The 72,089-nt window shown below is 36.5% G+C and overlaps 1 protein-coding gene across 2 annotated transcripts; it reads right to left on the minus strand.

The window, feature by feature from the left end:
• Nucleotides 1–35,288: 35,288 nt before the first annotated feature.
• On the minus strand, nt 35,289–36,636 carry LOC149203267 (uncharacterized). 2 transcript variants are annotated; one of them, XM_089400165.1, is made up of 3 exons: nt 36,444–36,636; nt 35,623–36,071; nt 35,289–35,542 (listed from the first exon to the last, which is right to left on the minus strand). In XM_089400165.1, the coding sequence occupies exons 2-3, from the start codon at nt 35,957–35,959 to the stop codon at nt 35,466–35,468; spliced, it is 414 nt and encodes a 137-aa protein (XP_089256291.1). In that variant the 5' UTR covers nt 35,960–36,071; nt 36,444–36,636; the 3' UTR covers nt 35,289–35,465. The 2 variants fall into 2 exon arrangements, with proteins under 2 accessions (XP_089256291.1, XP_089256290.1); XM_089400164.1 differs by lacking the exon at nt 36,444–36,636 and having other exon boundaries at nt 35,623–36,124.
• Between the last annotated feature and the right edge of the window lie 35,453 nt (nt 36,637–72,089).

Genomic DNA, 72,089 nt, shown 5'->3' on the forward strand with positions numbered 1-72,089 from the left:
TAACCATTATAAAATGGTTATTATTGTTTGTACTATTTATTGTAGATTGTTATATCAATACATTTGGTTTGTCTTATGGCCATTTTTTCCATCTACTTGTTCATTATATTCTTCTAGAAATCAAGCTTATATTCCTCTCATATGATAAATATTCCTAATTTCTAGGACCTATGTCATGGTATAGGGCCATATGCTTTGTCTATGATTTGAAAAAACATTTCCTATGGGACAAATCCATGGCTTTCATCCTTGAACCATGTCTTTGCAAAGAAGAAAATTCATTGATGTTCTTGATCCTTGAAATCAAGTCAATAATCCTCTTCCAAGGTCCAAAATTTTTCTTTAAAATAGACTATGACATGGATCAAGGCCCCATAGATGACCTTTGACCCAAAAATACAACATTAAGCCTAGAACCCTTGGTTTGTGGGCTTGAACCATATATTTGGCTAAGTGACCTATTCATGTTATGATTGATCCTTGAAATTAGGTGTCTAGACTCTAGAAGACATTATTGAGGGGATAACCCATATTCCTCTAGAAGCCTAATGTCATGGACCAAGGCCCCATGCATGGTTTAAGAGCTTAGAAAACATCGATTAAGTGATAATTCCTACTTTTACTACAAAATCATGGTTTGAGTCGAAACACCCATCCCTATTGTGCCCATTCTCTAAATTCATGTTGATATCTCCCTCATAAGGAAACGATTGAACCCTCTTTATTGTTTATATCAATGTCTATAACCTTGTACATTCCCTATAAACCTAAAAGTGTGCCCATAATGTATGTGTGCACATTGATCCGAGTTGACTTAACTCCCGGATTTAACCAAGATCTTTTAATTTTGTGATGTTGTTAGAATTACATTTAAAATAGCATAAAGGAACATATAGGCATGTTGTAAAGAAGAAGGAACATGACAATAATTAGAAACATAAAACACAAGATGTTGATAACGGAGTTTGTCTAGGAGGGACTACGTCTATGGGCCCCAGTGTCAAGATGGTGTAGGCTGCTGCATTAAGTGTTGTCAATAGTGATGATGTACATAGGTGGTGACGTCGCTATCAAATAAGGAAAATGCCCTCACGTAGGAGTGGCTCCACGAGATGATTTGCTACAGGAACTCTCACACACAAAAGTTTCCCTATCAGTATGACATGAACTCATGCATGATGATAATGAGCATCCCACCAACATGACATTAAAGGGATCTCAATGCAAACATACATGGTGACACATGAGTATCTCGTCAACATGACGACAAAGGGATCTCAAACAAAACATGATGAATCACGACAACAAGTACATCCCACAGATGATTCTGTGTCACATCAAGTAGGAATCATCAAACAAGTAAGAAAACAAGATCCCACATAAAACAACAAACATGGATCTATGAAACACAATGCATCTCATAGAAAAAAGAAGTACATGAACACATTGCATATACCTCACATCCTGGGGCCATTTGAAGAAAAGGATGTCAAATTACTGAAGCTAGCCATACCATCAACCTCGCGGCGTCGAACCTCATGGAATGATTGCTCGCACGTTGAATGCTGACACCTGCACTCCACATTGAAAAGTGGTCGAACAATGAAATGATCAAATGGAAAATCTGAATGCACCATCATATTTGTGGCGTCAAATAGTGTAAAATCGACTGTTAAATTTCTGAATTATGAGAAAGTGAAAATCTGGGGCTTAAAGAATCTTTTAGATTCCCCTAGATTCCTCAAAGATTCCCTCCTCCAGGTAATCTAAAGATCTACCGCTCAGATCGAAATTCTGACAACGCCATCAGGTTCGTGTCGCTGAGAGGTGTAATATTGACATAAAATTTGTCCAATTTGGACCCGGAAAAATTTCGCCCTCCTGAGAATTTGGCTTAATCATGGTTCCTCCTGTGGTTTTCCCAGGTTCATGGTTCCACTTGCAAAAAAATAAAAAAAATACAGTCTCAAAACCCGTGCCACGTTTTGCCTTCCTCCATGCTGGGTGCACTAAGAAAGTTAAGGGTTTATATCAAAATTCGCAGCGGATATTACAATGAGAAGCCGTTTGGCATTGTGGCTAAGTCTGGGGAGCTTGTTGGCAATGGTTCTGGGTTTGAATCCCTGCAGAACCATATATATATATATAGATATATATTTTAAAAGAGCACGATTATGTTACATTTTTTTTTGGAATGCCGCATTAATTTTTGGGCGTGCGGTTTTGAATGGTGGAATCGTGGCATTAATGGCAGAGGTTTGGCATATTAATGTTTTGGGTTAGTTGGTTGGGCCGCCCATGGAGCGGGCTGACCACGTGGCCAGGCGGGTTCGATTCCCGTTGGCCCAAATTTATGTATGGCATGTGGTGGTTGGGTGGGGGCCGGGTCCACTGGAGGTGGCCCGCCCACAACCCTTAATGTAATTTTTCGGTGGGAAATTAGAGGGTCCGACGGGGTCATGGCCACCAACCTGTTTTTTTAAAATATTTGTTATATGATGCGGTTGGGAAGGGAGGTGGCGGGGGTCATGGCCCGCCACCTCATAACATATATATATATATATATATTTTAATTTAATTTAATTTATTTATTTAACAACAACACATTTTTTTGAATTTGTCTAATATAGGGGATATTAGACAAATTAATGATCCAACAAATTCACTCGCTTTCGAGAGATAGGTTTCATGCCCTGGGGTTGGTCAAATTGTAGGACACTTAAAGCTGGTCCACAACCCAACTTTGACCAAAAATTTGACTGGCTTGTTCTCCCTCATATGAGCTCGAATTTGAGTGCCGTTCACACCGTTGGAATCAGGGCGACGAGCACTTTGATCTGGTACTAATTTGGGAGTAATTTGGCCACTATGAATTTTGCCCCTTTCTGAGTCCTTTGGGACTTCTGCCCGTCTCTGGAGCCACCTGGATCAATCCTCCCCACTGAGGAGCTTTTGGTCCTCCAAAAGCATAAAAAATAATCTGCAACTTCTCTGTACCTTGTCTACATCTCAAGCGTTCTGAAAAGGTCTCGCTTCCATCTCCTTCACCTTTGTTCTTCGGAGCCTTAAGCGATGAGCTGACACTTGCAACCTCTCCAACCTATAGTACATTGTGTTTTGCAAATTACATGCTTGACTTTCATGACCACCTAATGACCCAAGCATCCCATACTTGCCACAAGTTTATAACACATACTCGGTGGTGAAGTTTACATCAAAATGGAAACAATACCCTAGCTCTCAAAACAAGGCCAACATATCATTGTTGCTTCAACAAGTGATGGAAAACACATCATCACTGCAACACATGATTTACAAAAATAAGGCCAAACACTATTGTTTTTTTAACAAGTGATGGAAACACAACATCACTTTCACATTTTATCATGCGACTCAAAATAAGACCAGAGATCATTGCTGCTTGACAGGTGATGGAAAACACATCATCACTTTTACATTTTAAAATGCAACAAATGATTTACAAAAGCACGACCATGACAAGCTAACATATCTAGAAACCAAGTTTCAATTATCACTATGAATGGGTCATCCCCCCGTGGTGGTTTTGCTTGTCGAATAACTGCTTCACCTGGTTCCTGCATCGACACTTTGTCTTTAAGGTTCTGATTTGGATGAAGCCTCCAACAAGTGGCTCTTTGATGGCCACCTCTGTTGCAATGACTGCAATACATCTTCTTCCTCCAGACCTGCTTAACATATTTCTTTTCCTGCTGTTGAGAGGGCCTTTCATGCTTCCACCTTTTTTGTGTTTCTATTCTTTTCCAACACTTAGAAAATGTATGGTTATGTAATCCACAAAAGGTACATGTCTCTCGATGCCATGTTTTACGTTCATCATTAAAAACATGATTAAAATCGAAATGAACATTCGAATGTCGAGACGAGTTATACCTTTCCTTGCTGTCTTTGGTGTAAGTATGGCAATGAGAGCTTGCCTCAGCTCTTTCCCTTCAATGGGCACTGCCATAGGACGATGGGAATATGTTCCCATCATTCTCTTTCCTCGACGATTTTGATGATGTCTCGGAAGAATCTGACACCTTCGAGCATTCTCCCTCATTGTATCTCAAACCTGCAAATTGAGGTCTCTGCACAATCTCCAATGGTTGAGTTATGCCTTGGTTAATAACACCAAGTTCTTTTTCCTCCTTGCACCTCATCCTGGTAAGGAGCCTCATGTTTGTCCCTATAATTGGTATCTCCACATCTCCAACAGGAATAATACTATGTGAAGACGAAACCGAAAGGAAATCAACATCTTTTACCTTCCTTGTCGAGTTGGAAAGAACTGATGAGGGCTTCTCATCATCTATTGTTGGTGGTTCGCTAGTTGTCTCGATGGATTCCCCAACTTCCTTTCCGACATACCCAAGTCCTGTATGATGGGGTAATTCCTCTACTCTGATGGGGTTGACAATGCCTTGGCCATTAACGCCCAAGCCTTTTCCTTCATAACCCATTTTCTTCAATAGTTGGGAGCCAATTCCTGTGGTCTGATTTTCAAAAACAGTGAAATCATCATTAGGACACATACATGAATTTAGAGAATTACTTTTTACCTCACATGGGTCACGCTGCAACTTTTCCAAGGCCTCATCCTTAGCTTGTAGCTGTTGTAGCAAACTCTTTTTTTCCTCTTTCTCTTCATGTAGAAGCATCTTCAATTCAACGTTCTTTGTTTGAAGATTTTGTTTTTTGCGCTTCAGTTCTTCTAGGGCCTCTTCCATGACTCGCAACTGAAGCTGCAATTGCTCCTTTTCCTCTATCTCTTTTTGTAGAGCTTCATACATTATTTCCACCATTTGGGAAATTTTGAGCATGGTCTCGTACATCGTTTTTTCATCCTCTTTCGCTGCACTTTCCATTGTTCATGCTTGCAATTCACATCCACCAAAGATTTCTTTGATACCAAACTTGATCTGAGTTGACTCAACTCCTGAATTTAACCAAGATCTTTTAATTTCGAGATGTTGTTAGAATTAAATTTAAAATAGCATAAACGAACATATAGGCATGCTGTAAAGAAGAAGGAACATGACAATGATCAACAACATAAAACATAAGACATTGATAACAGAGTTCGTCCAGGGGGACTACATCTTCGAGCCTCGGTGTCAAGATGGTGTAGGCCACTGCATTAAGTGCTGTCAATAGTGATGATGTACATAGGTGGTGACGTCGCTAGCATACAAGGAAAATTCCCTCACGCAGGAGTGGCTCCATGAGATGTTTCACTACAGGAACTCTCACACACAAAAGGACTCCTATCAATATGACATAAACTCATGCATGATGATAATGAGCATCCCGCCAACATGACATCAAAGGGATCTCAATGCAAACATAAATGGCAACACGTGAGTATCTCATCAACATGAAGATAAAGGTATCTCAAACAAAACATGACAAATCATGACAAAAAGTACATCCCATAGACGATTCTGCGTCACATCAAGTAGGAATCATCAAACAAGTAAGAAAACAAGATCCCACATCAAACAACAAACATGGATCTATGCAGCACAATGCATCTCATAGAAAAAAGAAGTACATGAACACATTACATAAACCTCACATCTTGGGGCCAGTTGAACAAAAGTATGTCAAACTGCTGAAGCTGGCCGTACCATCAAGCTCGTGGCGTCAAACCTCATGGAATGACTGCTCGCACGTTGAATGCTAACACTTGCACTCCATTTTGAAAAGTGGTCGAACAATGAAATGATCAAATGGAAAATATGAATGCACCATCAGATTTGTGGCGTCGAATAGTGTAAAATCGACTGTCAAATTTCTGAATTCTGAGAAAGTGAAAATATGGAGCTTAAGGAATCTTTTAGATTCCCCCTAGATTCCTCAAAGATTCCCTCCTCTGGGTCATCTGAAGATTTGCTGCTCAAATCAAAATTCTGACTGCGCCATCAGGTTCGTGTTGCTGAGAGGTGTAAGATCAAAATAAAATTTGTCCAATTTGGACACTGGAAAAATTTCGCCCTCCTGAGAATTTGGCTCAATCATGGTTTCGCCTGTGGTTTTCCTAGATTCATGGTTCCACCTGCAAAACAATTAAAAAAAATATAGTGTCGAAACCCATGTCGTGTTCTTCCTTCCTCCATGCTAGGTGCACTAAGAAAATGAAGGGTTTATATCAAAATTCGTGGCGAATATTACAATGAAAATCCATTTGGCGTTGTGGCTAAGTCTGGCGTGCTTGTTGGCTGTGGTTCTGGGTTCGAATCCTTGCGGAACCATATATTTATTTTTTTAAACAAAGCACGGTTATGTTACATTTTTTTTGGAATCCCGTGTTAATTTTTGGGCGCGTGGTTTTGAATGGTGGAATCGTGGCATTAATGGCGGAGGTTTGGCGTATTAATGTTTTGGGTTAGTTGGTTGGGTCGCCCGTGGAGCAGGCCGGCCATGTGGCCAGGTCGGTTCGATTCCCGTTGATCCCACTGGAGGTGGCCCGCCCACATCCCTTGATGTAATTTTTCGGTGGGCAATTGGAGGGTTCGTCGGGGTCATGACTGCCGACCCATTTAATATTAATTTTTGGTGGTTGGTTGGGGGTTCGATGGGGTCATGGCCATCGGCCCGTTTTTTTAAAAATATTTGTTATATGATGCGATTGGGAAGAGAGGTGGCGGGGGTCATGGCCTGCCACCTCATAACATATTTATTTATTTATTTTTATTTAACAACAACATATTTTTTCGAATTTCTCTGATATAGAGGTATTAGACAAATTAATGATCCAACAAATTCACCCGCTTTTGGGAGCTAGTTTTCATGCCCCGGGGTTGGTCAAATTGTAGGACACTTAAATCTGGCCCACAACCCAACTTTGACCAAAACTTTAACTGGCTCGTTCTCCCTCATACGAGCTCAGATGAGCTTAGATTTGAGTGCCGTTCGCACTGTTGGAATTAGGGCAACAAGCACTTCTATCTGGTGCTTGTTTGGGAGTAATCTAGCCACTTTTAATTTTGCCCATTTCTAAGTCCTTTGAGACTTCTGCTTGGGTATGGAGCCACCTAAATCACATATACACCATAAAATTCCATTACATTTTTAAATATGTGTACATTTTAAATATATACTACCTTAATAATAATAAATGTAGAATCAAACACATTTAAAAAAAATATTTATTTAATAAAAATAATTGCACATTCTTTAAAATTATATTCTATTTTTAAATATATTTTTCAAAATATAACCGACTAACTTCCATATTAACTTATAATTTGAAAAAATAAAACTCACCTTTCCGAAAAAAACACAATACTAAATCACATTCTCTATAATTAAATTATTCTTATTTTTAATTATCTTATTCAGAATACAATCAAAGAATTGTAATATTCAATTTCTAATATCTTAAAAAAAATTCTTTTCCTAAAAGGTAATGTAACACTGCATTGACATGGGATTCGATGGCATGTTATTTTTTACTTTGGATTTATTATGTACTCTTTTCTCTGTGTTGTAAAATCTTCTAGCAACTTTCTTGGACTCAATGTAAAACATTAGAGCATTTCATATAGCTTCACAATTTTAAATGTTTAATTTTTTTTGAAAACACATTGCATTTGTGGCAACATGAGATACCGGATTGTTGATATTACTTAGGAGTGTGCAAGGTTCAACAAAAGTCTTAAAGGATATATTAACATTTTGCATTTACAAAAATATATATTACTTAGGAGTGTGCAAGATTTAACAAAATTTCAGTTTTAGAAGATATATTAAAATTTTGCATTCAAAAAATATTAGATCATTTCACAAGTTAGGAAAGTCTTATATGTATGTATACAAAATATTTCGGTTGGAAATATATATATATATATAATTTCACAATTTTTAATTCAAATCGCACTAGAGTGATGGTTGTCTACGAGAAATTGGGAGTGGTATGGGGACATATTTGGATAGAGCTAAACCCAATGGTTCTTACTTTTCTTGTGTAGATATTTGTGTGGAAGTAGATATGGAGAAGGGCCTAGCTATGGAGATAAACCTCACATAGGGCGAGTGGAGCCATCGTCAAGTTTTGGACTATGAACAACTTCCTTTAAAATTCCGAATATGCCATGAATATGGTCATTTAGCAAGAAATTGCAAGAAGGTTCAACCATGCAAGAGTGAGGAACAACATAAACACAAGAGGTATAATGGCATGGGGGAAACAAAGGAAAAGAAACAACAAGAAAAACTCAATCAAATCAAGGTAAGAATGCAACTTCGACCTCATCAAATTTTTTTGAGATTCTATAATCAGAAGAGAAAAATGAAAAAGAAGTAGCAAATAATGACAACATAAAAGAAGCCCCTGAGGAAGAAGTGGTAAATCTTGAAGAGGAGGCTAGGGAGATTCAAGACAAAAAAGCAGAAGAAAACGATCTAGATGGGAACAATCAAAACTCTGTTCTATCACATGAAGAAGGAAATATTCCATTAGTGCAGGAAGGAGAGGAAGCCCTTCAATGAGTCCAAAAAACATGTCTGACATCACTCCAAGGAAACTGAAGAAGTCACTGGGGGAATCAGTGAATATCATGACAAGGAACATGGATCAAAAGAAGGAAGAAAAACATAGTAACGAAGAAGCATATCAAAGTGGATCCACCAAATTCAAAGACAAAAGAGGCCCATGTTCAAATCAGGAAGATGAGGAAGAACCTTCCAAAAGCGACAAAGAGAATGTATACGACTGCTTGGAGTCAATATAAAACATGTGTTGGATCCTATTTGGGGAAAAGGGCAAAAACATCTCACCAAGGAAAGCGAGAAGTTAGTTAAAGACATATTGACAAGCAACGAGAAAGGGAATGCAAATGTATCTGTACCTTGGGGGTATTTTGGAAAATATTTAGCTTGAATGGAAATAAATTCTTTGTCTCATAGAGTACTCACTTGATGGTTTGGATTGAGACAATGTGCTAAATCTCAAACTCACAAGGAATATTAACATCTTTGAAAAAATGTAATGATTCTCGGTCAGATCCCAAGTCTATTGAAAAATAAATTATTCAATATTCAAACATAAAACATATTACAAAATGAAGAATATGTGATATTTCCAATATAAAGAAACAAAATAAAAACACGAAAAAAACATTTTCTCTTAAAACTATGTGATTTATGCACATAGTACTTAAGGACAACATATTTAGACTTTGATAAATGAAGGAAACATACCTTTTTTAGGATATTTTAATGCTAGAAATGATATTAATGAATCTATTATGATAGGAAATGATTCCAACCTTAATTCATTATGGCTAGATGAGGAACTAGTTTTATTTAATAGATATAAAAGAAAATATAAACACCTGATCGAGAATAGGAAAAAATTTAAGGATGGAAATTCTTCTAATGATTCCTTAAAACTCTAGAAGATAAATGCATACAAAACCCTTATTAAAAGAAACAAAAGATACTATATTAATGGAAAGTAAGAACATCCATAGCACCTATGTAATATTGATCCTAAGAAGTTTTGAGGAAATTATAATTCATAAAATTAAAGAAAATAATATGATTCCATTTAAGGTGAAGCTTAAAAAAAATCTCAATGCCATGGAAGCAATCAAGCTTGGCTCCACTACAACGGGGTCGAAAACAAAGCATGGAATAATATTGGCATTGAAGCATATCACATCTCCTTTACTAGAATGCTTTGTAGGTCGGAAGGTCGGTATTATAAAAACCCTCAATGATAGTAGTGTTGGACGAGCATGCAATCACTGCCTTGTAATAGGTATCACGAAATACCCTAAGAAGATCATCATAAAGGATGATATAAAGAAAATATCGAAGAAATCGAGGTTGAAGTCCTTCATCGAGATAGCATATGATGCGGATGCAGTGACTATTGCCATCGGGGATAACTATAACCGTATAACTATTACTCCCAAGTTGGCTTATGGTGTTGTGGCTGCTACCACCTTTATAGTCAATTATAGATATCTCGTAGGTACCTTCGATCTAGCCTGTGATGATGGTGTTGTTGTAGATTTGCAAGATTATGGAGAAGGAAATGTTCTTGGGATTGATTTCAATGTCTTTTTAGACCTTGTTGGTGAATCTGTAACTTTAGAGGGTGTTAGTTTTCTTACAAAGAAGGGCCTGAAGGAACTCGCTCAACCTCAAGATCTTGCTATTCAAAGAAAATTTTATTTTCTATAGATCCTTTCCTACATCTCAGAAAAGGTTTTTACACCAAATTTGGTGAATTTCCGGTCTTTGTGAGACCATTTTTAGGGGGATATTTTTGCAGGCTGGTTAAAGCCTCAGATTTGGTCTCTTATCTCACTGTTAGAATTGAGGATCATTTGGAAATCTCCTCTGACATTTCCCAGCTCTTATATGGCGAAGGAAACTTCATGACTTGAAATACCTTAGAGAGTACGACATAACCAATGATGCATCTATTTATTAGGTTTCTAGATTGAGAGGTGGAGATAAAGGATGGGGGGCACCTTCCTCCTCCCAAACCAAGTCTTTTAAGAAGGCCCTAAAGCCAAGACAATCACCTTTAAACCCCAAATATCTCTTAGGGCTAGTATTTGTTGTGGATCAAGCATTCGAGACTCCATCCCTTGAAGCGAAAAACATTATAACCAACTTCATTGCTGCAAATTATGAATCATAGGCTATTATTTTATGTTTTAATGGATTTTGGCCCTGGCATCTGCTCTTCGGGAATGGGTACACCAGAATTAGTCTCAAAATACAGAGTTTTACTTTTTCTCAAAAGGATTCTTTGTGGTTCTCTTAAAACATTTAGAAGATTGATAGAAGGTTTTTGACCAGGTGTTATAGACATTTTTGTGCCTTATAGCTTTGAACATGAAATGTCCATAATCCAAGGGATCCAAAGTCCCTAAAAGTGTTGTTCCTGCCCCTAAAGGAACAAGGTCAACCAATGACAGCTTCTCCCAGAAGTTCTCCACCAAAAACTACTCAGAAACAGTCAAATCAGGATCAATTCAAGTGCTCCACTAGCTGCCTGCGTTGCAAAGCACCCCAGTACACTATCTAGGTGCGTTGCAATGCACCTAAATGCACTACCAGGGTGCGCTGAGCGAGAAATTCCAAATGGCAATGTCATTCCGCGAGGTGTACAGACAATGGAAGCTTCCAGAATCTTCCTCAATGACACTTGCCTCATTGAGTTCGACCAAGGATGAGTAAGAGGCTCTCAGCCTCCAAGTGGAAGCAAGAAATGACAGAGAGAAGCCACAAGTCAAAACACAAGTTGAATCATCCTCTCTGCTTACATCTATATATGGATCCCTCATCCCAGAGATCCAGGGGCTGGAATTTTGTACTTTGCAAAGAATTGCTGTTGGTTTGAGATTGAGATTAGTACATTGGGTGATTTATGCTTTGTTGGAGGTGAGGAAGGGATTCCTTTTCTGGGAGGTAGATGTTGGATCGAGACTCACTTGGTTGTATCTCCTCTTGGACTTTCTTATCATATCAATAAAACTATTTGAGTTTCTCCTACATGCTGTGTATCAATGATGTTTTGTTATATTTGCATGTTTAGCTTAATCTGATCCTAAGCTTTTTATGAATGTAAATATATATCTTCGTGTAGTTTCTCTCTTCTGTGATCTTGCAGGAATTTGGTGAAGCTGGGCCGGTAAGAGAGCAGGGAGCTGGGAGCTATTGAAGAGAGGAGCGATTGGATCAACAAACTAGCGCAAGGCACAGGTTAGTTTATCCTTCCTCTTCGTTTACATTTCATAAAGAAGAATACTCAAGTAGTTTTTCCTTGTTTGTTGCTAAGGCACTATCACACCTTAGAGTGGGATAGGGGCGTTCTGAATAGATACTTTTCCCAACAACAAAATGGCGACTCCGCTGGGGAACGTATCTAGTTAGTTTATTTGTGTTTCTATTGTTGTTCTTCTCATAAACTTAGGAGTGGCGAATCGAACTGCATTTTCCATTTACAAATGCAAAGTAGAGATCTGCTACTCTAGTCCATTCACTGGGCCTGTTTATGATCTGAACAGCTGATCCACAAATGCTCTAATTGCCCTTTGTGATAGCTCTTAGTCCTCCTTTAAATCATCCCTCTAATTGTACCTTACTGATAGCTTTTATCCAGCCAAAAACCATAGATTAAACTGCAAACCGTGACCTAGAACCCAGAGAAAATTCTCGTTTCTGCTTTAGCGTAGGCTCTGTGAAGAGGTTCTGCATTTCAACGTAGGTCCCGAGAGGGCTACCTGCGCTGCAATTCAGTTTCTCTGTGCAACAGGTGCGCTGATCAGCCTTTGCCCTGTGCAGCTGTGGTTCATTGCTTCATTTTGTTCAGTTTTATCTCTGATTTTTGCAGCCTGTTATCAGTGTGTGTACCTATCTAAAAACCCCTTTTCTTTGCCTTAATTCCGCCTCAGTTGTATAAAAGAAACTGTATTTGTTTTTGTGTATTTGTTACATCATTTTCAGTTTCCCATTACAAAAGTAAACTAGTCATACTGTCGCCCTTAGATCTAGACCTGTCGTAAGTGTCGTTTTGATCTTAGGAGAAAGTTTGTTTGCTGTTGACAGTTGATTGCGCTTTTACTTTTGTCTTTTGGTTTGAATTTGTGAATTTCTAGTGTCGAAACAAGTGTTTACTTCAAAATCATAAAGTGTCGTAATCGTCTTTTTGATTTCAAAAAGAAGCTTGTTCGTGTTTTTCACTTGAAATCGAATTCAAATTTGTACAACAACTTTCTTTTTAGGCATCAATATTAAGAAAGTGAAAACAAATACATGCACAAGTGCATTTGCATTTTGACAGTTTGTATGGTTTGATTTAGGAAAAGTGCATTTACAGTGTGCTCTATGCTCTTTGAGAAAAGATTGTGTCTTTCTTTTCCCCTTGTAGCTAGGATTTTCATTGTTGAAAAGAGATAAAAGCTTGCTTATCATCTTTAGACTGCATTTAGGAATTGTATCTACATCTCGTGGTGATCCAAAAAGGCAAACTTCTAAGAAAGATCAATCTAAAATAAATTGAATGAACTTAACAACGCTTTGTAACTTAACGCACAACATATTGGTCTAGGCTAGAGACGTGTTCCGGCGTCGTAAAGCCTGGTAACTGTTGTCCTCACTGTTGGTTGGGTGATTCCTCCACTGTGAGACGATAAGTGCCAGTACGGATTGTGCTCCCACGTACCATCGAGTATATATTGGGAGACCCCTATAGGCATAAAACCTTTATCCATAGGAAGCCGTGTCGGCCGCCCCACTGATCGCAATGCACTGAACACAGCATTCGGGAAGATTGACCGCCCGTACCTTAAAAAGTATTCTGCGGTTTTGCGATTGGTTTGGCACACCCTCTACCTAGAACTCCAGAGCAGTCCCTTTCGTTCCTTTTTAGACTCCTTAACGGAAAAGGTCCATCTGAGCACTTGTCACTTCAGGCTCATTAAAAATCGAAGGAGACTAGAGTCATCTTTTGCTTTTTCTCGACTCTTTAAAATTGAAAAAGCAAGTTGTGTCCAAGCGTCGTTAAAATTTATTTTAAACGGAATATTCATACCCTTTTTCCTGCATTGATCTTTAGGTTGAGAAAATGGAGCCTACCAACCAAGGAATTCCCCTTGGTGGAAATCCTAGTCCCTTCTCTTCTTGGGGAGATGTTGGTGCGCCCCATATGGCCACATTGTCGCTTCCAGGACTGACAATTGGCTTTCCGGTCTGGCTCTTCTCAACCGATGTCGTTCAGAACACCACTATTCCTGAACAGTCGAATCAGCAGTTAGACCAGTCCAGAGTTACCCACCAACCTTCTACTTCCTCTAATTCTTCCTCTCCTCCTTCCTCTTCGCTTGACGGGGCTGGCAAAGCCAAAAGTCAAGTTCCTAAGGAGAAGAAGGAAAAGAAGAAGAAAGAGAAGAAGAAGAAGGAGCCAAAAGCGACTTGGGGCAAACGAGTGTCGTCTAACGAAAATCCACACACTGCACTGACCAGGCCTAAATCACCATGTGTCATTTGCAAGGGAGACCACTTTCACAGAGATTGTCCCTGCATCCCTCGGATACTAAGGGACTGGTCTCCCCGTTTGCACAATCCGGTGGCGTCAACCTCTGATAGCCATGTTGAAAGCACACCGTCAACTAGCGAAAGTGAAGTCCCAGGACAAAAAGGGAGAGCTAGATCTCCTTGTAAACTGTGTGAAGGCAATCACGCCATCCACCGTTGTCCCTTCTTAGACGAAGCTAAAAGAGTTTTGGATGATCGTCCGGTTTCACCGTTACGACTCCCTCCTGGATATAAAAAACTCTTGCCAAGTCCTTCGTTAGTTGAAAATCCAGCTGGCCCGCTCAAGTGGTCAGCTGAAGCGCTGGTCATTGAAGATGAACTAGCTGAATCCATACCCGATGAAAGTCGAAAGGTCGAGGCGGCAGTTGACCCGGTCTTGCCTTCAGAGGTTTTATCTTCGAATGATACAGTCACTAAGGAGAATAAGGATGACACCGTCCAAATTCTCTTCATCAACACAGACTCCGACGAACACGGGGGCAACCTACCCATTCCTTTATCGCAGGAAGGAAGTTCGTCAGAGCCATACCCAGCCGTCTACTCGGTCCCACCTCCAAGCAACCTAGTTGTCTCCTTCGACTGGAATCAACTAGGCAAACCCTGTTTACCAGCAAGCATACCATTCCGAATTATCGTTCAAATATACAGAATGGTCATGGCTGGCACCATCATTGATGAGGGGGCATCTGTGAGTATCCTTTCCTCTATTGCTTGGAAAGCACTTGGTTCGCCATCGCTTTGCCTGAAATGAGAAATCTGACAGGCTTCGATAAAGGAACCAGTCGACCTTTAGGGATCCTCCCCAATGTGCCCATAGCATTGAAAGGGAAGACCGTTCAAATGAACGTGATGGTCGTTCAAGGACCCTTGGATTATAACCTACTCCTTGGACGAGACTATATTTATTGCATGGGAGCCATCGTCTCCTCACTCTTTAGAGTAATGTGTTTTCCGCACGAAGGAAGAGTGGTCAAGCTCGTGGACCAGCTTTCATTTCCCGGATCACGCATCGAAAATAGTCATATACCATCCCTAAATGGTCTCTTCATGCAAGAAATGTCTCAACCCACGGTCCATCCTCCCGATGAGCGCGAGTAATTCGGAGGGATATGACTGGAACCCAGGGGGCATGCGTCCTGGTCTGCTTCGGCAGGAAAACTTCGGGTATAAGGTAGGTTTCCGCGGGAGAATATGACTAGTTTGTACCCCGTCCGTGATTGAGATAGGGGTTATTCTAGAATAAGATTCTTTTGTCAAAGTTATGTGAGTTGGCGGGCATCGTCGCTCACCTTTGTTTATCTCGGTAAACATCGCCAAAGAAGTGTTTTGTTTACACTGTAAATAGAACAATATTTGGGTAGCCTGTAAGAGGTAGTACCCTTCCTGATAAAACAAATGTTTTGTCAGCTCGAATAAAGGGTGACCCTTCCTGATAAAATGAATGTTTTGTCAGCTCGAATAGAGGGAGACCTCGAAACTCTGTTTTATACCTGGGGGCATGCAAACCTTTTGGAGTGCAAGAAAGGGGCGGCTATTTATTTTTTTTAAATTTTTAGGTCCTCCCTTTAAACCTGTAGGCTAACCCTTTAAACTCGTAGGATTAGTCGTTTCCTAACTTGCATAAAGAAAGGAAGTGGTGCAAAAATCTAAATTTTGCCGTTTTATATGAGACATTCTTATCATATGACTGGATTATCGAGCAGTTTTAGCACATAGTTCATGCTCGTTAAAAAATAAACATAAGATCGAGCAAGTGTTTCAACCCACGTTTAAGCTCGTTAAAAAATGAACTATCCTCCGGTAAATAACCACCGTGAATGTAACATTATCAGCCATTAAAGCCTTGGTCGTGTTTGCACTGTCACCTCCACTTTTCCATTGGCCGATCATTCACCTCCATTTGATTGTTTACCCATTTTGAGGAACAACTGGGAAGAGTGATTTCACTAGCCATCCTTGTGACACTGCCGTGATTGGAAAATTCCAACCCTTACCTGGAATCAGCTGCTACCCATTTTATCACTCGTTCCTCAAAAGACGAGTCTTCTTTAAGCTCTTTTCATCTGACTCGTAAAATATGAAAAGATTGCCGAGTTTTGGCCTTCCAGCTCGTTAAAGTGACAGGAAGAGCTATCCCTCCTCTAGATTTTAATCTTTTTGGACCTGAGGGATTATTACACAAAAAGATCGAGCGCTTGTTTTGTTTGGCTCGTTAAAACTATCGAAAATTCATCCCTTCTGTATTGTTTTATACTTTTTCGGACTTAAGGGATTAGATGAAGAAAAAGGACTTCCGGAGTTAGCTTTACGTACCTTTTAAGACTCTCTAAAAATGAAAAGGACCGAGTTATCTTTGTCATTAGACTCGTTAAAAAGATTAATAGCGACAAACTTGTCTTTAGACGAGAACGAGTTTCACTATCGCTAGGCTCATTAAAACATAGCGATGGGTTTGCCCGAAGGGCAAATTATAGAACAAACATATGTTATCCTCCTCAAGATTGACAAAAATAAAGAGGTACTGGTCAGCAATGACTGGGGAAAAATTGGGAAGAAACTCAAAGAACCTTTATTGGTAGCAAGTCGCTCTTGAACATGACACTTCCACTCCGTGCCTGAATCGGGTTGGGTTGTTTCATTCACCGGTCACATCACCATGGTCTCGCCATACCATCCACCTTTGGGGTAAATGCTACCAATCCATCATATAAGTGTCGCCGATATTTTCAAGAGAAGTCATCCAGAGAAGTCAACCGTGTCCCATCCACTACCATACATTATACTTCATTCTTTCATGACCGCCACCCTGAACCATATATCATCAGATCGTTTTCACCTCCATCAAAATCATTTGCTCCGTTCCGTGTCACTGATGTGGGATACATTAAGGCCCTCCTTTGATGGATCGCTTCTTGTCGACATCAGCTCATTATCCAAGAAGTTGATCTAGGAACACCCCCTTCAGTACTTTGAAGCTTGCATGCCTCAATGGCAAGTTTCTCACTTCCGGCGACAGGTATACATCAGTGACCTTCGATCGAAAGATTTTGCGTGGTGTTCGACGCCAAGTCCTTTATTCACACCAAGTGAATTGTACTGCAGTACCTTGAGGGTCATTATCATTATCGGTGATTCCTCTCGCGCTTGTTAACAGTTTACATCATTGACTGGTAATCAAGCGATGTCTTTCCATGTTCGACTTCAAAACATTTCTCACATGGATCGAATTGTACTTAGAGTGAAGATCGGACGAGATTGAAGACCCCGGATCTAGTTTCATCCATCCGGGCTGCGATATATATTCAGGAAAAATAAAGACATTGACATGTACAACAATGCAGAATAGATAATCATCCTACCAAAAGGATGATGATTTCATCAGAATCATCAGTCTACCATCAGACGATTGTCTGTCCTATGTACATAAAAATGAATTTATAAAGCTGAGCATGGGAATGCCCGCCTCAGCTAGATCATGAAAACAGTATGAAAAATAATGTATTGTATTGTATCTCATTACAGGTCTCCTCCCAACATTGAAAGAACTTCAGATCCTCCTAATAAAGCATTTCACCCGATAAACGGCCTCATACTTTAGGCGGCAACTGTTATAGACATTTTTGTGCCTTACAAATTTGAGCATGAAATGTCCATAATCCAAGGGATCCAAAGTCCCTAAAAGTGTCGTTCCTGCCCCTAAAGGAACAAGGTCAACCAATGACAGCTTCTCCCAGAAGTTCTCCACCAAAAACTACTCAGAAACAGTCAAATCAGGATCAATTCAAGTTCTCCACTAGCTGCTTGCATTGCAAAGCACCCCAGTACACTAGCTAGGTGCGTTGCAACGCACCTAAATGCACTACCAGGGTGCGCTGAGCGGGAAATTCCAAATGGCAGTGTCATTCCGCGAGGTGTACAGACAATGGAAGCTTCCAGAATCTTCCTCAATGACACTTGCCTCACTGAGTTCGACCAAGGATGAGTAAGAGGCTCTCAGCCTCCAAGTGGAAGCAAGAACTAACAGAGAGAAGCCACAAGTCAAAACATAAGCTGACTCATCCTCTCTGCTTACATCTATATATGGATCCCTCATCCCAGAGATCCAGGGGCTGGAATTTTGTACTTTGCAGAGAATTGCTGTTGGTTTGAGATTGAGATTAGTACATTGGGTGATTTATGCTTTGTTGGAGGTGAGGAAGGGATTCCTTTGCTGGGAGGTAGGTGCTGGATTGAGACTCACTTGGTTGTATCTCCTCTTGGACTTTCTTATCATATCAATAAAACTATTTGAGTTTCTCCTACATGCTGTGTATCAATGATGTTTTGTTATATTTGCATGTTTATCTTAATCTGATCTTAAGCTTTTTATGAATGTAAATCTATATCTTCGTGTAGTTTCTCTCTTCTGTGATCTTGCAGGAATTTGGTGAAGTTGGGCTGGTAAGAGAGCAGGGAGCTGGGAGCTATTGAAGAGAGGAGCGATTGGATCAACAAACTAGCGCAAGACACAGGTTAGTTTATCCTTCCTCTTCGTTTACATTTCATAAAGAAGAATACTCAAGTAGTTTTTCCTTGTTTTTTGCTAAGGCACTGTCACACCTTAGAGTGGGATAGGGGCGTTCTGAATAGATACTTTTCCCAACAACACCAGGGACCCTAGTTTGGGGCCGTTTTGGTCTCTCAATGTAGCCATGGTTTTTTGATTTTAATCCACTTGCCATGATGTCTATAAAAACTCCAGTCTGGGTAAGGCTTCTTAACTTGCCCATCCATTTGACATAGCTTGATATCTTAGAAGATGTGGGAGATTTAATAGGCTGCCTCATCAATATAGACACTGAAATGCTTGTGAAAGGAATTCTCACTTTTGTTTGCATATGTGTTGAAGTGGACCTCAGTAAAGGGCTATTGGATAAAATCCTTCTCAAGTGGAGGGGTAAAGTCTATTCACAACCGTTCAATTATGAAGACACTTCTTTCCATTGCAGATCTTTCCAACAACCCTATTATCTTCAAAATGCATTCCCCTTTTTTCAAGGGGCCTTTCCCCCCAGGATGTGAAGAAAACGAGCCATGGATGAAAATATCCAAAGGGAACAAAAGGGTCCAAGAATACTTAGGGTCAAAATCAGGACAACCCACAACAACATAAGATGTCTTCCATGAAATCAACTCCTTCAAACTCAGCCTCATGTGGAATTGTATCATCCCTCAACAGAGGAGGCCCATCCTTCAAATGAAAATGAAAGGGACTCAACCATGATTGTGGCTACAGTAGTGAGTGGGAAATAACATCCCCACAAGTTAGATCACTCAAATAACAATAAGGAAATGACAAATATGACTGAACATTCAACATTATAATTGTTTTAAGGGAATGATTTCACAGTCCCATCTACAACTATTCCTAAAAATACCTCGGAGTGGATTGGCATTCATAGGTGAAAAGGAAAAAAGGAAAAATATATGCTCAATCTTGGGATCTGATAATAGGAATATAATGGATATAGTATTTTGTATTATTCTCATCAATGATAGATGAAATGTTGTAATTTTTTATTTTGATTTAATACAAATTAACTTACAAAAAAAATGATTCCATTGAAGGATTGAAATTCTAATTGTGAAAACCTTTATGAATCCCTTGATGCCATGGACACCACTCTAAACATTCGTATAGAGGATGAATTTTTTCTATGGAGGAGATAGAATTTGGGGTTCAGAAGATTGCAAATGGGAAAGCTAAGGACACTAATGCCTACTGTTATCACCCCAAGAAAATCTCCTAGGTTGTATCTCAGAGATGCTCAGGAACATTACAAACTCAACAAAATGTTGGATAAATGGTGGATGAATGAAAGAAATGCTTCATATTCAAGCCAGATAACCACTCCTATGCTTGACCCCATACATGGGTGAACATCCCCAGACTACAAGGCTTTAGACCACCAATTACTCACAGTTTGAGGATAAGGTGATAATGGAGAAGAATGACCACACTATCAGATGCACAGGACCCTGTGATGGCCGGCTGCAACCAGTTAAAAGGTTTGTAAATATGTTTTCTAATACACAAGCAGGATGACAACTCTCTGGCATTAAAACAATAGAAACCTGCATACAAATTCAATGATACATGCTAAATCCTAACATAGAGGTGGGATGACAGCCCCTCTAATGCTAAACATTAACAACACATGAATAAATGAAAAATAGGCACAACCTGGAACAAAGAAGAAGAAGTGGACAATGAGAAATTAACAGCAAAAGAAGCTTGCATTAGCTGAAAATGAAGACCAGACGCTATAGGTATCACAGCAGTTACAATCTCTAGAAGTTGAACCTTACAGCAAAATAACACTCATAAACCTGATTACATTGTTTTTCTGGGTATATATAGAATCTGTTTACAAAAATTGCTTTGCTGCTAAGAGTGGAGGGGTCATAATGGACCACCAACCACATTTACAGTTAGATATGGGTCTCTGATAACAGTTTGAATGTTTTTAATGAAAAAAATGGCTCTTTCTATACTTTGATGTCCTTTCTGAGCATATGGAATGTAATGTGTACAAGGCTCCATGACTGATTTATATCTTGATCTGCTCGAAGCCGTCCTTCTTGTCCTTGACCGTGTTCTCTTTGAATGTGGCAGCTGAAATATTAATTGTGCAGTGTATTGAACATGGGTTCCTTTCTCCTTGGCGCGCATGATTGCTCAAAACACAAAATTGCATTGAAAACTGTCGGGCTCTGCGAGCCTTCATAAAACATGAAACAAGGTTACCACCTCTGCTCTCCATCCATCAAAGGTCACAAAATGTAGCAGAGCTAACACTGGCTCCTTCTGGGGATGAGATCCTCCCTGTGAGGTCTCAAGAACCTACAGATCAATGCCTTTCCAACTGAAAACCAATTAATCAAAATTCCTAGTGTTCCATTGGGCATGGAGTCTACTTTGCCTGCACAAAACTGATAAAAACAAAATATTTATAGCCTTTAAGGCCAAAGACCTTAAACATCATAAACTTTCGAAAACCGCCCATTAACTGGGCCATCAAAAACTGCTTCTCCTCCCATACTTTTTAGTATGAAGGTGTTGTTCCCTTGAAACTGTGAAATGATGAAAGGCCCTGTCCAGAAAGCATCAAATTTCCCATGGTTGCTTTTCTTCTCCTTTAGTGCATCCCATTTCAAAACCAAGTCACCAATCTAAAAATTATTTATTTTTTCCTTCTTGTCAAAGGCTTCCTTGACCTTTCTTTGATGTGCTGCAACCTTCTCAACCAGTTGTTCTCTAATCTGATGTATTTTTGCTAGATCAGTGATCCTCTTTGCCATTTCCTCTTCCTCATCCTGCTCTGTTTTAAGGAACTTTTCCACAGGGAGAGTTAGCTGAATTGGAAATACAACATCAGTGCCATATATCAGCTTGAAAGGAGAATTTCATGTGGATTTTTTAATGGTCACTCTGTCAGCCCACAGTGCATACTTGAGCTTTGAATCCCAATTCTTTTTAATGTCCTCTAACAATTTTCGAATTATCCTGATCAAACTTTTACTTGAAGATTCTGCTAGACCATTTCCTTGTGGATAATAAGAGGTGGAATGAACAAGTTTAATTCCCATTGAATCAAACATTTCCACCAACTCTTTGGCCCTGAAGGCTGCTGCATTATCTGTGATTAATTTTTGTGGACAACCGAATCTGGTGAAGATATTTCCAGTTAAAAACTTGATGACCATATTCTGATCAACATTCTTGGTAGGGATTGCTTCAATCCACTTAGTAAAGTAATCAGTGGCTACTAATATCCATCTATGCTGGCCATTGGAATGTGGATTGATTTCTCTAATGAAATCCAAGCCCCATTGCTGAAAAGGTCCTTTTGCCTGAATTGGTTTTAGGGGCAGAGATTTCAACTGCTATTTTCCTTCAAATCTTTGGCACCTATCACAAGATTTAACAAAAACAAATACATCAGAAAATAAAGTGGGCCAATAGTAACCAACTTTGAGAATTTTATGGGCTGTAGTTTTCCAATAATGGTGCCTTCCACACATGTTGTTATGAAACTGCTACATAACTTCTTTTGATTGTTCTTTGTCCAGACACCTTAAAAATATTCCAGATGGATCCCTCCAGTAAAGCAGATTTTCATTGATGCAATATTTAGCTGCTCTAAGTTTTAAAGTTCTAGTTTGACTTTGAGTAAATCCTGAAGGGATTTCTAGCTTCAACAAAAAATTAATTATTTCAGCATACCAATTACATGAAGCTAGACTCTCGGCCACTAACTGCTTCCTCCCTGTTTCAGCTATTTTTTCTTCTTCATCTGTCTGACCATTTTCTGCAATTGTGCATAGGAAATCAACATCTAAAAACCTACAATTTTCTTCAGCTAATAACTTGGCAAGACCCTGACCTTTGACTAGTTTAGTGGGCTTCAGCTTTATGTTAAATTCTATCATTTTTGCAATCCATTTTTCCCTTCCATCAATATCCGGCTGTGTCAAAACGTCTTTTATTGCAGCATAAGGTACATATGCAACTATCTTGGAATGAAGGATATAAACTCTAAAAGCTTTCAAGGAGTTGATAAGAGCATATGCATGTTTCTCAATAATATCATACCTCAGTTCAACATCCCTCAAATTCTTGCTGAAAAATGTTACTGGATGTTCTAAACCTTCTTCATCTTGCTGTAATAAAACTGCTGCAATGGTGTCTTCAGAGGCAAAAGAGAATACATGGAACTCGTTGCTGTAATCTGGACTTATTAATGTGGGAGCTTCCATAATAGCCTTTTTAATAGACTCAAATGATTTTCTTGTTGCATCAGTCCATCTTACCTCTAATCCTTTTCTCAACATGGAGGTAATATGCTTCACTAGTTCTGAAAAATTTGGAATAAACCTCCTGACAAAATTAATTCTGCCCAAAAAGGATTGAACATCTTTCTTTGATCTTGTGACAAACAATGTCTGTATTGCTTTGACTCTTTCTGGGTCAATCTGAACACCTGCAGCAGACACAATATGTCCTAATAGCTTGCCTTCATTTAAAGAAAATTGAGATTTTTTGGGATTGACTGATATTCCAAACCTCCTGCACTTCAAGAACACTTTTTTCAAATGATGCAAATGATTTTGATGGCTGCTGGAGTAGACTGTTATATCATCAAGGTAGATAAGCACAAATTTGTCCTTCTCTCCCAAGAATGCTATATCCATAGCTCTCTGAAAGGTAGCTCCAACATTTATCAATCCAAAAGGCATTTTAGCATACATAAAAGTGCCCCAAGGAGTGGTAAATGCAGTCTTTTCTTGATCATCTGGGTGAACAACAATCTGATTAAAGCCTGAAAAACCATACAAGAAAGACATTACTTTGGCACCTAAGACTTTTTGCAGCAGATGCTCCATCTTTGGCAGAGGATAGTTGTCTTTATTTGAGAATTTGTTCAAATTTTTGAAATCAACACACAGTCTGATTTCTCCACTTTTCTTCCTCACCACCACTAGATTAGCTACCCATTTTGAATATCTAAGAGGGACAATAATCTTGGCAGCTAGCAATTTTTTAATTTCTTTTTCAATCAGTGGAAGAAGCATAAGATTTATTGGTCTCAGCTTCTGTTTGAAAGGTATTTTGTCTTTCTGCAGAGGGATTTTGTGCTGAATTATGTTCTTATCATAAGTTTTTAGGTCACTATACTCCCAGGCAAACACATCAACAAATTACCTCATTAAATTGCAGTATTCAACACTCTGATCAACAGACAAATGAGTGGACAAATTCACATACCTAGGCTGACCTGGACTTCCTATATCATGCTTACAAACTGTAGAATGGTCTTCTTTTTGGGCAGCTTTGTAAGGCACATCATTTTGGTCAAACAAACTTTCAAGAGGAATTAGACCCTTAGGAATATGGTTACTAGGAAGCTGGACAATGCTGTCTTTGCCAATTTTATTTCTAAGCCGGGACTTGGGGTTTTCCTCCAAGGCATCATTCTCTTGGTCAATTTGCATTTCAGAAAATTCATCAATGACTTTAAGGAACCTATTCAACTCATTATCATCTTCAAAAACTTTCCAATGGTGGACATTATCAGGCAAGGATGGTCTATACTTTATTTGCACTTCATAAACTAGTTTGGGAGGCATGGGAGGGATAAATAGACTAGAAGAAACAGCAAGGGAATCAACAAGCTGATTTTGGGCTCTAGGAATGTATGAAATACAGAAAAAATCAAAAGAATCTCTAATTCTCCATACCTCATCTCTATATGATTTAAGCCTTAGGTGCTTTGCTTGAAATGTTTTATTCACTTGCTGAATGATCAAATCAACATCTCCAAACACTTTCATATTCTTGATTCCTCTATCTTTTGCTGCATTAAGGCCTACAACAGTGCTTCATATTCTGCTATATTGTTTGTCACTTGAAATACCAGCTTAAAAGATAGCTGAATGCTTTCTTGTTGTGGAGATATCAACACCACCCCTGCTCCTGCAGTTTCCCTGGAACATACCCCATCGAAGAACATCTCCCAAATCTGACCTCCTTGCTCTTCTTTGGCCTGAATTGTTGTTTTCCTGAGCTGCATTATGGCCTTCTGAGACTCTTCTATTTGAAGAATACATGCTCCAAAATCGGTGTCCACTGCATATATGGGATGATTTGTAGGATTCTTCTCATCACTAATGATGAATGCCAAATGTGCTTCTCTATATAACCTCCTGCTTTCTCCTCCAAAGACTGGGACAGTTGCATAAGAAAGATCATTCTATAAGGTCCCACCTAGTCTCTTAATCCACCCTCTGGACAACAACATGCCAAACTTAGGAGGGACATCTGCTACCACAATATCCATCATCATACTCTTCATGGGCAGCTGAGTTAAGGTAATGGCTAGATCTTTAATCAATCCAAGACATTTCACCTTTCTTGAATCAAAAGAAAATAGATCGTGATAGGGTCTGGTGATATCAAGGCCCAACTCTTCCATGACAGCTTTAGGCATTAGATTGTGGCTGGCCCCTATGTTTAGCAGGCAATTGTGGAGGATTTTGTCATGAATGGTCAAGGAGACATAAAAATATGGAGAATTATTATCAACAGGTTCAATCATGGGACTAAGCACAATGGCAGGCTTGTCATCTTGCAAATTAACCGAGTTTGTGGAGGTTTGTTTGGTTTCTAGCTCAAGGGCTTCAAGGATAGGCTTTCTAAACATTTCACTCTTCACCAACTCTACTAGAAGCACATATATTTTCAATTTCTGAACTTCTGACTCAAAGCTGAAAGAAGAAGATGACTTATTAGAATTTTTTACCTCTTGAACTGGAGCTTTGAGGATGACTGGATCAGTTGCTAGTCCTCTTTGTTTGACATTCTGTGATTCTATTTGGACAACAGCTCTTTGGGCAGATTTTTCTTTGACATTCTTTGCATTGGACCTCAAATTGTATCTTTGCTACTATTCAGTTTGTAGAATAGCTTCTCTGTCCCATTCTTGACCGTTTTGTTCCTGCAGCAATGATTGTTCATATTCAGGCAATGTTAAAAATGCAGCACTGCCTTTATCTTCCATGTAGTGAATTTCATCCTCATCTTCTTCAAATTGTTCCTCCTCCATGACTATATTTTGGAAAGGAGCTTTAACCTTCTGGTCTTCTTTTGAATCTACACTCCTCTGCATAATTTGTAACTGCTCATTTGCTCTTCTGAATGGAGTAGGGTTTCTTGGAGCAAATGTGTTCTGCTGCCTTGTTTTCCCTGAATTCTGTTCAACTTTCAACTTAGAAATTTCAGCAGCCAATGACTCTATCATCTTAGTCATTTTGTCTAATTTAGGCTCTGAAGATGATGTGGAAGAAGTAGATGCCTAATTTCTCTGTCTTCTCCTGTCAGCTTGAATTTTGAGCTTTTTTGCAGCCATAATATTGGATTCCACCTCTAGTGCTGCATCCTGCATATCAGCTAGAGTGACACATCTTCTTTCTCTCAATAACAGACAGAGATTAGAGTCAAAAGCATTGGCATAAGTTATTTTGGCAGAGGTAGGATTAGGCTTTACCTCAGCTGGCATCTTACTATACATTCGATTGAATCTTTTATTAAAATCAGGCAAAGATTCACCATTTTCCCTCTTCAGATTCCCAAACTTAGTATGATAATACAACAAGTCTTTTTTATATCCCCATTGCTTCAAAAATGCTTCAATATATGTTATTGATCTCTGGGGTAATTCTATAAATGACTTCCTAGCCTCTCCATCAAGGCTCTATACAAAAACTCTCATCCATACATCATTCTCACTTATATCTAAATTATCAGCATAAATGTAAAAAGCTTCAAGGTGTTCTTCTGCTGTTACTCCCTCTGTACCAATGAATTTAGGCATATATTTTTGATATTATCCCCCAGGCATGGGGTTTAAAGGCACAGGCAATACCAATGGTCCATATTTGGCAGCTACAATCCTTTCTATCCTCGTAGGTGCTTGCTGTCCTGCCATGATTGAAATATTTGGAAGAATACTAGCAGATTGAATGGTAGGGAGTAATTTGATGGATGGCAGAGATAATGGGATGTTTTGGACTGAATGGGATGCTTTCTTTGGACTAAGATTCAAAGGGGAACTAATTGCACAAGGGGCTGAACTAATCTCTGAAGGTTTTTCCTTATTAACAGTGTTGATTTCTAAATCTTCAAACTGTAAATCTTCAGCAACAACATTATCTTTCAGAGATGCATGAGACTTCTTAGGCTTACTTGATCTTGATGCCCCTTTCCATGAAGATTCCTTCGATTTAACAGTCCTCTCAGGTTCAGGCATTGGTTCAACAGGTGATTTCTGAGGATTTCTTCGAGTATGTCTCACAAACTGAGCCGGAACTTCAAAGTGGAGTCGCCAAAGGATGGTCTTCCTCCAATGGAGTCGCTAGATAGATGATTACAACTAGAAACTGTGTTCAAACCTTGTCTATCATCAAAGCTTGAAGCTGTGTCATTCTCCCAGGGAAGCTGAGCTTCAATTCTCCTCTCCCCGGCAACGGCACCAATTAATGTTATCACCCCAAGAAACTCTCCTAGGTTTTATCTCAGAGATGCTCGGGAACATTACAAACTCAACAAAATGTTAGATAAATGGTGGATGAATGAAAGAAATGCTGCATATTCAAGCCAGATAACCACTCCTAGTATGCTTGACCCCAGACATGGGTGAACACCCCCAGACTACAAGGCTTTAGACCACCAATTACTCACAGTTTGAGGATAAGATGATAATGGAGAAGATTGACCACACCAACAGATGCACAGGACCCTGTGATGGCCGGCTGCAACCAGTTAAAAGGTCTGTAAATCTGTTTTCTAATACATAGACAGGATGATAGCTCTCTAGCATTAAAACAACAAAAACTTGCATACAAATTCAATGATACATGCTAAATCCTAACACAGAGGTGGGATGACAGCCCCTCTAATGCTAAACATTAGCAACACATGAATAAATTCAAAACAGGCACAACCTGGAACAAAGAAGAAGTGGACAGTGAGCAATTAACATCAAAAGATGCTTGCATTAGCTGAAAATGAATACCAGACGCTGCAGGTATCACAATAGTTACAATCTCCAGAAGTTGAACCTTACAACAAAATAACACTCATCAACCTGATTACATTGTTTTTCTGGGTATATATAGAATCTGTTTACAAAAATTACTCTGCTGCTAAGCGTGGAGGGGTCATAATGGACCACCAACCACATTTACAGTTAGATATGGGTCTCTGATAATAGTTTGATTGTTTTTAATGAACAAAATGGCTCTTTCTGTACTTTGATGTCCTTTCTGAGCATATGGAATGTAATGTTTACAAGGCTCCATGACTGATTTATATCTTGATCTACTCGAAGCCATCCTTCTTGTCCTTGAACTTGTTGTCTTTGAATGTGGCATCTGAAATATTAACTGCGCAGTGTATTGAACATGGGTTCCTTTCTCCTTCGGGCGTGCAGGACTACTCAAAACACAAAATTGCATTGAAAACTTTCGGGCTCTGCAAGCCTTCATAAAACATGAAACAAGGCTGCCACCTCTGCTCTCCATCCATCAAAGGTCACAAAATGTAGCAGAGCTAACACCTACCATGCTAAAATTTCAAAAAATGGAGGACCTATTCTCATCCCTCACATACATAAGCTCTTAAGTTTAGCAATCATGATGGGTGTCCCTACACCTTCTACATGCAACGTTATTGTACCTATTTTTAAAAGCAAGGATAAAAACATTCCATCTAATTATTGGACATTATGATCAACCCAATTTTACTCAAGATTTATGGAATTATTTTGGAAAGGAATATAATCCTATGATTAGAACTCCATGAAAAAGGAACTAAAGGCTATGCTGGTTTTAGGACGTAACATTCAATTTTGGACCACCTTATTACACTTAGGATAATTACAAAGGAGTGTCAAAGTAATAAGACTAATCTCCTACATTGTTTTGCTGATTTTAGAAAAGCTTTAACATTGTACCCAAGTCTAAACTTTAGAATATGATCGAAGAAATTAAAGTTCCTCTTGGGTTGAGGGTTGATGTTTCAAGATTGTATGAGAATGTTATTTCCAAGTTTAGGAACATTGAGGGCTAGTTCGAAAAAATTGATTGTAATATTGGACTCAAGCAAGGTTGTCCATTGTCTCCTACACTTTTTGGCATATGCATTGACAAATTAGAAGATTGTTTGGAAGAAGTAAATTGTGTCAACGCTACTCTTGCTAGTATAGTAATCATTCTTCTTCTTTTATGCTAACACACATACACATGACAAAGAGTCCTTTTGATTTTTATCAGCATCTAAGAATCTTCAAGGATTTCTACTCAGTTATAGGTCTTATTTTTAATGCTAACAAAATCACAGTCATGATAATTAAATCCAATAAGATCACCTAAAATACTTTTGTATATGAAAACAGCTTGGAGGAAGTTCCTTTATACAAATATCTTTACATCGATATTCCTCACAAGCTCAATTAGAATTCCAATATTAGGAAAAGGATAAATGGAGGGTGGAAAACTTATTATGGGCTTGAAAACTATTGTAAATCAACACATCTTTGGAATTGGGATAAGAAAAAAAATATATTATTTGACACTTTTGTTACTCATGTTATTTTATATGGTTGTGAATTTTAGGGATACAATGTCTCTAGAGAATCATGGAGAAAGATATAGCATATCCAAAAAAAAATTATAACCTGTAATTTCAAAATTAAAGGGAATACACATTATGCTACCCTCTTGGTAAAAAGAGAGTGTTTTAGGGGAATTTTTTTTTTCCAATTGTATGTTTTGGACATTTTATGAAAATTATAATTGTCCATTTGGTTAAAAATTCACATATTTTCTTACATATATATGATTAAATTTATGACATTCTCGAAAAAATTACCATTTTTAATGGTAAATCACATGTTTTTCATTCAACATTCTATACGTATGATTTTGCAAAATAAAATAGTCACATATCATAATATATATGCATAATATTTGAATCCTTAAAAAATGCCCTCAAAATAACCATCTCCCCAATTGAGAGCAAAACTATGACTAAGTACATAATGTATAAGAACAAGTTAAACAACATGGAAGACAAGAGGCTCTATGAAATTGCTTTAAACTCTAGCCAAAACCACCTTTTGCTCAAGTAGGGGTGGAATAAGGACCCCTAGTCTTGGCTATACCATTAGGGAATAATGGAAGAGTTTGCAAAATTAAGGATAATATGAAAAATTTTATTACATCAAAATTTATGAAGAAAATGTGGTGCTTTAAAGAGTTAGAGGGAAAAAGAAAATTAAGGAGGTTACCAATCCTACTTTAGAAGATCAAAAGTATCTCTTTTTCTAATGAGTTTTAAGAATAATATAAACATTGCTAAAATAATAATTAATTCTCATGAACTTCATAATAGAATTGAGAATTGGTAAATACCCAAAATGTCCTGGGATGAAAGAGCTTGTCACCTTTGTCATTTTAAGAGGGTTGAAGATGAAAAATATTTTTTCTCAGAATACCCTACATATACTAAAATTATATCTCAAATTCAAAAGATTTGTCACAGAACCAACCTTCCTAAGTTTTAACTCATCAAAACTATGATGCATTTAGAAGACTTCTCTTAATACTTTTCTAGTAAATAAATAAAATTCTAAGAACCTTCAAGTAATCCCTTACTTTAAACCAATTTAGCTTAAGTAGAAATTCATCACCATCACCATTACTATCATGATCATATTATATCATTAAACTTCCTCATATATTAACTCATAAAACTACATTACTTAAAAAAATCTATAGATTATTTTAAATATATAAATAATAAAACAAATAAATTAATTTCTTATCATTCTATTTAAAATATATAAATCAAATTATAATCTAAATTTCTGTGCAAACATATTTAAATTTTTTAAATTCCCAATTTGTCTTTGTAAATATATAAAGAAGTCTCTCTACTTCACTCATATTTCCAAAATAGTTTATCTTCAATAATTTTTAACACACAATCAAAATTTATACCAATTCAAAACTTATATAAATTCATTATTATTATTATTATTATTATTATTATTATTATCTATTCAATAATGAATATGAAGAGTTAAAAACATAGAAAATAATGAATATGAAGAATAAAAATCTAAATTTTGTTTTTTATCTAATCAATAATGAATATGAAGAGTAAAAAACATAGAAAATAATAAATATGAAGAATAAAAATGATAGAAAATAAAGTTTTATATTAAATCAGCACAACCATATTAATAAATAGTTAGAATCATTTTCCATGTAATGCTATTTATTATTTGATAATTTGCATAGTAATTTTATAATTGTATTAAATAAATGTGAAAAATAAATTTAAATTTACAAATACAAACTATTTAATCTTTGAAAATCCATTTATTAATATAATAGAAATTAAAAAAATATAATGTAATAGAAAGTATGAAAATATATTCATATTTTTGAGTTATAATTTTATGATAAAAAATTGATTTAACAAAAAAACCACAAGGTCTATCCGCCTAGTTATTATTATGTGATATTTGTCTATTTTGTCTTTACAATGAACCACATTTGATGGTTCAGCATGCTTGAACAAAACTTCATTTTTTTTTAATAAATTATAAATGATAAAAGGAGTTTTGGACTCCTCTCATTGAATGCCATTCAATCTGGCTAGCTTTCTGCAATACGATTTTTGGACAACTTTCTCCTCATAGGGTGGGACTCCACTTGCCGTTGGGATGTGTCACCTGGCCAAAACAATGGTCAAATATCGTTAGAACATTACCCATTTGTTCAGTACATCTGCATGAAAGGACCATGCACTCACCTGTGGAAGGGGTGCCACCGAAGCTCAGGTTCCTCCTGGCCGCCATGGAGACGCTCGGCTGCAGGAACTTGATGGCTTTCTCTTTGGTGAAGGTGGTTTGCAAGTATCTCCTAATTGATACCCTTCTCTTAGTCGAAGTTGCAGAATACTTAGGGTCAAAATCAGGACAACCCACAAAAACACAAGACATCTTCCACGAAATCAACTCCTTTAGACTCAACCTCATGTGAAATTGTATCATCCCTCAACAGAGGAGGTCCATCCTTCAAATGAAAATTAAAGGGACTCAACCATGATTATGGCTACATCAATGAGTGGGAAAAAACATACCCACGAGTTAGATCACTCAAATAACATCAAGGAAATGAAAAATATGACTGAACATTCAACATTATAATTGTCTAAAAGGAATGATTTCACTGTCCCATCTACAACTGTTCCTAAAAATACCTCGGAGTGGATTGGCATTCATAGGTGAAAAGGAAAAAAGGAAAAATTTATGCTCAATCCTGGGATCTAATACCAGGAATATAATGAATATAGTATTGTGTATTATTCTCATCGATGATAGATGAAATTTTGTAATTTTTTATTTTGATGTAATACAAATGAATTTACAAAAAAAATTATTCCATTGCAGAATTGAAATTCTAATTGTGAAAACCTTTATGAATCCCTTGATGCCATGGACACCATCCTAAACATTTGTATAAAGGATGAAGGTTTTCTATGGAGGGGATAGAATTTGGGGTTTAGAAGCTTGCAAATAGGAAAGCTAAGGACATTGATGCCAACCATGCTAAAATTTCAAAAAATGGAGGACCTATTCTCATCCCTCACATACATAAGCTCTTAAGTTTAGCAATCATGATGGGCTTCCTTACACCTTCTACATGCAACCTTATTGTACCTATTTTTAAAAGCAAGGATAAAAACATTCCATCTAATTATTGGACCATTATGATCAACCCCATTTTACTCAAGCTTTATGGATTTATTTTGGAAAGGAATATAATCCTATGGTTGGAAAGCCATCATGAAAAAGGAACTAAAGGCTATGTTGGTTTTAGGAGGTAACATTCAATTTTGGACCACCTTATTACACTTAGGATAATTACAAAGGAGTGTCAAAGTAATAAGACTAATCTCCTACATTGTTTTGTTGACTTTAGAAAAGCTTTAACATTGTACCCAAGTCTAAACTTTAGAATATGATTGAAGAAATTAAAGTTCCTCTTGGGTTGAGGGTTGATGTGGCAAGATGGTATGAGAAGGTTATTTCCAAGTTTAAGAACATTGAGGGTTGGAATCAAGCAAGGTTGTCACTCGTCCCCTACACTTTTTGGCATATGCATTGACAAATTAGAAGATTGTTTGGAAGAAGAAAATTGTGTCAACCCTACTCTTGCTAGTATAGTCATCATTCTTCTTCTTTTATGCTAACACGCATACACATGACAAAGAGCCCTTGTGATTTTTATAAGCATCTAAGAATCTTCAAGGATTTCTACTCAGTTATAGGTCTTATTTTTAATACTGACAAAATCAAAGTCATGATAATTAAATCCAATAAGATCACCTAAAATAATTTTGTATATGAAAACAACTTGGAAGAAGTTTCTTTATACAAATATCTTGGCATCGATATTTATCACAAGCTCAATTAGAATTCTAATATTAGGAAAATGATAAATGGAGGGTGGAAAACTTATTATGATCTTGAAAACAATTGTAAATCAACATACCTTTGGAATTGGGATAAGAAAAAAAACTCTTATTTGACATTTCATTACTCATGTTGTTTTGTGGTTGTAAATTTTAGGGATACAATGTCTCTAGAGAATCATGGAGAAAGATAGAGCATATCCAAAAAAAATTATAACCTGTAATTTCAAAATTAAAGGGAATACACATTATGCTACCCTCTAGGTAGAAATAGAGTGTTTTAGGGGAAATTTTTTTTCCAATTGTATTTTTTGGACATTTTATGGAAATTATATTTGTCCATTTTGGTTAAAAATTGACATATTTTTTTTACAGATATATGATTAAATTTATGACATTCTCGAAAAAATTACCTGTTTTAATGGTAAATTACATGTTTTTTATTCAACATTTCCAAACATTCTATACATATGATTTTGCAAAATAAAATAGTCACCTATAATGCTATATATATGCATAATATTTGAATCCTTAAAAAATGCCCTCAAAGCAACCATCTCCCCAATTGAGAGCAGAACTATGACTAAGTACATAATGTATAAGAACAAGTTAAACAACATGGAAGACAAGAGGCTTTGTAAAATTGCTTTAAACTCTATCCAAAACCACCTTTTTCTCAAGTAGGGGTGGATTAAGGTACCTAGCCTTGGCTATACTATCAGGGAATAATGGAAGGGTTTGCAAAATTAAGGATAATATGAAAATTTTTATTTCATCAAAATTTAAGAAGAAAATGTGGTGCCATAAAGAGTTAGAGGGAAAAATAAAATTAAGGAGGTTACCAATCCTACTTTAGAAGATCAAAAGTATCTCTTTGTTCTAATGAGTGTTAAGAATAATGTTAACATTGCTAAAATAATAATTAATTCTCCTGAACTTCATAATAAAATTGAGCATTGGTAAATTCGCAAAATGTCTTGGGATGAAAGAGCTTCTCAGCTTTACCATTTTAAGAGGGTTGAAGATGAAAAATAATTTCTCTCAGAATACCCTACATATACTAAAATTATATCTCAACATCAAAAGATTTGTCACAGAACCAACCTTTCTAAATTCTAACTCATCAAAGCTATGGTGTATTTAGAACACTTCTCTTAATACTTTTCTAGTAAATAAATAAAATTCTAAAAAAACTCCAAATAATCCCTTACTTTAAACTAACTTGGCTTAAGTAAACATCATCACCATCACCATCACCATCATAATCATGAACTTCCTCATATATTAACTCATAAAATTACATTACTTAAAAAAATCCGTACCCTATTTTAAATATATAAATAATAAAAGAAATAGATTAATTTGTTATCACTCTATTTAAAATATATAAATCAAATTATAATCTAAATTTCTTTGCAATATATTTCATTTTTTTAAATTTCCAATCTTGGTAAATATATAAAGAAGTCTCTCTACTTCACTCATATTTCCAAAATAGTTTATCTTCAACCATTTTTAATCAAAATTTATACTAATTCAAAACTTATATAAGTTTATTAATTTTTTATTATCACATTTCCAAAATAGTTTATCTTCAACCTTTTTAACACATAATCAAGATTTATACTAATTCAAAACTTATATAAATTTATTAATTTTTTTATTATCTAATCAATAATGAATATTAATTTTTTTATTATGTAATCAATAATGAATATGAAGAGTAAAAAATATAGAAAATAATGAATATGAAAAATAAAAATCTAAATTTTATTTTTTATCTAATCAATAATAAATATGAAAGACAAAAAACATAGAAAATAATAAATATGAGAATACAAATTATAAAAAATAAAGTTTTATATTAAATCAGCATAATCATATTAATAAATAGTCAAAATCATTTTCCATGTAATATTATTTATTATTTGATAATTTACATAGTAATTTTATATTTGTATTTAATAAATGTGAAAAAATAAATTTAAATTTACAAATACAAACTATTTAATCTTTGAAAATCCATTCATTAATATAATAGAAATTAAATTATAATGTAATAGAAAGTACCAAAATATATTTATATTTTTGAGTTATAATCCTATGATAACAAATGATTTAATAAAAAACCACAAAATCTATCTGCGAAATTATTATTATGTGATATTTGTCTATACAATATAGAATGAACCATACTAAATGATTCAACATGCTTGAACAAAACTTCCTGTTTTTTTTTTAATAAATTATTAAATGATAAAAGGAGTTCTGGACTCCTCTCATTGAATGCCATTCAATCTGGCTAGCTTTCTGCAACACGATTTGTAGACAACTTTCTCCGCACAGGGTGGGACTCCACTTGCCGTTGGGATGTGTCACCTGGCCAAAACAATGCTGAAATATCGTTAGAACATTACCCATTTGTTCAGTACATCTGCATGAAAAGACCATGCACTCACCTGTGGAAGGGGTGCCACCGAAGCTCAGGTTCCTCCTGGCCGCCATGGAGAGGCTCGGCTGCAGGAACTTGATGGCTTTCTCTTTGGTGAAGGTGGTTTGCAAGCATCTCTTAATTGATACCATTCTCTTAGTCGAAGTTGCAGAAGATTGGAGGCGAAACATAAACAACGCGGCGTTTCCAACGCTTTTGAATACCTGCCTCTGTACATCACCACGCTTCGGCGGATCCTTCGTCATGCTTAACTTCCTCTCGATCCGTCTGTCTAGGTCAATTCCGGGGCGCAGAAGCTTCTTCATGATTTCGATCTGTTTCTTCTCCTGCTCTTGCTCGTCCATGTTCTTCTGCTCCCACTCCTCTAATCTGTTGGCTAGCAGGTTATATAAGCGGTAGAAATGTTTATATTCTCTTCAACTTCACTTTCACACTTTCTGGTATCTGAATTTTTTCCTGCCTAATTTCACGTATTAATATTTAAATTGAGCTTGATTTCATATCTAAATTGAATTTCGAAAAAAGTATTGAGAAAATTGAACTCATAATCTTTCAATAAAACTTGGTCTCTAAAATATTTAGAAAATTAACTCATAATCTTTCAATAACAAAAATACTTTTAACAACAAAAACTCAACTAAACAAACTAACACTGAATTTAATTTATGAATTAAAATCACCATAAATGAAGAAGTCTGATCTGCATAAGACTTGTTATACTGTATCTCTCACTCAACCTAACCAAATAAACTAACACTCAATTTAATCTGCATGTGTTAATATTACCATAAATGAAACCTGATCTATATAAGACTTGTTATACTGTACCTCTCACTCAACCTCAATAAATGAAATCTGATCTACATAATACTGCTTATTCTGTACCTCTCACTCAACCTCCATTAAGAAAACCATCTTTACTGTCGTGTTCTGATAACCCAAAAAATCAGACATGAATTTGGTTTTGTGGTGCGAGCATCAATTATTTCATATTTCTACTTTGTAAAATGCTACATGGATGGTTCACATTTTCTTCCAGTGGGTTCCTCTTATCTGTGCGATGCGATGCTCATAATCAATGGAAAGAATTGGGTACATTGAACAAACGAATGTGATTTTGCATCAATACCTTATTCCTCCTTGAATGGCTATTCTATATCAGTGATTATTATAAGTTAATATGCATAAGTTAGGGCATCATATGCTTAATTAATTCTTCAGATTCGCAAGTTAATAAATTAAAAATAAATTTCATATTTAAGTCATGTTTTATAAATGAAAAATAGTTGTTATATTTTTAAGCTATGTTTTCATGAGTGAGGTGCAGTGAATTACATGGTGATGTCTATCATATTGCCAAATACTAATATTAATACGATTCATTCGGGTTGTTTTTATACCTTAATACGCACAAGATAGATTATCATGTACTTAATTTTCACAATAATAAGTTAATTAAAAATAAATGTCATATTTTAAGCTATGAATAAGGGTTAGTGAATTACAATGTAATGCTTATCACACTACCAAATATTAATACTAATAGCCACTCACTTACTACCAAATACTAACATTAATAGCCACTCACTTACTACTAAATATTAACATTAATAGCCACTCACCACCCTTGATTGTTTGCATACCTTAATACGTATAAGGTAGAACATTATAGGCTTAATTCTTCACAATAATAAGTTGATAAATTAAAAATAAATATTATATTTTAAATCATGTTTTCTGTGTATGGGGTGTAGTGAATTACATCGTGATGCTTATCATATTATCAAATATTAATATTAATAGCTATTCACTTAGGGCATTAAAAAACGAATGAGGTGTAGTGAATTAAATCGTGATGCCCATCATACCACTACCAAAATTATGTTTTTCACGAACGAGGTGTCGTGAATTACAACATGATGCCCATTATATTACTACCAAATACTCACATCAATAGCCACTTATGATTGGTTGTTTATGGTATGTATAACACTTACCATTGGTATGACCTTGTTTATGGTATGTATATGACTTACAATTGGTATGGCTCTAAAGTTGGATTTGGATGAGATCTCAAAAATTGGAATGGAAATGGGAAATGGAATTGCTCAACATTAGCTTACATTATGACTCTAAAGTTAGCTTACATTATGGCTCTAAAGTTGGATTTGGATAAGATCTCAAAAAATATGAATTCCCATGTAAAATGGAAGTGCTAAATATTAACTTAGATTTATTTCTAGACAAGGGATTGATAAGGAATGATGCAATGGATATGGTATAGGATGATGGATTTTCAAGGTATGTTGCAACAACCATGGTCGTGGGGAGTTATGGATCTCAACCTTCAAGTCATCTTCATTCTCATAGTGAATTTTTGTTTCAAAAGAAAAAAAATACCTTGTTATTCCATAGACGAAATCAAAGATACATATAGAAAACAAAATAGTGAATGGAAGCCAAAAGGTTCACAGAGGAAATCTGGAAAGTACAAAAGCAATTCAGCCATGACCCTATGGATCATACATGAGATATTCCTGTTATACAAACAAACTTCCCAAAAAACACCATTACAAATATTAACAATTTGTGGAAACTCCATCATAGTACAAAAATTAACCAACAATATTATCTGAAAGAAAATTAATGCCTCTAAGAGAGAGTACAAAAATTGTCATAACAATGGCTAAGTTAACCTAAAGTTTTAAACGACTATCTGCATGAAGACTGATTTAGATTATGTCAAGTTATGTAAAGGAAGTTTGCCTCTTAAATGGTATTTTTGGGTTTCCATTCTTCAAAGTACATGATTCCAGAGGTTGATGTGAGAGCTCTTTTAGATAAAGAGTCTGCTCTTGAATTCCACTTCCTATAAATATGCTAGAAAGAGAGAGTATGGAACCTTTCCTTTAATGCCAATAACTTGTCCTGCTAGTAGCACAAATTGAGTACCTATAGAGAAAACATGCCAGTCAGCTAATGTATTATGTATATCGAGTCCCCATAGACTTGTAATTAGAATATATTTTTATTCATAACGAAAGCAAGGAGAGTCCAATATGAAATAAGCTCAACTTTAGTATTTGTACCTTCTTCCATATTAATCCAAATCTAATAAGACTTATTTCCAAGAAGTCTAATGAGGACACCCCTCTGCCCCTCCCAAACCTCCATTGGAGGCTCCATCAAAGAAGCCTATTGAAAAGTGCAACTCAGGAATGGGAAATCTAGACAAACATGAAGCAATGGGAGGTCTAGGCCTAGAATAATCCTTGAAAAAACTTATAATTCTGGGAATAACCACCTTCATATTTATTGATTGGTTTTTAAAAATATATTTATTCCACATTCTCCATAAACCCTAAGTTAAAAAGATGGGGAAAGTCTTATAACTACCCATATATGAGTCCCAATATTGAAGACAATTTTCAAAGGAAATAAAATAAGGCGAAACATGTAAGTTAAGAATCAGTAGCATGTTATACCAAACTTCCTTTGAAACTGAGCAATGAACAAAGAGATGGTCAATAATTTCTGATTCAGACTTGTAAAGAAAATAGATGTTAGGACCCAAAAATCCTCTTTTCAACAGATTATCCTAGGCGATGATTCTATTTTCCAACACGAGCCATCCAAAACATCTCAGTTTTTACGAAAGTTTCCAATTCCATAATTTTTTATGCCACCAAATGATATACTCCATAGGGGAAGAGACTAAAGAGGCATAAGCTTCTCTAGTTGTTACTTGACTAATGGCAGTATTCCAACTCCAAACAATGGAGTTCCCCCCCCCGCCTTACTTAGGAAAATATGATCTAAATAAAGGCATATGATAAAATTATCCCATTCATTTCCAGAGAGGTTGAAATCACCAACATTCAACCAATAAACACCTAAATGATTATTATGCTCAGGGTTTTTAATGTGGCTCATATTGAAAATTTATTTTACATTAAGTAAACTAATCAACTCAAAAGAAATAAGGTAATAATCATTACCTCCAATGAAAGGATCCAGTCCAAGAATAATTTGATTCCCATTCCTAATCTTCGAGGCAATCCAAGAAGATAGACCAAAGAAGGAATCCATGAGGCCTTTCCATATGATTAAGCCTTTCTGGGAGCAAATAGGTTTAGTTCATTTAAGCCAGGCAATGATAGATTTTTTCTTTAAATACTTAGCCTTTGTAATTTGTTACCACATGCCAAAGCCATTTAAATATCTCCACAAACTCTTCATAGAGAGGGAAGTTCTAAATAGAAACAAATTCTTGAAGCCCCACCCCCCTGAGGATTTAGGTTGAGATAAAGTCTCCCACACTACCAGATGTACTTCTTCTTTCTCTTTTTTTCCAGTCTATAGAAAACTAAACATTTTAAGTCTTAATTTATTGATCATATATTTAGGAATTTTTTTAAGTGATAACTAATAAACAGGGATACTTTCTAATACTTAATTAACTAGGATAAACCTTCCCCCCAGGGAGGGCCACCTAAAACACGAATTAGAGATTCTATTATCAACTTTTTTAAGGAGCCAAGTCCAATCCTCCGTAATGTAGTAGTTCAGTTTGAAGAAAAACCCAAAATATTTAAGACCATTAGTTATAACTTCCACTTTATAAGGCATAATGGACTTTATGAAGTCAAGAATGTCATCCTAGACCCTGTCATGGCAAAATGTGGATTTTTCTAGACTTACCTCCATATTCGAGGCTTGAAAAAAGCGAGTGATAATTTTGGTCTAACATTCCCATTCAATAGTAGTTCTGGTTCCAAATATTAAGGCATCATCAACAAAGAGGAGATGTGTAATTTGCATAGATCTTGTCACTTCGACCCCTTTTAAATTCCAAACACTCTTGGTTTGAATGATCAGTCTACTCAACCCTTCAATTATTAACAGTAAAAGAAGAGGAGAGAGGGAACAACCTTGTGTCAACACCCTGTTGCTATGGAAAAAATTGGAAGGGGAACCATTTACCAACATTGCAAAATTTGAATAGGTTACACACCCCATAATCTAGTTATTTACTTCCACATTAATACTAATTTGAAGCATAATCAGGCTTAAGAAAGTCCAATGGACTTTTTCATACGCTTTGACCAGATCCATTTTCAATATGAGGGTATCTAATTTTTTTAATTTAATAAAGTGGAGGGTAGCCTAAGCTACCCCAATTACATAATGTATTTGCCTATTTGGAAGGAAACCAAACTTTTCCATAGAAATAATCTTTGCAAGTTCTGATATGGAATTATGAAGGAACACAACAAAATACAAAAATACCCATATACATAGAGATGTAGTAGAAATAAAACTTCATGTCATTAATATCAAAGAAGTAAAATATGCTTACATATAGAAATAAAAATAAACTAGTTCGGGCGATGGTAGCTTATCTTTGAGAAGAGAGGTGGTGGCTACATGCCTTTGAACTATGTTACAATAAGGCTCAAGGGACTATTTATTATTGAACAACAAGGGAAAACCATAAATAACTAAAACCCTAACCCTAAGAGATGGAATCCCTAAGAGATGGAATTCCAAGAGTTTGTGGGCCCCGTTGGGGTTAGTTGGGCAACCAACTTCTCGGGGTTGTAACTTGGTCATATGATCTCTGTTTGGCACGTGCAATACCTTGTTGGAAATATCTCTCCAAATACTACAGGGTTTGTGATAGGACCATAGCCATATTGCTATGGGCCTACTGCAGACCTAAAAAAACTTCGCTTAGGGGGTCAAAACTACTTTGGAAGTTCAAAACCTGAAAAACTGCTAAAAATAGTAAACGCTGCAATAAACAAGGAAATGGATGAAACCAACTGGAGGTCTAGGTAGAATATGCGGGTAGCCACCAATATCTACTTGGATCAAGTTCATATACTAGCCTCATGGATATTATCTTAGCAATAACTGTATATATCAAATTACACAATGGAATTGGTCTAAAGTCATTATAATTCAAACTACATAATGGAATTGGCCTAAAGTCGTTAGTTGACCTGAAAAAAATTCACAAGTAAAAAATTATTATGAAAGCAAATACAACACACATTCAACAAGATATATGTTTGGTCAATTTAGAGTGTCCTAAATTTCTATATTAATTGTCAATTCGGGAGTCGTAAACTGTTGAAGTGTGGCGCACTATATGTGCAAGATAACCTATTTCTTACTTTCTGCTGTTTTTGATTTTATCTTGTTTGGGGTTTTTTATCTCCATTGATCTCCTAATGTGAAATGGAAATTATAAAAGACAAGTATGGATATAAATTTTCAAGGCAATTATGTCTTTTATAATGGTTTCCAAAACTTCAAACTTCAGAAGGTCTTAGAACATGCAATGATGAAATTAATTCCTAAAAAAAATGAAAAATGTGCCACTATTCTAATCAAATAGTGAACTATTGATCATGAAACCATTATCCCTGCTGCTGTCTAAATACAAAAGAAATGAATTAAGCTACTGTACTCAAAGAAATCCAAAAATTGCAAGTAAAGTAAAGCTAAAATCAAATTACATCAATTCATATTCTGACCCCTCGCCAGTTAGTCTCGCTATGGCTTTCGGAGGTAATCATCAACAACTTGAGCAATCTGATATCTAATTGCAGAAAAATAAACTTAAAATCAAATCACATCAATTCATAGTTTGACCCCTCGCCAGTTAGTCTCGCTATGGATTTCGGAGGTAATCATCAAAAACTTGAGCAATCTGATATCTAATTGCAGAAAAGTAAACTTAAAATAGTATTTCCAGAGTTTGATTAGTACTAAGCAAAATAGTAGATACTAAAGTCTAAATACTCAAAAATACTAGAGTGATGAGTTGGTCTGATGTCATTATGTGAAATTTTCAAATCTATTGCAGCAACTGGAAATTATTCTTCTAACTAATTAGAAATTAAGTGCAGTTTATTTGCTATGACAAATAACGAATAAAATTACAACTGCAATTTTTGCTATAAAAACATTGCGGAAAATAAAATACTAGAACTGAGAAATATAGAGCAGACACAAAAATATGATAGTGATTTTTGGATAAATGTTCTCGGAAAAACCCAATGCAGGAAAACCGATGCATTAGCTGAGGGTTTTATTATTATTCTTCAACAATAAATTTGAGTACAATAAAATGCATGCCAAACGGGCAATTTTTTTCGAGAGAAATATTGGCAAAATTGAGGGAATTTTGCCTTCCTCCAAAAGCAATCCTGTAACAAAAAACGAGCCTCAAAACTGGCTCTAGAAAAGCCTTGCGTAGTTTTCTATGCTGGCTAACTTGCATTGCTCATAATCTGCTTTTGATGATGACGTCTTGGTTGTTGCTGTCACTAGAAATGATTCGCTTGGCCTCTTAGTGAAAATCCCGGCCTCCAACAATTGAATTGATTACCTCTCTTGCTGAATTGAATTGTCTCTTTGAGACTCTGTGCAAGCCCCTACACAACCTTCCGTGAATAACTTTGACCTCCCTCAATTGACTCTTCCGATATTGGAAAATTCCTCCGGATTCTTGCTACTGATCTCCCTCTCACCTATGCTTCCTTCTGGCTTGAACCCTTCTCCCTGCTTGAACTCTGCAACTGGGTAGCTCAATCTACCAAGGAAACTTGCTACTCTGGTTTGTCTTGTTCCAACCCCATCGACCTCCTCTTATAATCTCTTGTTGGCTTACCAACGACCATGATTAAATCCTCATCAATGACTAATGACTAATATCATCTTTGAGTCGATCCACGTGAGTTTCTAGAGAAATCTCACTTTTCTCAATTAATTTCTGTTAATTAATCACTTTTCCTAAGTCAGACTTAGGAAATATTTAATTATTGGTTAATTAAGTTAATAGAACCATCTCTAGGTGTTTTCTCCTGAAACTTTTTTTGGGTTCTAGAGTTCTAGTGTTTCTTAGCCTCTCTGACCAAAGTTGACACTAGAACACCCGTCCGACGCTACAAAAACTAAGACTCCCTCTTAGTGAGGAAGGTTTTCTACTATCTCATAACATCCTCCCAGACACGCTGCTCATGTCTGACAACTGTGAAAACCTGCCATTGCCCACCAAGTTACTGCACAACTTTGATTCATCTGCTACTCTGAGCTAAACGAACCTGCATCTACGCTGTTGCAGACATTACATTGCTGCCAACTCTGCATTGTGCTATAATTGATCTCATGCTGCTGCTGTTGCAACTGAGAAACAATCTCTGAATCAACTGTGTTTTATGAATTGCAACTGTCTCCTGAGAATCTGACTGCTACCAGTCTCTGCACTCTGCCCATTGAGAATGCCGACGTTGCAACTGCACTGTGCCCCTCAACATCTGACTGCAACTATTACTGCAATTGCCCCTTAAGAACTAATTGCGCCATCTGACACTGATCCACCTACTATTGAATACTGCAGGCCCCTGTAGCAAGGGTGTTGATCCACATGAGGAAACACCTGTCCGATGTAGTCTTCCTTGGACCCTGCTCAAAAATTCTGTAACTCTAGTGACTAAGATTCAGTGTCACCCCACTTCTCTCCTGAAGGTATAATTGCTTACAATGCGAATTCATCCTCCAACCTGGAAGACAATTGTTGATCTCTGATGAAGCGGCTACCTACTTCTGCTTCTCATTCTTGTCCTTTTTCATTTGTGGACATTAGGTATTGTAGTGACCAAACTCACCACATTTGAAGCATTTGATCTTTGACAAATCCTTCTTCTTTTCTCCTCCCTTTAAGCCTTGTCCCTGACTGTGACCTTTCTTTGCCTTTCCCTTTGATGCAAGGGCTACATTCTCCCCCTCCTTCACACTCTTCGACCCTCTACTGTTGCCACTAAGAGTACCCTTGACTAAAGCAAGTCTCATCTCCTCTTGTGAGAAATCTGCCCACAATCGATCCCAAATTGATCGCTGATCTCGTCCAGTGATAATTTGCACGAAAGTAGACCATTCCTCGGTGAAACCATTGATAGCTACACGCACCAGCTCATTGTCTTGAGGTATCTCTCCAACGCGGTAATCTCATTCCGAACATCCTGAATCCTGGTGAGGTAGGGAGTAACTCCTCCCTTCTGCATCCTAGTGGTTCTCAGCTTCTCCTTCAAGAACATATTTTGATTCTCAGAAGGATTATGGTAGAGCGATACGACAACATCCCACATTTCTTTGGCCGTATTCTTGGTGCTATGTGTGAGACTACACGATCTCGAACTCCATTGAGGATCAATCTCTTCGCCTTGGCCATCTCCTTATTATAGTTCTCTAGTTGCTGCGAGTTTGTCAGTACAACTACAACTCTCTGCATGTCTTCAGACCATGCTCATCTAGCAGGAAAGTCATCCTGGCTTTCCAGATACAATAATTCGAGGTTCCATCTAGCCTATCCTGATCTCAAAGTCCTACTGAGGCCATTTTCTGCAAAACTTCACAACTAGGAAAATAAAAAGGAACTTCCTCCTTTCCTGCTCAGCTATTGCTCAACTACTTGCACTCCTTACTGGAATGCGCATAACTGCTACTGTTGCCTCGTTCTGCCTTCAATTGCTCTCTGAGACTACTCGCTCAACCTTCCAATTGTCCTTTTCCGGAGACTGGCACACGAACTGCAATCTCAGCAACTCGAACTAGCTAGTCTTGCAATCTCGCACGACCTTCTCCAACTGGAAATCACAAATTTCCTCCTACTAGCAGGATCTGGAAACCCTCTGAGAAAAATCCCTCGTGTGTGCTATTTCTCTTCCACGTGATGCTGATTCTACTTCTGCAATCATTGCCGCAAACCAACTGCGCCCAGATATGCGCAACAGAATCTCTGCTCTACTCATTAGAAGTGCTTCCTGGCAACACCACTGCTTGTTGGCACTGCTTTTGAACAAATCGAATTCTTTCTGCCCCCTACAACTGGAAAATCAAACCCTTGTCCAACAATTCAAACTGTCTGGGTAACCTCTACGTAGGCCAAAAAGAAATTCGCTCGACTCCCTCTAAACTTAGAAATTTCTCCCTCTCTGTCTCTGAACCCCTGATTTGTCAAACTTGCTCTGACACCTTGTGAAATTTTCAAATCTATTGCAACAAACATAAATTATTCTTCTAATTGATTAAAAATGAAGTGCTGTTTATTTGCTACAACAAATAACGAAGAAAATCATAACTACAATTTTCAACATAAAAACGCTACGGAAAATAAAATACTAGAACTGAGAAATATAGAGCGCACACACAAAAATATGACATAATTATTTTTAGACAAATGTCCCTAGAAAAACCCAATGTAGAAAAACCAGTGCAACAAATGCGCGTAGTCTAACGAGGCGGAGGAGTTGCCTGGAAAGTTATGGAAATTCCGGTCATATTTAGAGAAAATCCGGCAAGGATTTTTGTAAATCCAAGTTATAGTTGTTAAACTTCAAAATTTTAGGTGTCTTAGATGTTTTTGATGGTGCTGAATCCATTTCCACCATCAAAAACACGATTCAAACATTGCATCTACAAGATTTTTTGAATTTTTTTTTACCCAGATTCCGGCCACTTTCAGCTGTCCGGGCAATTCCTCCGCCTCGTTAGAAGACTCCCAACAAATGAGTGTTTTATTACTATTTTTCAGCAGCAAATCTGATTACAATAAAATGGATGCTAAACTGGCAAAATTGTTGAGGGAATATTCCCTTCCTTCACAAGCAAACTTGCAACAAAATGAGCCTCAGAACTAGCTCCAGAAAACCCTTGCGCAGGCCAACTCGCACTGCCCAGAATTTGTCTTTGATGATGATGTCTTGCCTGTTGCTGCCTCTGGAAATTATTTGCTTGGCTTCCTGGTGAAAATCCCATCCGGACCTACAACAACTGAACCTATTTCCTCTTTGGCTGAATTGAATTGCCTCTTTGAGGCTTTGTGCAAGCCCTTGCATAGCCTCCTGTGGATAGCTTTGACCTCCCTCAGTTGACTCTTTTGGCACTGGAAAATTCCTCTGGAATCTTGCTATTGATCTCCCTCTCGCCTCTCTTCCTTCTGACTTGAACCCTTCTCTCGAACTTTGCAACTGGGTAGCTCGATCCGCTAAGGAAACTTGTTACTCTGGTGTGTCTCCAACCCCATTGACCTCCTCTTATAATCTCTCGTTGGCTCACCAATGACCATGATTAAATCCTCATCAATGGCTAAGATCATCTCTGAGTCGATCCATGTGAGTTTCTAGAGAAATCTCACCTTTCTCAATTAATTTCTGTTAATTAATCACTTTTCCTAAGTTAGACTTAGGAAATATTTAATTATTGACTAATTAACTTAATTGAGACATCTCTAGGTGTTTTCTCCTGAAATTTTTTCTGGGTTCTGGAGTTCTAGTGTTTCTTAGCCTCTCTGACGAAAGTCAAGACTAGAACACCTGTCTGATGCTACAAAAACTAACACATTAGTATCTAGAGTCAAGATTCAAAATTCAAAACTGAAAATGAACAATGGACAATGAACCTTGTTATCAGGATTGGATTGGTCATCGAACTGGTTGGCCCCAAGACTGGGAACTAGAAAAAAACCGGATCAAAATATTGGTTGACCAAAAAATACTTAAATATTCAAATTTTGAAAAAATACGTAAATACTCATGTGCATCCATATGAGTCCAAACCATTATACACAAATATGCAAAGTTTTTCATATATATAGAAAGGGTGCATATAACCAAAATTGTACAGAGTTTAGTCCATCTTTGAATCAAAAATACATCGACGTAGAGGTTCTAGATGGCCTCTATAGTCCAAAAATAATCACGCTACAACAAATGCCTACATATCATCAAAATCATCGCTTATATTGGGATACTCATCATCAATATCACCATTTAAGCAATAAAATAAGACAAGAAAAGGTTAACCTGTCAAATCGAGATTCTGTTTGAGTGATGTGTACATTTTCACTAGGATCATGATGTAGGAGTTTAACATTCAATGCCACTAAAATTGAGTTACATAGAGGGCTTGGTGCTCTTGATTAAAAGCGAGTTCCATACATGATGGAATCACATGGAAATGTTGCAATCCCCCCAATCCTGAAATCCTGAAAATTGTTAAGTTTGTTGGACCTTGAGTGGGATCTAAAGTTGTACTTTCTCCATATAAAATCCAATGAGGTTGGAACCACTTAAACATCCCGAAACAATTAATGGTAATGTTAAAAATTAAGTAAAAGGATGAAGTTATTTTCATCCTTTTACTTCAAGAATTTAACATTATCATTAATTACATGGCACTAGTAGGGACTTAGGGTTGAATATTAGACTTCCCCACACATAAATTATTGTTTTTAGATAAAATTTAAGGGGCACGTAGATGCCCCCTTTATTGGGGGGATGCCCAAAAGTCCACCTTTTTTGAGGGGGGATGCACACAGGCACCCCTTTTGAGGAAATGTGTTCCCCACATTGGGGGAACGTTTCCTTGAATTCCCCAAAAGGGGGATGCGGGCAAACATTTCCCCAGTCATCCCCCTGTCTCAGGAGCATGGGAAATGTCGGGAGCGTGCCCCCCAACATGGGGGATGCATTCCCATGGAACACTGCTATTGTATCTGCAAACTGTGTTTGTAGGAACTTGAGCTAGTGGTGCAATTCATTTTCAGATGCTCCCTCTGTTGTGAGACTTAAGGCTGTTATCATTGTATGCTCAGAGATTTTCATGGATCATCAAGGATTTTTGTGGAGTGTGAGGACCAAATGACAAAGATGTCCATCATTGTTCCTTAATGAGATGTTCCACTTCCAACAAATTACTGCTAGTATTAGGTCTTTCCATATTGCTAGTTTCAGGCTCATTACTTCATACTTTCAAGCTCTAGATGGTTCTAGTCACAAGAGGGCGAAGGAGAATACTTAATAATATAATGTATATTTGAAGGCAGTTCCAAACAAAAAATTATGGAAATTTAGGTAAAGCTTTATTGGCAATTTGTTTAGGTTTTAACTTAAACTTGGGAGACTTATGGTGCTATATGAAAAACTAGGAAATGGTCTTACGGAAAGTCATCTATGGATTATGGAACCAAGGAGCCTTATTCTAAATTTTGACTGCATTCCCCAAATATAGATCAAATTTATTGGATGTGTATTGTAAATTTTGACTACATTACCCTAATATAAATCAAACTTATTGGATGTGGATGCTTAGGTTCACAAGACAAGATGGATTATGTAGTGTCAAGGGATTTGGAAGTCCCACACTTCTTTCAAGGCTCAATTGCTAGGGTAGTTGGTTTTTCATATTAGTTTGGAGGTTAAGGATTGATTCCATCATACTGTTTATTGATAGCAAGTGCATGGTTTACCACAACCTAGAAAAAATTAAGCAGTGCATGTAGAATTGTAGACATGTTAGAGACTTATGGGTTTGAATTATTGCCAAGTGCAATAGTCCTTTTGCTGACCACCTTTATCGGAGAGGGGCACCCTTAGGTGATAAATGGATGATTTGACAATAGGAAGGACTTAAGGAGGGTTTGGGATGTGATTAGAGTCTAGACTAATAAACTCATGTTTTAAGCAAAAGATGATGTTAAGCAATGTTATCAGAACTGAACTGTTGATTGAACCGATAGACCCCTTGAACAGGGAACGGCTCAGAACTGGACTGGAACTGGTAAAAGAACCAGACCAAAAAACTTGTCAACCAAAAACATGTTAAATATTCAAACTTTAAAGAAAAAAATATATTTATGTGCATCCATATGAATCCAAACCATTTATTTACAAATAAGCAAAAGTTCTCATTTATAAAGCACGTAAAGGTGCACATCACCAAAATAACAGAGTGCAATCCATCTCTGAACCGAAAATATATCAACAAACAAGATTTAGAAGTCGTCTAGTATCCCCAAAAAATCATGCTACAAGAAATACCTACATATTATCAAAATCATTGCCCATATTGGGATTTTCATCATCAATATCACCCTCTAAGAATTAAAATAAGATAAAAAAGCGTAGCATGTCAAGTCAAGATTTTGTTTGAGCGATGGGTACATTTTTAGTAGGGTCATGATAGAGGAGTTCAACAATTAATGCCACTAACATCAAGGTACATAGAGGGCTTGCTGCTCTTGATTAAATGCTAGTTCCATACCCTTGTACGTGACAAAATCCAATGGAAACATTGCAACACCCCCAATCCTGAAATCCTGAAAACTGTTAAGTGCGCTGGATTTTGAGTGGGATCTAAAATTCTACTTTTTCCATATGAAATCCAACGATGTCGAAACCACTCTCAAACTTTTTGAGTCAATTAATGGTAATGTTAAAAATTTAAGTTTCTTCTTTATCAATTTAACATTATCACTAATTGCATAGCATTAGTAGGGCAATATGGACAAATACTATGCTTCACCACTCATAAATTATTACTTTATTTAAAAAATTGCATTCAAAGGGTCCTTGGTAGCATTGTACAGAACCGATTGGTTTGGTGAAAAAGGGCTGGTTCAGTACCGAACTGGTCAGTTTCGTACAAGAACTGGCCGGTTCGGTACTGAACTGGCCATTTCTGGTGCGTGACATCGATTCAGACTGGTTTTCCCTAAAAAATGGTCGTACTGGCCGGTTCAGTCTGGTCCTGTCCGGTTTCGGTAACATTGACGTTAAGCAACTTTAATGAGGTGATTTCAGACCAAAGTTGGCTATGTACCTGTCCACCAAGATGGATATTTTTAGAAAAGATGTAGCTACCCTTGAATTTGGAGCCAAAGTAGACATGCTTGACCTACTCACTTATGTAGGAAACAGTGTTTTAAAAACCAGCCAAATTGGAACTGGTGTCGGCTGGTTCAAATCATTCACCCCCTTGGGGACCTTGAACTAGGTTTGGAATTGGTTTGACTGGTACAACTCCTGGTTTGATCATATGTGGTTTGACTGGTTGAATGTTTGATCCACCAGTTCAACTGGTTGAAACCCTCAGTTTTTAAAACTTATTCAATTAAAAGTTTAATATTTTATGTATGTTTTAGTGAAGCGGTTCATAAACCAAGTCATCAGCCGATTCTGATTGGAGTCCAGTCTGACCCTATTTTCGATTCCGTGCCTGATTCTGACTTTTAAAACATTGCTGACCTTGTTCATTGGAAAAATAGCCCTTAAAATTTATCCAGTTTGTTAAAGACAATGATTTGATGAATTTTCTTTTTTGTTTGTTGACCCTAACATACATGAAATAAATTGTTATGATCATTGGTTCATGTCGATTAATTTCATGCATAAACATCATTGTTATGTATATCTTTGTCAGATGATCTGGTTGAAAATTAATTGGTAACGTAACAAAATTTTGATTAGGGCAACTATTCAAATGACTAGTTGCCAAGTTTGGCTATAAGATTCATCTATTGACATCCAAATCTGAGAGCAGGTGAAGCACTTAGATGCTGTGCAAAGAAGTATTCCCGCATCTTCATATGAACCTTCTTGTCTCTGTCCACCATGACCATGCATTGCTTTAGATTGTCAGTGTCTAGCTTTCTGTCTATGATATCATTCTTTATCTTTGAATATACTCTGGATATCGAGATATGGTCCAACTTGCATTAGCGGCCCTTCCCTCTGCATTTGTAGAGCATTGCACTGCCCCATTTTTCTAGATTATTTATCTGAGACTACCATGGCTTCCTTTCTTTCTCTCAAAATTTCACAAATGACAACTTTGAAAGCAATTCGTCAATCTTCATAAAACACACTTGTACACTGGCTGATGACTTGTGAAGATTCTGTTTGAAAAAACTTTTCAATCAGATTATTTGGGTTTAAAAAGTAAGTGCTGCCTGTGACTCAGAGAATGTTTTGGGTCCTTCAAATCAGATGATTCTATCCTCTCCATGACTGGCTGTGTTCCCATCTTAACAATTTGTCAATAGCATGATTGGTGGCCTTCCTTGGAAACCAAAGCAGGCATGCTATCCACCTCTTCAATTCCTCTTCAATTCGTAGATAGTGACAGAACTTTTAATGGCAGTAATTCAGTTATGAACTGTTTTGCCTTACTATCCTTCCTTTTCCCCATCATATTTTGACATCATAGTCCTGACCAAAATAAACAGAACTGCAAAATGTGGAAAATTTCCTGACTTCTAATAGGGAATGAACATCTCTGAGTCGAATTTGTAAAACTCGCCCACAATGAAACTATTTAATTTTTGAAACCATTCAGACAAGAAAAAAATGGCTTCTTAACAAGGGATTGCAAATGCATTTGCTTCTGAATATATTTTGTTTTAAGATTTAGAGCCTTTAGTGGGTTTATTAGTTGTTTGATAGAGGACTTTTGTCTTTGCATTTATTTGACTTCTTTCGAAAAGATATGATTGTGTCTGCAAAATTTTATTTCATTTTAAAATAACAGAATCCCAACAAACCTTGTGTTTGAGCTGGCATTTTGCCCTTTTGGAATCTGAAAACATCCAACTTCCAAGATGCACCTAACCGCCTTCAAGCTTTGACCCTTGTATCCATATATTGTGCACAAACCATGCTTACCTTTCAATGGCAGAGATAACAACTATTATGTATTCTTAATGACAGATTGAGATTATACAGACAAGCATGTATTGGTCGGCCCCTCATTCATCATCAGAATTCACCAGAGCTAAACTTAGTAATGGTCTTTTTGGACGGGGAGAAGTTTTCTATTAACATAACAAAGGGAAATGTTTTGTGGGCATGTTAATCCACGTGCCAGAAAATATTCACTCTCGTATAATTCATTAATCGTGTCAAGTTTGTGGTGAGTGCTGCTGGCTTGTTTGTTTTTCGGTGGAAAATGTTTTCATTATATTCACGTTATAATTACAGTAGATTCACAAAACTCCCCCGGTGCCGGGTCATCAAGGAGTCTGTAGCAGGTAGCTATTCTATATATAGATAGTCATTGAGAAGATTTCCTCCCTCATTTTCTTTGCCTACAAAATTTTCTACTTGAAACTTTTTCTTAAACATAACAAAAACCTTTACTAAACCTTTATCCTGTGCCTTTTGGCCTGGGTTATCTCCGAACAAAAAGTAAACCTTGATCAATGCCATGTCATTGTTTGCTGCTTGCTGGTAAGCTGGTCTGGGCCATCACTGTTGCTGGCCTTCATTTGGATTGGCATTGGCAGTCAGTGGCTTTGGCTCATTTTCTTGTAGACTATGGGAGGCGATCTCCACCTCCAAGCTTGCAAAGTCTGTTGCTGTAAAAGACACTTGCTGAAGTTTTTGTCCTCATTAAATTTCCAGCATATATTTTTTAGTTCTCAGAGGCTGTCTCTGTCTCGTTGCAGGCTCTGCTGTAACTGCTTCTATGACTTGTTTGGGGGCTTTCAGGACTGCTTCCTGATGTTTCATGTTTTTATTAAGTGCAGTCAAGAGCCTGCCAAGGTTTGCTTAACCTCAAGGGTGAGGTTTTCTGTTAGCATGAATATGGTCCTTCTGTCTGACTTTGCCACCGTCTCTGCTTCTTGAGCATCTGTCTGAGTCTAATTCCAATGCTATTCTCTGGCTTGTCTCTTCTATCCACTAATTTATCATCTTCAGTCTCTCCCTTCAGATATGATAGAACACTGTTACACTCCATATTAGCTCCATCTGGGGTTGATTGCTGGTAAGCTGGATCCTGGGTATTGCTGTTACAGGCCTTCTTCTGCACCTTTTTGACAGTCAACTGTTTATCTCCATCTTCTTGTTGAGTATGGGAGTCATTCTCCTTCAAGGTTGCAAAATCAGTTACCGTAAGAGACATTATTACATGAAAGTTTTTCTCCTCGTGACTAGAATTCCTGAGTAACTTTTTGTAGTTCTCTAGGGAGGTGGCCTCTGATTTCTTTGCTTGCTCTACTGTTACTGCTTCAATGGCTTGTTTAAGGCTTTCAGGACTACTGCATCTTGATATTCCATGTTTGTGTTGATTAAGTGCAGTAAAAAGCCTTCCAATGTTTGCTTGACCTCAAGGTTGAGGTCTCCTGCCAACATTAATGCAGTCCTTCTGTCTTTCCTTTGATCCTTGCTATTTCAACGTTTGTCTCTTAGTCTGATCATTGACGCCATCCTCTGGCTGCCCTCTTGTATCCATTGACACGGGGATTGATTCATTGTTGTTAAGCTTGCCTTAGATATGACAGTATGCTCAAATTATTTCTGGATTCTCTTGAGCCTAGCAATGATCTCCTTTTGCAAGAACACCCTTCTAAAGGATCCTCTTGATCTGAAGGTATTCCTGAGATGCTGGCTTTCATGGTGCTGGTTGCTGAGAAGTAGTTATTAATTAGGTAGGAAGACGAGAAGAAGAAACAGGGAGAAGCTTGGTTGATAGATTTTGCAGGGGTGAAAATAGGAGGGAGGAAAATAGTGGGGATGAAACGGGGAGGCATGCAAGTCTGAGTAAGTAACCCATAATGCAGGGAAGGGTAAAAAGGTGCCAAGATTGGGAGTTAATGCAGGTTATATTTTTATTGGCTTTGAGACTGGTTGCAGTCCAATCTGAAAATCAAAGGGCAATTGCTGTTAATGTGTGATGAGAAGCTATTTTGCATGGGAACTGAATCACGGAGGCAGGTGGGGAATCGGCAAAATAAGTAGCCAATGAGTTTAGGTCACTGGTTAAGAAAGGTGACTAAATGCACGGGGGTGGAGTACGAAGAGCTAAAACATGAGGTTCAGTTTAAGGTATTTGGGCCATGCTACCTTTGGTCAGTCTTTTGAAGTCTTCCAAATGGGTGTGATTCTCATTAGTTATGCAATCAATAAGATTTGTCATCTATTGTGGGGTTTCCTAAGATATCAGCTGGACAGTTGTTGCTTCTATCTGTGTGATTCAATTCTGTAGGCTGCCTTGACCTCCTAGTAAAGGCATTTCATGAACTTTCTTTCCTGTTCAGGAGCTTGATGGGGATTTGTGAATCCTCCACTGCTTCCATATATCTTATGATGATGTTCAAACTCGAGGTGAGACTTGTTCCCATGTGAAGAGCCTTGACTTCAGCCTTATCAGTCTTTATTCCCATGTAATTGGAGAATACTGCAATGGTTCTCCTATTCCCACGTAACTGGAGAATACTGCAATGGTTCTCCTATTCTCATGTAATTGGAGAATACTTGCACAGCCTGCTGGCCTTGTGTTCCTCCTCGAGGCTCCATAGAAATCAGTTTTCAGATGGTAAATCTTAGGACAGCTCCATTGTGTGCTGGTTGCAAGAGCTGATCTTTTAACCATTTCTTTTATCAGAATTGTGTCCTGGATTGCTTTTTACATGGGCAATCAATAATAAATGATATATTAGTGCTTATTTTATTGATTTCCTTGCTAGTATCTATTCATAGCTTCTTGCTCCTTGGTAGTTTCCAGACTTAGCTGTAGATTTCTCATCTCCGTCCACAATGTAATGTCCTATTGTTTTAGTGGCGAAGTCATCAGCCAAATGCTCCCAGCTTTGATGGTGTCTTCCTCACATTCCAATGATGGTTGTCACATTGTTGAGACTTCCTGCAAAGGGGTGGATTTTGTAGATTTACCTTTGTTGATTGATTTAATTTTCTTGGCCCTTTGTTAATGGCTCCTGCTTATATCCATTTGTGCCACTGCCACCTGCTATTGTTATGCCACTGGCAGTTTCTTTCGATGTGCTGGTTGGTTTCTTCTGTTTCAGCTTAAACTTGTGCACTCCCTGTGCTGGTTTTATTTTCACTTATATAGTCTTTGCTTGTATACCGTTGTTGATGTGTCAGATATTCTTCTGCAGTTAGCTTTGTAACTCTGATAGTGGTTTTTGCACTTTTGTGGGAAGATAATTGCTTAGCATCTTTCCTTGTCAAGTCATTGTCTTACTGGTTAGTCCCTGGTAGGTTGTGTAACTTCTGCGTAGCCTGTTTTGTCCATAACTAGCACACGGGTTTGTTTGTTAAAGTCAAGTTCTCTAAAGAGAGAAATTTATTCTGATCCCAACCAATATACAACTGCATGTACAAACTTCTGAGGTTTGATAATTCGTTCGTACAAAAAGAGAATATCAACGATAATTGGTAAGCAACTCAAATAACCTAATATAACACTTTAAACATGTAAGAAATGAAGCAAATAAAAACTCCATCGATGTGTGAATCAAATCCAACTCCCTATTATAAGAGAAATCAATATTTCTATTACTTATTTCGTAATGATTTCGTAATGGTGGTTTTGATTGGTCTCTTGGGTTTTCTGCCTACATACATTGAGTTAGTGTATCAATGATTTGTTTACTTTATAATAAGCCTGCAATGCAAAATATGGGAAGAAGATTGCTTAGTGGTCTTTCATACCTCTAGATTGTGCCTTCAAGATGGCTTTACACTGATCCAGTGTTTTCGTTGTGCTGCTACTGGTATTAAATTGTTAGTTAACTTTTTCTTTTCTCCAACTTTGTTGAGTTGAACATCTACAGCATGGTTGTAATTTGGCATTTTATTGCCATGAATCAAATTTAGAGAGTGAAGAGAGAGCAATGATGATGATAATGGGTGGATAGACACCAGGAGCACTTCTGAATAGAATAAAACCAACTCAAAAGCTAAAATTAATAGAAATAGCCGACTACCTAATACAAGCAATGTAGCAATGTGATTTCAAAATGTGTGCTATGAGAAATAGTCGACCATCTAATACAAGCAAATACAATGAACGTAACAAAGTGATTTCAAAACGTGTACTATGAAATTTCTTAATCGTCCTATAGCCATAATATGGAGTATGTGTTTACTTTGTGATAAAGTGATTGAGAAGTCTCTGATATGTTTTTTTCAATTATGAAGAAAGGATTTCAAAAAAAGTGAATGAGAAGTATCTAATATATTTTTCAATTGTAAAGAAAGATTTTAAAAAAAATGAGGCAATTGATGTATATAGAAATTTAAAAAAACGAGGCAATTGATGTATATATAAAGTAGAATTTAACTAGGATGGGTTTTATGATGTGACTTTGGAAAGGGTTTAGTCATAGACTTTTGAGAAGTGGGCCCAAGTTCGTAGTGACATTTTTGATCCATAAAGCACCTAAAAATATTTTGTAGTGTTTTTATTTGTGTTGCAAATTCTATTGATTTGTTTGATATTTTAGATTTATTTGAGTTATTCAAGTTGAAGATGTCTGCATTATTTTTTGAGGTTAACTTTTGTCATTTTTGATAAGTTTCTTTTAGAACCTAGTTTGATATGGTTCAATATTTGCAACATTGTATTCAAGATTATATCAAACATGTTTTAAAATTTCATGGTTTCCTATACCTTAGTGTGGTATCAACAATCTGAAACATGTGCCGATTTCCTTCTTGGGCAATCCTTTGCTGCATATTCGTGTTTAGTTTGGGAAGGGATTGATTCATATCCTTTGACTTTGGAGGACTCTTTGGGGGATTCCAAAGGTGTTTTCATTTTTATTTTTATTGCTAAAGCTTTTGGTGTGGTATTCCATATTGGACTTAAGTTGCAACCAATTAACCTTTAATTGGTTTAAATAAAAATATGACATAAATGCTTCAAAATTCAGCTTTGCATCTTTGTTTTTAATGGAATTATCCTTCTTTATGAAGGACTATTTGCAATGCATGCTTTTTTCTATGCCTCTATGGTTGATACACAGAGGTTTTAAATTCACTAATTGTCTAGATCTATTTGTTTGTTGTTTCAATTAGACATGGTCATCTGCATCTTATTGTTTAAATTGCAGTTCATGGATGCATTTTTACATCCTTCATGCAATCAATGGGTACTTTTCAAAAACATGAACCTAATAGCAGGACAATCCTTGCTGCCATGCAAATCTGAATCTTCTTTTCAACCTTGAGGTTTCATTTTCATATGTTTTTGATCCACATGAATATTGAGGACTATTTACAACATGCATATCTTTCAAAGGGTTTATTTCTCAAGATATGAGTATGAATATTGAGGACTATTGAGGACTATTTACAACATGCATATCTCTCAAAGGGTTTATTTCTTAAGATATGAGTATGAATATTGAGGACTATTTACAACGTGCACATCTTTCAAAGGGTTCATTTCTAAGATACGAGTAATAGGATAAAGTTTTTAAAATGGTGATGATCCAAATCCAATTTTCTTTTGCTGTTGTACATGCTCATTTATGTGTAATAAATTAAATTGCATTGTTTAGGTTCATTTTTTAAAATATGAAAATCCTTGCGTGTGTTCATGTTTTTTAAATATGAAAATCCTTGTGTATGTTCATTTTTTAAATATGACAATCCTTACTGCCATGCAATTCTAGATCTTCTTTTCCACTTTGGGGTTTCATGTTTATATGTTTTTGATCCATGTATGTTGATCTTTTCCACTTTGGGGTTTCATGTTTATATGTTTTTGATCCATGTATGTTGAGGACTATTTTCAACATGCACATCTTTTAAAGGGTTTTAAATTGGTGATGATCCAAACCTTTTGTTTTGCCATTCATATATGTCGTATTGTTTTGCCATTCATTTATGTCTTTTTGATTCAATTGCATTGCTTAGGTTCATTTTTAAATTCTTTTCCACTTTGAGGTTTCATGTTCATATGTTTTTGATACATATGAATATTGAAGACTTTTTACAACATGCATATCTTTCAAGGGGTTTATAAACCCATGATGATCCAAGCCCAATTTTCTTTTGCCATTATACATGCTCATTTAGTCTTGCTGATTCAATGATCCAAACCCGATTTTCTTTTGCCATTATACATGCTCATCTAGTCTCACTGATTCGATGATCCATACCCAATTTTCTTTTGCCATTATACATGCTCATCTAGTCTTGTTGATTCAATTGCATTGCATAAGTTCATTTTTTGTCATTCATGCCTTTGCTAGTTTTAATTTGAAAAGCACTTCTCAAATAGATGGAGCATAATACTCGGTAATTTTTTTTACTTCCGTACAATTCTAAACATTGTTTTCCTCCTATCAGTTACATCGCAGAGTTCTCTAGAGTGGGTCTATGGAAATCAATTTCCTTAGATATATGATTAGATGATGGAAGTATCCGGTGGGACTTCATTTTTGAGACTTATTGGACTATTGTGCTAATAAATGTGATTTTGGAATCAATGATGCTTCCTCTATTATATCCCAAAAAACTTTGCATGGTCTTGGGGTGATGCTCTATTGCTTTGTAACTTTGCATGGTCTTGGGGTGGTGCTCTATTGTTTTGTATCTTACTCTTGTTGTAAGGACATTATCTATACATCTCAATTTTATATCTCTTTTAATTTGTTCTATGAAGAGAAGCAAGGGGAATTATTTGGAGATCATTAGTAGTTACTTAGTGTGTTGGTGTGTGCAATGTTAAAGATGAGAAAAAAATTTTAAGTTTTATTTTTCATAATAATTACTATAATGTCTAAAGGAGCAAAGGTTAATAATCAAGAAACATAAGAAACATAAATAAGATCACATAGCTCCATTTTAACTTTTAAGCTATTATTTGTCTAGAAGGATGAGGGAATATTGAGGCTTATACTTGTAGTTTTTTTTGTCATTAATCAATTTTAATAGATATAGGGTTGAGATGGATCTATGTTAAATCTCTCAGTGAAGTGCAGGTTGCATCACTTGTCCTATAGATGGCTGCTATGTAATAATCAAGAAACATAAGAAACATAAATAAGTTCACATAGCTCCATTTTAACTTTTAAGCTATTATTTGTCTAGAAGGATGAGGGAATATTGAGGCTTATACTTGTAGTTATTTTTTGTCATTAATCAATTTTAATAGATATAGGGTTGAGATGGATCTATGTTAAATCTCTCAGTGAAGTGTAGGTTACATCACTTGCTCTATAGATGGCTGCTATTAATAATCAAGAAACATAAGAAACATAAATAAGTTCTCATAGCTGCAGTGTAACTTTTAAGCTATTATTTGTCTAGAAGGATGAGGGAATATTGAGGCTTATACTTGTAGTTATTTTTTGTCTTTAATCAATTTTAATAGATATAGGGTTGAGATGGATCTATGTTAAATCTCTCAGTGAAGTGCAAGTTGCATCACTTGTCCTATAGATGGCTGCTATGTATATCAGGCAGTTAGCTATGTTGTAGGGTTGTAAAAGTTATTAATGTATTTTTGGTGTGGGCTTTTTAAAAAGTTCTATTCTTTTTATAGCATACCCGAAGCAAAAAAGACTTCCCTAAACCATGTAAACTTTTTCATTCCAAACTAATCTTTGTAGAAGTTAAAAAATTGAAAATTTGCAGATCTCATTGATTTTGTATTCATTTGTAAATCAATAATAACAATACTTGAACATTTAGAAAATCCATGCATTTCATGCACTGGGGGTTTAAGGAAGCCCCCTTGGTAACATATTGAAACCCCTACCATGCATAAGACCCCTTGGTAACATATTTAAACCCCAACCATGCATATAACTTGTAACCCTTGAAGACGAGGGAATTCAATTAATTCATAAATAGGTCTAAACGATTGTTTTGATTGTTTCAATTAGTTAAGCCTAGGAATTCTAATAGAAGTCGATTCACACTTTTGCTTGAGAGGTGGACATATGTTGATTGCAATTTTTCAGTCATTAGAATTTATTGATATTTATTTGTGATTTTTGTGAATTTACTTGTTTGACAATGTCAAAAAGAAAATTACTTGTTCTATACAAAAATTATGTTAGTTTTGAAGATTGTGGAGCAAATATATAAAAAAAACCTTGTAGTCAAATAGAATTTTATACAATGACTATAGGGGTTAATTCAAATATCCCGTTACTTTGCCTTGCTATACTTAATATGATCAATACATGACATAACCACATTACTACATAACTAACCATTCTACACGATAATTGCACTAAATGAAGAAATGAAAATCAAATTGGTCACTCTTTTAGAGGGAAATGTAGTTATAAAAAGGGTATTGGTATATGGTAAAGCGGGGTTGTTTCATATCCCCACCAAGGTTCAAAGTCCATCTTATTTATGCAAGTAGGTAGTTAATTGGGGCCAAGTGTATGCCCTTGGTGAATTCAGTGATAGAGGTTCCTCAAAGTTTTAAACCAAAGCATCATAAAAGAAATAAATTATAAATGTAGTCAAAAGTAGTTACATATGGTGATGGAATTAGAGGAATGTTTGCATTGACCAATTAAAGATATGCATGCAGGACAATAGGGAATTTGAAACTAGAATTGGATTGAGAAAGTAAAAGCAACCAAAAGATGAAATAATAATTACATCTTATCTAACATGGATCTTTAGAGCTCGCATTTATTTAATACAACTAACCCTAATATAGAGACGTTTTCTCTCATGGGGAGGCACACCCTTGATTCATATTAATTCCTCTTTGTTTATGTAGGAAGTGTTCCCACTTTTTCAATTGGATGAGGGAACTAACTTTGAAAATCTATATTAAAAAACAATTTAGCTTAGGTTGGCCATTGCCTTTGGCGTCCAACAAGCTAACAAGAGTATTGTCATCATTTAGTGCAGTGGGTGTGCATGTTCAACAAAGTATCTTATGTAAAAGGAGGTTAGAAATATGGAATGGTATATGTAGGGTGGAAGATTTGAACTTCATCATTCAAAAGTGGAGGTTTGTACAATTTGAGATGATTGACATTGATCACATTGTCAATGCCCAGTTGAGATGGGAGAGTTGAGATGGGAGATTTAAGTGATAGGTATTGTCCCAAATTAGATGTATGATATTATAGGGTCATCTCTAATGGGCGTGAACTTAATATGGTGTTGATCTGTGAAGTATTATTTTTCCAAATGTAATCAAACATGGGCAACCACTTTAAAATGTGCTTAACACCCTATGATGATCTTAGAGTCTTGTAATAAACCTGAGAGGCTTCTAAAGTTGAAGCACGTGAGAATGAATCTACACCAATTTTTGAACAAAAGTGGAACTACTATGCCATTCCTTATGCTAATGGGGGGAGGTGGGTATTGGCAAAGGGATAGGGACCTCAAAAGGAGAAAAGCTTATAGAAACACTCACAATTATGTTGTAAATGTGCTGAAAACATGGGTATAATAGTCCCATTGTTTATTCTTGGTGTAGTAGAAGTGCGAGGGCATGGACTAAGATATGATTAACTACACTCATTTATTCGTAAGTTTATAGGTGGAATGTTATAGAAAAATGAAGTTGATAGCTAACTAGGTGCCATAATGTCATCTAGAATGGGCCAAGGAAACACAAGTCTCAATAAAAATTGTTAAGAAGTAGGCCAAAGTGTAATGAAACATGAGAGAATTTAATTTTTATTTTTTCATTCATTGTCATTATCATGTAAAATAGTAAATCAGTCATGTACTAACCTAGTCTATGGTGTATATTGATGGTATTAAGGATAGCAAGATAGAGGAAAATGGATATTTGAGTGATATAAACGTTGTATAAGATTTTAACTGACTTAAAGGTTTTCTAATGTGTTCCATCCCCAAACTCCTCCACAATTATATAATCATTGTTTATAACAATTTTCTTTTCTTGATACCGTTAAAAAAGTAAATCCACTAAAATCATAGGTAAATATCAATAGATTCTCATGATTGAAAAGCTCTATGTCACTTAGTGCGCTTGCCAAGCAAACTTGTGAACATTAGTGCCTAATAAGAATTGACTTATAGGCTTAGCCAACTTGAACAAATAAACAAATAAACCAAGTTTTTTTATGAATTAGTTGAATTCTTTCATCTTGGCTTGTAAATTACATGCTTGGTTCACATTTAAATATGCTTCTAACGAGCCTCTCCCTAAATCTCCACGATGTAAGATTTATGCATGTTCTCAATGTTTATAGTAATGTTGTACCGATTTTCACATGAGTAAGAAATCAATGAGATATATAGTTTTTCAATTATTTTTCTTTTATAAAGTTTAGTTAGAATATGGATAAATTTACATAGTTTAGCGTAGTTTTCCTTGCACGAGGTATGCAATTAAGTGATGGAACTTGCAGAAAAAAATGCATGCTTAGAAGTCCTTGGTAACTTATATAACCCTCACAACATACTTAACTATTTGGAAAAAATACATAACAACCAATTATAAGACAAATATGATACAACTCACCCTTATTTATAGAGCGAGCATAGATCTATCAGCACAGAGCAAAGAAGATTAAAAAACTCTAGCTGTTAATTGCAATGTTCTTATATCCTTATAGATAGGTAATAGATCAAGCATTACGATGGGTCTATGTTAGTTTATTCATACTTGTTATATAATAACCTTCTCTTGTTTTTTTGACATTATGGTAATTATTAAGAGAAATAAGACTTGAAATTTGATTTTTCATTTTTATAGCATTACATGGACTAACACATGCATGCACGAAGTATTGAACATCTCCCAATAGATCCATTTGCTCCTCTCCATACAACAAATCACAAGATAGACACAATTGAGAAGTATAGGTAGTTTCCTTACAACAAGCACATAATGGATTACAATAGAACCTCACTTTAAGGCCATGATCTCAGAATTGAACTTATCACTTAGTCTAATATGTCTTAGCAACTAAGTCTCATAGGATACTTCCATCATATAGTAATATATATAATAGGAGTTTCCTTACAATAGGCATATGATGGACTACAATAGAACATCACCTTAAGACCATTGATTCCAAATTTTAATTATCACTTAGCCTAATGTGTCTTAGCAATTAAGTCTCGTTGGATACTTTTGTTATCTAGTAACATATATAAGGAGGTTATATGCTCATATAAACACTCTCCTGGGATACTACTCAATATAACCTCAAGGTGGAAGATTAAAATTTAGTATTGGATGGTGATGAGAAATTTCCAAGTATTATGTTCCATCAATTTGAAGGAGTTTTCATTGAATGAAAACTAGTAAGTAAAGGCACGGATGATTGAAAATGTACCTAAGCAATGGTATTGAAGTAATAAGACATATATGGGCATGCATAACTACAAAGGAAAAATGGGTCTAGATCATCAAATATTGAAAAATCCATCACAATACCCATATCTTAGGAAATAAACCCTTTAAAAGATGTGTATGTTGTAAATAATCTTTAATATTTGTATGGATTAAGGATATATGAACATGACGTTGAAAAAGGCAACAATAAATTCTAAATTTTGTAAATAATCTTTAATATTTGTATGGATTAAGGATATATGAACATGACGTTGAAAAAGGCAACAATAAATTCTCAATTTGATTTTGCTTTGATTAAATTGAGAAAATTCGAATTTCCACATCAACAGAGAACTTGGATGATGTTAACTTGTGTGACATGGCTTGTGTCACCCAATTTACTCAGTAAATTCGAGTTGGAGGATTTATGGTTCAGTTCAGCATGTGTGATTGCCAATTTGTAGCAATCAAGGTCAGTGATCTTAGGTTGTTTTCAGTTAAACTAGTTCCAACTTTTGGAGGAATTAGTGGAAGGTCAGTTAAGCAGTGGGATTTTAGTCAAACTCAGTGAATATCTAATTAACTGATCAATCAACCCAAAATAACTAGTGTATGCAAAGAATTTGAGTTCCCTGGGGTTGGTGGAGATTCCAAGGTAGTGTAACATTAGTTGTAGACTAGGATTGAGTGTATAAGTGTTGCATGCAGTCAGATGATACGACCCTAATTCCTCAAGGAACAATGCAAGGAAATAGGAGCTCAAGTAGAGGAAAATTTGACTAAGTCGGGGTCATAGCCTTTTAGTGAGCAAAGAGATAGGTTATACACTTGCAAGTTGTGATTAGTTGAACAAAGCAATTGTAATACATCTCTATTCTTTTGATTGAATGCAAGCAGGTATTGGGGTTTTTAACAGTTTTCTTCATCCGGGAAAAATACTTTTTGCATGTGTGTGATTTCTTATTGCATGTCTAAATTTTTGTTCTAGCTTGTGAATTAATTTCCTCGGAGTAGTAGAGTAGGTTTGTGTCTTGTGATTTTGATTAAAACTTCACGAGCAATTGCAAATCTACATCATAATTTCTACATGGTATCAGAGTAGGATTCACACTAGATGTAGAAATTCCTTGTAGATTCAAATTGCTAATGTAATATGCTAAAACAATATACTTGAATATACTCTACTCATTAGTGGAAACAATTGAACAATCGCGAAATCACGAAACATACGAGAGAGAATTCAATCAACACATTACAAAATGATTTCTGGGAGAAAGCCACAACTAAAAACCCCTGCTATCTGTATATTGCATTAGTCAGAAAATATGAGAAGATTACAATGCTCTGCTCAAGCCTGAGCATCCTCTGCACTATCTCTATCTGTTTCACTACTTCCTAGACAAGCCAAAGTCAATACTTAACCAATTTTTTGCTTGCCCAATTCCCTATTTCCTTGCGTTGTGCCTCAAGGAATTATCCCCCTATTAATTAGAGAAATTCCTCAATATGAATTGTGCAATCCTCATAGGCCTTCCTATCACTGCATGCACCACCTGTGCAATTCATATGATTATACAATTGATAGCACACTATCTCTGAACTCTAATCTCAATTGGGTCTTTCTCAAATCTAACATGCATGAGTCAATTATGAATGAATCTTCAATTTACTGGTTGATCATTGTAGACAACACCGCACTCCACTGCAGACAACACCACACTACTAGACCTCCCACTAGTTCCTCCAACAATTGGAACTAGTTTTAACTGACTTTAACTAAGTTAGATTGAATTAATTAATTACAACTCAAAATAAACTCAACCATAACTCCTATAATGTAGGAGACACTCTACATGACTCTAGTTAGACCCTCAACTCGAGTTAACTTATCTAATTAATTCAAATTAACTTAGGTTACTAATACACGTCATCATGAGATGTAGAATTACAATTTTATTCCTAATTTAATTCAATGAAAATTAAATTAAGATTTTCTTGTTGCATTTTCAACACTTCCTCTCAATAAGAAAGGGATTATCTGCTACCTTGATCCTGCTTCTGTGAAACTTGAATTTTCATATTGACAATGCCTTTTTCAAAATATCTGCATCCTGTTATTTTGTAGGAATGTACTCCAACAACATGATTCTCCTTTACACACAATCTCGTAGATGGTGATACTGGTTGTCGATATGCTTGGACCGATCATGAAAATTGGATTCTCAAAGAGTTTGATACAACTCTAATTGTCACAGTAAATCACAGTAGGATCCATCTGCTGACCAAATAACCCAACAAGGATCTTCCTCATGTAGATAGCCTCACATGCTGCTTGACTAGTAGCCATGTACTTTGCTTCTGCTGAACTGAGTGCAATTGATCTATGCTTCCTGCTATACCAAGACACTGTTGTTGACCCAATACTGAATATTCTCCCTGATGCACTCTTTCTATAGGATGGACTCCTTGTCCAATCTGCATCTGTGAAGCCTTGAAGCTTCACTCCCTTTGTCTGTCTGTACCAAAGACCAAACTGAGTGGTGCCCATGAGGTATCTCAACAAATGTTTCGCTGTCTTCCAATGAAGTTTGGTTGGCTTAACCATTGCTTGAATAAGCTGGTTAACTGTAAAACATATGTCCATTCGTGTGTTCACCAAATACACAAGTGAAACCACAAGCTGCTTGTAAATAGTAGCCTCCACTACTTCACTTGAAGTAGCATCTTCCTTCCTCCAATTTCTTGCTAGAGGAGTCTCCATGGGTTTGCTGCTCTCCATGTGGAACTTTTTCAGTATCTCACTGGAAGACTTTCCCTGAGAGACAAACAATTCTTCATCTCCTTTCCATACTTCCATACCAAGGAAATAATGCATGAGCCCCATGTCCTTCATTTCAAATTCTCTTGCAAGATCCTCTTTGCAAGATTTTACCAGCGCCTTGTTAATTTTTGAAACTGTAGTGAAATTCCACCTTGGACATCTCAAATCACTGAGATAATGATTGCATTAGATTCTTGTTTTCGAGAGAACCAAAATCAACCTAAAGATCACCTTATTTGGTGAAGTGGAAGTTGAGTTTTGAATTATTTTATTCATATATGTATTATGGAATGGGTCGGCCCTAACCACATGTGTAACTGCTTAGGTCGGTCTCAATCCAAGTGGACCCTTATGAAAGCCTATAAATAGAAGAGACCTCAAGCTCATTTGGACAAATTGAACAAACCATCTTCTCTTCTTTTATTGTCTTGGTTCGCATAGGTCTGTCGGAGGAAAGTTCACACAAGGGTCCAAAATATCAGGGTCGAAGCTCACACCGATCTAGGGTTTGCTAACTCTCGGACATTGGCACAGAACTAGACATTTTAGTCCCTAGACGTTGGCATAGTGTGTTATGAGAGCATCTAGGGAGTCTTGGACGTTGACACAGTGGGTTATGAGAACGTACATGGCTTCAGAGATAGATCAGGTTGTATTAGTCTCAGATGCTCGCACAACAACCTTATGAGAGTGTTTAGGGCTTGAAGTAGGTCTGAGTATGTTTGACCTTGTACGCCCTCATCTAGTTCACCTGAGAGCATCTAGTTCTGTTTCAGACACAATCATACAGTTATGCAGAGAGCGTCCATATCTGCTATAGATGCTTGCACAACTCCTCCTCCTTTCGCCCGGGACTCATGGATGAGATTTTTGTATTATGAAGATTCCACGTAGTGACAACAATGTTCAACAATATCCAACAACTGTCTATAGTCAGTGAAAACACACTTTAGGCCTCAAAATCAAGGTTTTGATTATAAGCATGATTAGATTTGTTTCATGGATATCATAGTTGTTTTGTTGCATAGATAAAGTTATGGATCATTGTACTCTGCTTCGCTGAATTATGTTATGACGGTCTAAGAAGAAGAATATTTGAAAGGGTTTTCCCCGTAGTGGCTTTTACCCTGGTCTCAGACCAATCCCGATGTATTTATGTGTGTGTATGATTTTCTTCTATTGTTCCTTTATGTTCCGTTGCATTGATGATGATGATGATGTTTTTCTTTCTATATAATTGCATACGCTGATGGATAATGTTGTAGATCTGAATAATGTAGTCATGATATGGGGTGAACTTAATGTATTAATGAAGAAATGCAATTATCAAAGCAAAGAACAATGTAGCCCTATGAAAATTTAATATGGTATCAGAGTTGGGCTAAAGAAAAGCCATGGAGATCACCCTGATGATGACACCTTTGATGGAAGCAAGAAGAGGATGGGGAGACCTAAAAGAATTTTAAGGTTTGAAGAAAACCCTAGGAAACTTGATTATTAGGGTTTGATGGATTCTATGAGGTTAAGGTTGGAGAGAAACCTTGGTTTATGGAAATGATATGAAATATGAAACCTAGTATGGTTAATGTGAAGATATTCGAGCACTTGTGGGAGATTCGATGAAGCCCTAGATGGGATAATCCCTAGCAGATCCGGTTGGACAACTGAAAGGAACATTGGTATATGGACCATGGACGTTGATGTCTCTTGAAGATTGGTTCAAGAGGGAGAGATCACATCTCATTAAAGATAAGTATTTCTTGACTTATAATGCCTCTTACTTGTGTCTAGATTTATAGATATGATGATTATGTTTATTGATTATACTTCTTTCATATGTATTTGAGTATATGGATGTTTCTCACCTCATTTATGAGATGTGATAAGTGGATCCCTCTCAAGTATCGTTTGAGATGCAGGAAGGATGGCTTAGAAATAGGTAAAGAGGTACTTGATGAAAAGGTGACAAGCACTACACGCTGGCTATAAAAAGGTGCAAAGGTATTTGAATACCATAAGGTATGCATGTATGTTGTATTTCAACTATAACTTTGAATGGCTTAGTAAGCCCTAAGGTATGATAAGAATGTCTCTTTCTTTGATGGCTCATACATGCATATGAAAGCACTTGGATCTATGTTTCCTATGATGAAATGATGCACCTAATGTTGAACATGTTGATCTTCTTAAATTCTATGAGGCTATCTAATGTTGATACATTGATATACTTGATGTGTGGCTAACATCTATCTATTGAATATCTTTATCCTATAAAGAAGGCTAGCTCCTTGACACTAGTAAATGATACTCTTGATACTTGTCATGTTAGATTTCACATAGAATGATAGCTCATTGTCTCCCATACATGGGTCTGCTGATAATGCTTGTGATAAGCACGATGAAAGCATATGGAAAGAGAGATTGACACTCTTGTTGTTTCGTTGCAGTTTTATTGATCTTATTGATAATGAAGAGCATGGTAACCTTGATGTTAGAGGTATAAGTGTAAGATTGATATTTAGATCTCTTACTAACGATGGTCATGTCTTGATGTGATGTGTAACTATGGCATATCTGCTTGTCATAACTTGATGGAGTGACTTGATAGAAAGTGTCATTGTGTTCATAATATCTGAGATATGATGTTGCATCCATACGCTGCTTTGAGTTGAACCTTTGATGAAAGATTGATGTCATGACACTGATAGCCATGATATATATATGTTTATGATTTAACATATCTTCTATTGCTTGAATCTAGTAGAGACATACTGAAGACATGAATGAAGATAAATGAAGTAGATCCCCAATTAGAGAGAATCTATTTTCAAGGCTCATACTCATATTACTATTTGCATTATGCGTCGCTGAAGTATGATTTATGTGCATCTGACAATATTGATGTACAACAAAGTCTCAGATCTAAAACCCATACATAAATTAGGGGTTCTACTCTAGATGCAGTCACAGAACTGGGAGATCTTGTCCCTGAACGCATGCATGCTAAGGCCCAAAGAGCATCCAAGCAGCTAAAGATGCTCCCATGCTAACTTGAAGGGAGCATACAGGGGTTTGAAACAATTGACCATCATCTGAGGCTTTCTGAAGATGTCTGAACTCCGAGTCAAGGTTCCTTTGACATATTTTGCCACTATAATCTAATTTTTGAAGTTGTCGAGTTAAATCGCTGATCACATAACGAAGTATTGTGCATGAAATCAAATATTCACATGGGAGATGGTAGCCCTACAGATGTGTGGTAGATAACAACAAGATCTACAAGTAGGAAAATGTTGAATGTTTGCCATAATATGAACATACTTGTGTTTGCAGGTGACCGGGACATACATATATATATGTCACTATGTTTGTGCTACAAGAGGTTGGCATGATTTGGATGATTGATAAAGATGAACAATGTGTTGTCATTGATGATTGAGATATACTTTGACTATAGATCTCTCTACGATAGAGAATTTGGATTTGACCTCATGTCTAATAATTTGATCTGACAATTGTTGAATTTCCCTGATATCTATGCTATGTGGGCACAATGACTTATGTGGGTATTCGGAAATTGGCCTCCTTGTTCCTAGCACAATATTTGAGGTAATGACAATTGTGATTCAACATGAAATTGAAACTTGCATGACTCATACTTGGTGTATGAATTTTCCCTTAGTGACATAAATGACTTATGTTATGATTATGGCTTGATGAAGCTTGGATTGATATTGCATGACTGGTTACATCTTGTTGGCATGATAATAAATGAATTCAAGATGTGATATGAGCTCCACCTGTTTTCCGATTAAAAGAATTGATACTGTGATGTTGAGGACTTTGATAATAGTTGTGCTCTGACTTCTAAGCTTTGATAAACTAACTCTGTTGATGTGATGGTACACCATTGATTTATGTAAGGCTGATTATGGTGGATTTGTAAGGCATTATGGTTAGAGTATTGCATGAAGCAAGCTCTCTGATCCAGATATGTCTATATTTCACTGGTACATGATGAAGTCAGGATGATGAATTCCAAGGTATCACACTGATTTTGATTATGGTATTGGTTTTATATCCTGATGGTCTACTCTTGACAGGTGATAAGCCTCTGATGATATATATCAGAGGGAGTTAGCTTCTAAAGCTCGAAATGATGTATCATGGCATGACGAATTGATTTCTGGAATTTGGAAAATAAATTCTGGCATATTGCAAAGCTATTGGAAAATGTTTTTGAATAATGCAAATCCTTCGATACTTCGATTTGAAGTTCAAATATGTTGTTGAACTTGACATGGCATCCGAATTTTGATTGAAGCATATATGTTACGCTTTGAACATCCATCTATATATAGATATGATGATGTACATAGAACCTGAATAAATTCATGGGTGAGTCGCTTCATTCACATAGAGTTGTCGTCGAGCATCCTTTGAAATATATGCATGAGATATTTTTGAGGCTGAGATAGCCATCCTATGATGTGTGACTACATGGATGTATTGTTATTGATAGAGACTATTGTTAAGCACATTTGGATGCTACTTTAGTATGATATCTACCATGATATCTTGGACGATAGGTCCATAGCATGACCAAGGTTGAACATGATGTTGCTAGCATGGCTAGATGTCAGGCAGGATGAAGAAGCTCCTTAGAGAGCTATCTAATCATGATTTGGATATGACATGGATATATTGTGATCCGATTGGCAGAAAGTCCCATATTTATAGTTGGGACCAAGATACTCTCATATATTGAGACAATGCAGCTATTGAAAACAAGCTCAAGCTTGTCGTTGGCACCTCTTTGAGAAGGAAGATGATTATGGTATCATTTTGTGATTTATATGATTATATATGATCTGACATGATATTTGATTTGATGTTATGTATAAACATGAAACAAATGATATTGAGACAAGCAAGTACCAGATTTGAGTATGAAGAGAGCAACGCTGATTGAGGACACTGAGCCATCTCTTCCTCCTGGGGTTGAGGGAACTCTGGACAATAGGGCATTACCCCTATATGTTACCCATAGGGTTGGAGAACGCTGCTCCCATATCTTCATAGAGTCGAAGAATACTGCTCCCTTATTTGGTCTTTCCAGAGTATACCCTAGTTGACATCATACCCACATGCAGGTTGACTTGTCAGGAAAACCGCTCCTCTTTTGGCCAACGAGTTGAGAGTGTACTTTGGGTGTACAACCCAAGTCGATTATGATGCAGGTGTTCTACCACATGACTATTTAAGGTTATCGATGGGAAGATCATTAGGCAATAGGATGGGTTGAAATAACCTTATGCAATTCCAGGTTGAGATTGAGCTCCCTGATGAGATCCTAGGGTCGAGATGTGCTCCCCTGTGTGTTTGGATATCCTATTTCTCAATATGGGGTTGTAGATGTATAGCTCTCCCATGAGATTCCGGGTCGAGATGTGCTCCCCAATGTGGTTCCAGGTTGAAATGTGCTCCTTGATGATATGCTCTCCGATGACGATTGATGATGATATTCCAAATAGAAGCTCGCTAGCAGAGATTCCATGTAGCAACCTGATGGATAAAGAGTGGTAGTTTAAGCTTCCTTCCAATAACAAATTGTTCTTCTTCTAGATTCGAGAATGTTCAACATACGAGCAGGAAGAATCAAGAGATAAGCAGGAACAAGAAAAAGGATAGATCGAGATGTACGATGATGATTTGTGATGATGAGACACTTGATATGGACATGGAATGATGAC

This window comes from Pinus tabuliformis, chromosome 2_1 (genome assembly GCF_031772625.1).
Source record: "Pinus tabuliformis cultivar Carrire ecotype Pingquan chromosome 2_1, CPIR1, whole genome shotgun sequence".
NCBI lineage: Eukaryota > Viridiplantae > Streptophyta > Pinopsida > Pinales > Pinaceae > Pinus > Pinus tabuliformis.

Coding starts and splice junctions, on each gene's coding strand:
- LOC149203267 (XM_089400165.1), bottom strand. CDS start 35,959: ATGGACGAGCAAGAGCAGGAGAAGAAACAGATCGAAATCATGAAGAAG. Junction 35,543..35,622: donor CGGTGGCACCCCTTCCACAG/GTGAGTGCATGG, acceptor TGTTTTGGCCAG/GTGACACATCCCAACGGCAA.